Genomic DNA, 72,089 nt, shown 5'->3' with positions numbered 1-72,089 from the left:
TCTTGTAATGTAAGTCAAATGCTGCATAATAGACTATACTAATGGATTGGTGCTATATTTATTCCTGTTGTAGATAGATGTAACGAACCAAATATAATAAGTGATAAGTCAATGACCATGTAAGAGTCATAATGACCATCAATATGCTATGTGTAGACATGCAAATCCGTCTAACTAGGTGGTCCATTATCAATATGAACTTGTGTTGAATGTGCATCTCAACACTTTCCCTCAAGCTTAATTGCATATTTGCAACTACAAGTAATCTTCACAAGTCGATTTCACCTACAAGTACCTTCTCTCTCACAAAGTAGTAATGCACTTCAATGTGTTTTTTCCTAGCATGGAATACATGGTTCCTAGCCAATTGTATGCTACTCATGTTGTCACAATGAGTGGTAAATAGGCCATCTATCTTTATATCCAAATCACCCAATAACTTCTGTAGCCATACCACCTCACATATTGCATCCTAATGAGCATGACCAATACCATTCTCAAAATAAATGGGATTAACATTCGCAACCACCTTTACCATATAAGCATAATGGTGAGCTACATAACCTTTAAAACCAAATCTTTTACTAGGGTATTTGTAATATTTCTATTGAAAAATTATTACTAGACCACGTGAGTCTCATGCAAATGACAAATTCCCGCATTGAAGTTACCGACGGTGAAATCTTTAAGCTGTACACAAGGTATCATAACTCTCCAATGGCAAAAACGGAACTGAGGTTTAAGAACCCGCATAATCGCAAGTGAACATCCTCTTGGGAGGAGGTCAAGGGGATAATAATAGATTTATTGCAAAAAAAATTATTATTTACCTTCCCCCAGCCGCTGCATGGCTGAGGGAAGGGAATGGTCTATTTTGGGCAATGGGGGAGATGGAAGGAAAGAATCCATGCAGGGGGCCATGTAGGGGAGGGAACCCTCTCCCCCCTTGTCCTATATAAACCCCCTCTAAGGGGTGGAGGAAGGTAGTGTGGAGGATTCTGAGAGTCGTGAGGAGGAAATACAGGCTGCCATTATCGTGACAGAGTAGAGGAAGGAGTAATTGAATAGTGTGTTGCTATGCCGTGAGGAGGAGAGGAAGCCGCTAATCGAGTTGAATGTCACCACCCAGCTGCCAACCCCAGCTGATGCCGTCATTTCACCTCCTGCCCGCCAACAAGCCATCATCAAATCATAACCTCCTCTTCCACGTAGATTGCTTACGTCCACAGAAGCTTCCAAGAAGCTTCTTGGAAGCTTCTAAGGGGGCTCTCTAAGTCCCCTTTTCCATTGCTCCCTATAAAGCGGTTTTTACCCCCAGGATTTAAGCCCCCTTTCCCCCCTTGCATCCCCCAAAAGCCACCTTAGCTCGGGTTTTTAAAGGCCCTTCCCGTGGATTCCCCACACGTCCTTTAAAGCCATTTTACCCCTTCCCGTGGATTCCCACAAAAGTCCTTTAAAGCCTCCCATTGCATTCCCACACAAGCCATATTAGCAGGTTTTAAACCCCCTTTTCCATTGGATCTCCTTAAGTCCACTCTACCCTCTGGATTTAAAACCATCCTTCCTATTGCAACTCCCACAAGTCTATTTTTCTAGCCGGTTAAAAGGCCCTTCCCTTTTGAACCCTCCGAAAGCCCAAATTTATTTTCCCTCTTAAGCTCCGTAGTGGAAGCCTATAAGGTCTTCCCATTAGTTCCCTAATACGCCTTTCTAGGGCTTTGAAGAAGAGGGAACTACAAAGCCCTGCCCACTCGATTTTCCCCATAAGGCCATTGGGGAGGATTTCCTTAAACTTCCGAGATTTTTAAAGAAAGAAGGCCCAAGCTCCAAACCCTAAGGCCTTCCAAATCCCAATTCCCCAAGATGGTGCATCGGTCAAGGAAGCCATATCTCAAAGGGAATTGCGCGTACGAGGGAGACGGGCCAAGATCATAAGACTGCGGCCAAGGCAAGAAGTTCAAATTCATGATGGCCACTCAAAAGGCACAAGGCGCAACAGCAGGAGGATCATCTCCTAACATTCATGTGGACATTTCACCGAACCCACAAGTCCAAGTTTTCTTCCTATTTTTGATTTATGTCAAAATATTGCAATTATGCATGGTTAATTTATGAAATTAGGATGCACTTTTATGATTGAAATACATTGGCTATAACTCACGATTGAAGATTGGTCAATTGTATTTTTCAATGGAATGAACAAAAGATGTCTATGCATTTTTAGCAAGCTGCTTTTGTGCATTGCCAAGTAATGAACCTAGAACAACTAAGGACTATCCTTACAAAGTCATTGTAGTACACCTCAATTATGCATGGAAAGATTAAATTGCATGTCGCATTATTAGAATCTCTTTCTTCTCAATGATTCATTAAAGAAGGTTGCTAAGAACCGTAGGAATTTGCAAGGCATGGAAATGATTCTAAGGCTGCATGAAGTAGGTTAAACTCTAGTCAATTGGCATAAATCTCAATCAAGTACGTAAGTAGTTAGGAAAGGTTGTGTAATGCTCATTCAGCGTACGAATATTTCATTCAGAAATGAAGTTAGGGAAAGGCTGCATGGTTTGTTTTAACATAAAACCCTAAAAGCTTAGTGGCATGAATCGTGAATGCATGTTCTAGAAGGATCAATGGAAATTATGCCGTAACTTAACATACGCTTTGATCTTAACCAGAAAAGTTAGGGGTTGTAAATCTAATCATACATAGAAAATGAATCGTGTGCTTATGAGAATGGTATCGTAATGCAACTAGTTTTTTCCCTCTTTGATCAAGACAATATCTTCATGAATAGACAAGAAAATTGGTTTACCCTAAAATTGCTAAACCACAAAGGATTCGCTTAGGATGGTTAAATCGATACAAAGTGCTAGCTAGGGTTTAGCACATTAAGGACTTGGCCTAGGCACACTTATTGCCAATATGAAACTCTCATATCCCTAATGTCCTGCCCACATTCACGCAATGTAGGGACAATAGGACGTACTTGCAAGAAATGACTCAGGGTTTCTACCCTAAGGATTGCTCGTTAAAAGGATGAAACTCCGATTGATTGGAACCCTAGGACCGACAATGTCGACCTAGTGCAATCGGAAGTGGATTGGATATGAAGACACCCTAACCTTGTTTCCTATCTAATCATGATTCTGTGATTAGAAGACCCCGTTCGATGGGTAAAATAGTCCCATGGATTAGATGAGACACTTGTGCAACAAATTGCAGAGTTGCATGATCTTGTGGTTTGATCACAAGGGATCCTTGGAATGAGATTGGCAGATTCTTGCACAAGTTTATCTTGCAAGAGGATGAGTAGTCATCCTGTTATAGCACCTTTCTTGGGAAAGGTGACCAAGATAAGGGAATTAGATATTTGCTTGGAAGCAAAGGACCAATCACTAGTTTGGAGCAACATATTTACTATTAATAGAACTTAAGGTATTGGTTAAGTTGGGTTAATAGGGTACGGCCCTAACCCAAGGACATACGGGTTATCAAACAAAACCTTGGGGATCTTGCCAAGTCGCAATTGATCCCGGATTAAATGCTGGATGCATTCGAAGAGAAGGATTCACTCCTTTAGCATTTGGCCAAATAAACGACCACTGGAAATGATTGTGCTTGTAATAGTTTAAAGAGCACTGTTTGCTTTGTTGCTCAATGAATTAAAGGATGAAAAGATATCTAATGCTTCAGGTTGAAGGCCTGAATAAAGAGGCAGCCTCACTTACCCCCGACTGTCTGCCTGACCCTAACCAAGGGGGTTGTTAGCCGTGCTGAGAAGGTGGACGGAACCCGCAGCGTGAGGTCTCTCCGTTGAGCGCTACTTGGAGCAGGAGGACGCTTGGGTGCCAGGGGGGGCTCTGGCCGTAAATCCCTCGCCTTCCGGGCCCTACACAAGAGGTCAACGTGACTCGGGATTGGATCTCGAGGCTCGCATACTAGTCTATGGGCGGAATCTTGGATTAGTAATCCTTGTGGATTGCTGGATAGCCTTTGGGCGGTGGATTATGGATAAGCCTACGGGCTGGACTTTATAAATGTATTCCAAAGACAAATATGATAACCTATTGAAAAGGAACTTGTTTGACACTACTTTTCTATGTCAAGTGCTATGATTACATGAAGGAACCAGTGCCTAACGGGCTAATTAAGGAAGCTGCTTGATGCATGTCCAACTAAATGTGGTAGGTAATCAGACAACTAAAACAACATAAGGAAAGTGCGGTGGATGTGGCCATGGGTCCGTCCTACGGATGGGTGGTCCCGGTTGGCTGGGAACTTTTCTCAATCATAATGGACAGCAAGGAGATCGTTTCAAAGGAAATGAATAGCGAGGGTGCTGACCTAGAGCCAAGATTATAATAATCCCGATTTACGTTGTGTTAGGGGAATGGAATGGGACTATGCCTTATGGTAGAGAGGTCAAGCCTTGCATCCCTCTCGTTTCCCATTCTCCTTGAACCAAGTGCAGCGTGAATCCACTTCGGCCCTGGCGTTTCTGCGTAAAGTAGTTTGCTCGAGGTTCAACGCTAGTTGCCGTTTAGGAAATGACCATTAGGGAAATGACCAGATTACTTTCGCTACATGGCAGACGTGGGAAGTCCTAGATCGCAAACCCCATAACATTCCATGGGAGTGCCGGGCAAAGCTTTCTAGATCTCCTTTCCGATGGACTTCTAAGATGTGTCCTGAAGGGAATAGGTGGACACGTTACAGTATTTGACCTTGCTAGTCCTATGTACCACTAGCTCACTTAGTGGAGCCTTTACATTACCATATACTCTCTATACACCTAGTATCTTGGTTGAAGGAATACCAAGCTCATCATCCAAACTATATGAACCACTGGAATCTCCATCAAACTCTAAATAACTAATAGATACATCATTACCATTTTACACTTTCTTCTTCCCTTTGTCTTTACCTACTTTACTAGTAGATGTACCTAAAGATGTGGGACTACTACTTAGTCTCCCACACTAAGGGCTAATTATAGATCTAGTACCACATGATGTTTCTGGTTCACTAAGGCTGTGTGATTCTTACTTGTCTTTCTACACATGACTATCACGATCATTATCACCATCTAATGTGCATACTAGTTTCTCATCTCATAAAAAATAACATCCTTGCTCACTTTGAACTCACTTGACATAGTTATAACAATGATGCTCTTTTTGCCTTAAAGAGTATCAATTGAAAATAAATTTTTCAACCTTTGGGTCAAGCTTATTCCACTCATCTACCACATGAATATTGTAAAATATTACACGGCGCAGCAAACAGAATCTGAGAAAGAGATAGAGAGTACACAACAAATAAGAGGAGAATCAGTAACTTCTTTAACTTCAAACAACTGATACAAAGATGGCTCTGTCCACCCGTGTGCTTTCACTATGTGAAGCTTAGATGGCGATCTAGACAGAAGATAGATGAACAGCTTAAGGCTAGCTGGAACAACAACTCTGACTGGATGAAAGATGAGTGAGTGATAGCTGCGAAGGGGTTTAGCTTTTATAGCCTGCGAAGGTCGTTAGGTCGGCCTATTGACCGACCTACCATATGAGCCTCCACTAGTCGGCCAGGGAATATTCCAGGGAATATTCCCTTTACCATCGGGCCGGGGGCGCTACCCCTGGACCCCCGCCAGGGGGGCCGCTGGCCCCCCTGGAACCCCCCAGCCAAGGGCCGCTTCTGCGGCCCCCGGACCCCACAATAGGGGCCCCTTTTAACTCCCTTACCACGCAACTCAATGCAATGTGCCTTGAGTTGCTACCAACTTAACCTCTCCGTCTAACCCAAAGATTAGATCCACAATGGTCACCTTTTTGCCATCCGGTCACATAGACCTCATCTGATATACAAGTCAGGACTCCACCAATGTCCGGGCTCACACTTGGCTTCTCCTCATAATGGGGGCCTTACAACTTTGAGCACCATGGATCATTGGTAGCACCTAATGAGGGTGGGGCATTGATCATATCTAACACCTCCCCTCAATGTCCACCCATAGGTGAACTATCTCCTTGGCCCAATGCCGAGTCTCTGAAGATGAACTTGAAGCAGATCCTTCGTAAGTACTTTGGTGAAGATATCTGCTCCATTCTCCTCTGTTGGACAATAGACCAATTCCACTATCCCATCCTCCATCAAATCATGCACATAGTGATACTGGATCTCTATATGTTTGGAGCGTGCATGAAACACTGGATTTTTGGCAATGGCGATGCAACTTTGATTGTCACATCTCAACACAGTTGGTTCTTCATCCTGCACTCCCATATGCCATAGAATCCTTCTCAACCATACGGCCTCACATGCAACAAAACAAGCTGCCTTGTACTCTGCTTCGGTAGAAGACAATGCCACTGTTGGTTGCTTCTTACTAATCCAAGAGAAAATTCCTGAACCCAAAGAGAAACAATAACCAGAAACTGACTTCCTGGAATCAATGTCTCCTGCCCAATCTGAGTCACAGTTCCCCACAAGAGAAGTTCCAAAATCGTATGTGATACCATAGTCAAGAGCTTTCTTCAAGTATCTGAGCACCCGCATCCTAGCCTTCCAATGACTCTCATGAGGTTTGTTTGAGAACCTGCTCAAAACACCAACAACAAAACTGATATCTGGTCTGGTGTTGCACAAGTAGATCCCAACCTCCTATACCTCCCAATGTCTGCTAGTGCTGATGTATCCTCCACGGATAACTTTACATTCACCTCCATAGGTGTAGCTATCTCCTTGCACTCGGTCATGCCAAATGCCTTCAAGATCTCCCATGCATAATTCTTCTGAGAGATGAAGATCTTTCCTGGCTCTTGCCAGACTTCAATCCCCAAACAATAGTGCAGCAAGCCCAAGTCTGTCATTTCAAACTCAGAACTCAAAGCCTTTCGAGTTTGGTTGATCATATCTTCATAGTCACCTGTAATAAGAAGGTCGTCCACATATAGGACAATCACTATAGACTTTTTACCATCCCTGTAAACATACAAGTTAGCATCTGAGGCACATCTTTTGAAGTTTAGGTTTAAAAAGAACCTATCTATCCGTTGGTACCATGCTTTGGGGTCTTGTTTCAGCCCATACAATGCCTTCTTCAGTTTACACACTTTGTTCTTAGAATGGGAGCCTCAAATCCTGGTGCTTGAGCCACGTACACCTCCTCCTTGAGGTCACCATTTAAGAACGCTGACTTAACATCCATTTGGTACACTGGCCACTTCTTGTGGGCAGCCACTGCAAGTACCGTGCGAATAGTGGTCATTCTGGCAGTTGGGGAAAATGACTCTTGAAAATCAAACCCTTCAACTTGTGAAAATCCTTGGGCAACCAGTCTAGCTTTGTACTTTTCTAAGGTACCATCAGCCTTATACTTTACCTTCCAGATCCACTTGGTGCCAATAACCTTCCGCTTTGCTGGTCAATCCACTAGCTCCCAAGTGTCATTCTTCATTATGTTGTCATACTCCACCTGCATAGCAGCCTTCCAAGATGGATCTGCAAGTGCTTCTTCTAAGTCAGTTGGCTCCTTTACTTCTCTCATAATCTCAACCATCAAGGCCATATTGACTATGTGAGCAGAAGCCCTCCTTTGCTCCTCTATTCTCTGAGACCTCCTTGGTCCGTCTGCCTTCTCCTCAACAGATGCAGGCATAGGATTATTGTGGTCATAGAGCTGCTTCACCCAGTGCGGCAATGGCTTTTTCGGTGGGGTGATGTCAGGTTGGTGAACTTTTTCCTCATCATCTGAAGATGATGCTTCCTCCTCCTTAAGGATAGGGATAGCTCTCGGGACAGGTTCATAGTGGACTACTTCTTCACTTGATGATAAAGTGGAAGAACTTGCCTTCTCCTCCTCCACTATATGCGGCTCCTCCTTGAACACCACATCACGGCTCGCGATGATCTTCTTTGCCTCTTGGTCATATAATTTGTAAGCCTTCTGCTCATCACTATAACCCAAGAAGATACATTTTCTGCTTTTTGGTTGTAACTTGTTTCTCTTCTCATCTGGAACATGTGCATAACATTCACATCCAAAAATTCTGAAATGTGAGACAGATGATTTCTTACCAGTGTAAGCCTCATGAGGTGTTTTTCTCTTGAGAGCCTTTGTATAGCTCCGATTTAGAATGTAGACTGCAGTATTAACAGCTTCAGCCCAAAAATGGTTAGGCAATCCCTTGCCCTTTAGCATGCATCTTGCCATCTCCACAATGGTGCGATTCCTGCGTTCCACAACACCATTCTGCTGAGGTGTGTGAGGCGTCGTCAATTGACGCTTGATCCCTTTGCTCTTGCAAAAGCCTTCAAACTCCTTTGAGTTGAACTCACCACCACCATCTGTTCTAAATTTCTTCACATTTTTTCATGTTTCATTCTCAACAAGTATTAGCCATTCTTTAAACTTACCAAAAGCTTGAGCCTTATCACGAAGAAAGTACACCCACATCTTCCTACTGTAGTCGTCAACAATCAACATAAAATAAGAAGATCCCCCCAAGGCCTGTGTAGGCATCTTACCACACAAGTCAGCATGTACCAACTCTAGAGGAGCATGTGCTCTATTCTTGCTTTCTTGTGGAAATGCCTTTCTCTATTGCTTGCCCATCATACAAGCTTCACATGGTTCCTTCAATTCAATTATTGTAGGTAGGTGAGCAACCATACCTTGCTTTTGCATCTCCTTCAATACTGCAAATCCAATGTGTCCAAACCTTTCATGCCAAAGCTTACTTGTGCCCACTCCAGCGGTGGCTGTAAGAGCACTTAGCTCATACAGGTTGTTCCTTCTTTCTCCTTTGCCAACAATTGTGGCAGCACTATCAATAATTTCTGCACCTGTCTTCTTGAACCTCACTTCATGACCAAGATCAGTTATGGCAACTGATAAGAGATTTCTCGTGATTTCGGGAACAAACAACACATTTGAAAGCTTTTTGACTTCACCATTTGCAGCAACAAAAGAAATAGTACATGTGTCCGCAACAGGACATTTAGCATCATTTCCAACCGTCACAGTGATGGATTATTGTAGAGGCTACATAGAACTGTATAGACCTTTCTTGTTGGTCATGTGACGGGAGGCCCCACTATCCAACACCCATGAGTCAGTGGTAGATTCTTCTTGCGCTGAGGAGCACACTTCCTCAATGGTCGCCATGAATAATTCCAACTCTGCTTTAGCTGTATTGGCTGTCTCTTTCCCTTTACTTTTAAGGGTACCATTCTTTTCATCTGCCTTCTTGACACGACAATCTGCAATTGCATGTCCTTTCTTCTTGCAGTAGAAGCACTCTCCTTGAAACTTCTTCTTGCCGCTCTTCTTCTTTTTGTCACCATCATTTTTGGTGGAGGAAACACCTTTGCCTTTTGCATTGGCAGAGAATGCAGCATCTCCATTGTTGCTTCCTTCTCGGGCTTTCAGCCTCAACTCCTCCTCCATTAATAATGCACAAAACTCCTCAAAAGTCAAAGCTTGAGGTCTCACCTGAGTATTAAGGGCAGTTACTAGTCCATCAAACTTTTGTGGACAAATCTGAAGACACCTCTGAGCTAGCTCTTCGCTAGTCTTTTGTATCCCAGCACCAGCCATCTGGTCGCGCAGATTCTTAATCTGAGTGATGAATGCTTCAACCGTCTCTCCTTCAGCAAACTTCTCCGCTGCTAGTTGATTCTCCAAGTTTTGAATCCTTGTTTGGTTTCGTGTTTCATACTGACTCCTTAGTACATTCCAAGCATCTGACGCTTTGGTTGTATGCTGAATCAGAGTCAAAACACTGTCAGAACAGCTTGTAACTAAGGCACACAATGCATCTGCATTCGTTCGTTTCCAAGCTCGTAGAAGATCTGCATTCGGAGGAATCATCACACTAGGATTTGATGGGTCGGGGGTAGGCTGTGGTTCTGCATCAGTCCCCAGCACAGTCTCCAGAAGCTCATAAGAATCAAGGATAGTTGTAATTTTGAACTTCCACAAGGTGTAGTTTGTACCATCTAACTTGCCTTCACTGAAGGTTGGTGGACGAATCCTCAGTGTTTTAATAGCTGGTACAGCAACACCACCTCCTACACCGCTTTCGGAAGTCGACATAGTTTCTCTTTGCTGTTGAAGCCTTTGCCTCTTGCATGCTCTCCGATCTCTAGAGCCCCCTGGGCTCTGATACCATGTAAAATATTACACGGCGCAGCGAACAGAATCTGAGAAAGAGATAGAGAGTACACAACAAATAAGAGGAGAATCAGTAACTTCTTTAACTTCAAACAACTGATACAAAGATGGCTCTGTCCACCCGTGCGCTTCCATTATGTGAAGTGTTGAGATATCGAGCTCCACTCGTGATACGCCAGGGTGACCGTTGTGTATTTATGTCACCGACTTGTCAGTTGCAGACGCGGTTGGTACACCGCCCATGAATAATAGCTACATGATAGCTATCCTTATCTACTCTAGTTCGTGGCTCAGTTAGTATGCCACCTTAGTTAGTTGAGTTTGGTTTGAGACCCATATATAGGGTTCTTCTATTTCTTTGTACTTGAGTTCTTTTGGCTTACACAACTAAGAAGAGGAAAAACTGTTTTCAGCCTCCACCCTTGTGTGTCTTCCCCCATTGTGCAAGCAAGAAAGCTTCAAGTGAGACTCCTTCCTTCTCTCCCACAATCTTGACATGGTATCAGAGCCTTTTTCGTGGTAAGGAGCTCAAGAAAGCAAGCCAAGCTCGCGGTGTTCTGGTAAGAGGAGCAGTGTTGCTTTCATTTTCTGTTTTGGGAGCAGATCTTTGCAGGTAGTACAGCCGGAAAGTGCAGGAGTGCATTGTCTCAGGTTGAGACGCCCTTCGCGGTGAAGCAAGAGGGTAGTATATGCTGCGGGTAAGGGCTTTAGCCCCCGGCGACCTTGTTTTTTTTATTTGAGGCCATTTTGGGGCCTGTTTTGGAGGCGGAAGTTTTCTGCACACACTCAGGAAAAGGCCCAGTTTTATGCTGTGCAGCCACTGTTCTACAGGTCAGTGAAAAGTTACTGTAGAAATTGCATCGTATGCTTGTGCACAGAGATATTGGGAGTTACAGAATCATCCATGTTGCCTGTTGATGCAAAATCGTCACTAAGAAGTGACTGTGTGGTAAAATACCACTTTCGCCAGTTTTGCAGATTTTCCCTTGTGAGGGTGAAGCTGTGTTTTTTGCATTGACAGAATTTTTTGTAGTGTTTTGTAATGGCATCTGATTCTCTTTCACAGATTGTCACTAAAAAGCTTGACAAGAACAACTTCCAAGCATGGAAGTTTAGAATGACAAATTTCCTTATGGGAAAAGGATATTGGGAATTTGTTGCAGGAAATGAAGAAGAACCAGTTCTTCCTGATGTTCCCAATCAACAACAAATGCAGGCATTTAAAGCATGGCATGAGAGAGCCAGGAAAGTTATGTACTGGCTGTCTATCAGCATTTCAGACTCTATGATTGTGCATATTCAGGATGCAAGTACGCCAAAGGAGGCATCGAATACTTTGTGAAAAATGTAAAGCACAAATACGCAAGCCAGGAAAATGCAGCTCAAGCAAGAGTTGCATAATGTGCAAAGAGAAAATATGAGCATCAATGACTACCACATGAAGGTGAAGAAGATTGGAGATGCACTTGCTTCCATTGGGTCGCCAGTGGAAGATGATGATTTAGTTTTTGTGACCTTGAATGGTCTAGGAAAGGATTATGCACAGTTTCGGACATCCATTTCAGTTCGTGAAAGATTTTGTGATTTTGAGGAGCTGATTGCTCTTCTAATTTCTGAGGAGCAAAGAAATGGTGGTGCATCTTCTTCAGGAGGAACTTCAAAAGAAGCTGTCTTCTACTCAAATGCTGGAAGAGGTAGAGGAGGCTGATTTGGAGGCCGTGGTAGAAATCAGAATATGCAGCAAACTCAGGAAAACCAGTCCTATGGAGAAGGACGTGGTAACTCTAGAGGCAAGGGGAGCCAAAGAGGTCGTGGTGGATGGCAAAGAGGCCAAAATGCAAACAGTAATGTTGAATGCTACTACTGTGGTAAAATGGGTCATATGGCTAAAGACTGCTATAAAAAGCAGAATGACATCATGAATGGAAAACTGCAACAAGGGAATTATGCATCTTCTAGTAGACAGGGTGATGACAGAAATGAGCACTTGTTTATGGTGCAGCACATGAACAATTCTGTGACAAGTGCAGAAGAAAGCAATGATGTATGGTATGTTGACTCAGGTGCATCAAACCACATGACAGGTCATGCAGAATGGATGGAGGATGCAAGAAAAATGGAAAAACCAGGATTTGTGGAGACTACTACTGATACTGCACATCCTATTGTGCAGATTGGAAAAATTCCTTTGTCTATGCAGGATGGGAAAAAGAAATACCTCTCCGATGTATTTCATGTCCCGAATATCACCAAGATTCTGGTTTCTGTTGGTCAAATGATTGAGCAGGGCTTGCAGGTCAAATTTAATCCTCATGGATGCTTTGTTGAGGATATGAAAAATAAAGGTCGCTTGATAGCAAAAGGAAAGAAGAAGGGCAGAATGTTTACCTTGGATGCAGACATGTCTGAATTGAGTGCAGCAATGTTTGCACATGGGACCGGTGTAGTTGCAGATATTGATATATGGCATAAACGCATTGGTTATGTTAATGTACAGCGACTTAAATCAATGCAGGCCCAAAATATTGTTGCAGGTTTGCCGAAGTTCAAGGTTGCAGAAATGCATAAGGTATGTGAAGCCTGTCAGTTTGGAAAACAGGCAAGGAAACCATTTCCTAGACATGTTCAAGAGAGTAAGAAGCCATTGGAATTAATCCACTCTGATGTGTGGACAACTAAAGCTGCATCTCTTGGAGGCTGTCATTATTTTGTCAGTTTTATTGATGACTATAGCAGAAAAGTTTGGGTGTATTTTATGAAAAAGAAAAGTGAAGTTTTTGGGCATTTCAAAACTCTTAAAGCAATGGTTGAAAAAGAAACAGGCCTGCAGATAAAATGCCTAAGGTCAGATGGAGGGGGAGAGTACCTCTCAAATGAGTTTGCAAGGTTCCTGCAGGAGCATGGCATAAAGCAGCAATATTCATGCAGTCATACCCCACAACAAAATGGAATTGCAAAAAGGAAAAACAGGCATATTGGAGAGGTATCTCGTGCCATGCTCAATGAAAAAGACTTGCCAGTTTTTTATTGGGCTGAAGCAGTTGCTACAGCAGTCTACATAATGAACAGGACTCCCATTACAGCAATACATGGAATGAATACAGAGGAGAGGTATGCTAGTAGGAAACCAGATATTTCTCATTTGAAAATTTTTTGTTGCATTGCCTATGTACATGTGCCAGATGAGTTGAGATCCAAGTTGGATCCAAAAGCTGAGAAGTGCATCTTTATTGGTTACTCTCTGCAGCAAAAAGGGTATAGATGCTATAACCCTTCTACTCGTAAGTTTACAGTGAGCAGAGATGTTGTTTTTGATGAGATGAGTAGCTGGTATAAACCAGTAAATGTGATTGATGATGTAGATGCACAAAATGGTAATGCTGCACAGAATTCACAGCAGCAGTCACAAAATATTAGTGGACCTGGAGCGTCCTCTAGCAGTGGTTCACATTCTTCGCCATGGACAGGCAGATTGAGATTAGGAGAATCTTCTCAAAGTAATGCAGCTAGTGGTATGCAGGTATCACGAAAAGGAAAAGAGAAGGTTGATCAGCCCATGTTTGATGTGAATGTAGGTCACTCTTATGTGGATGGTGAATCCAGTGGCTCAGAATAGAGCATTAATGATGAGTTAGGTATTCCTTCTATTGTTACACTTGGAGTAAGGAAGACCAGGGATGTTTTGAGAGCACCTGGGAGTGAACCTACTTTGCGCAGGTCTACGAGAGCTAGGTATCCTGTGGATAGGCTGAAATATGATGGATTTACAGCCATTCACTATGCATATATGGTCAAAGTGATAGAGGAACCAGAACCCACTTCTTTTGAGCAAGCCATGGGAAAAGAAAAATGGGAGAAAGCCATGGATGAAGAAATGGATGCCTTGGAAGCAAATGTTACATGGGAATTGGTACCTTTGCCTAAAGGTAAAAATGCAATTGGCTGTAAGTGGGTTTATAAGGTGAAGCACAATGCAGATGGTTCTGTAAATAGATACAAGGCAAGATTAGTAGTCAAGGGGTATGCAAAAACATATGGCATTGACTATGAAGAAACATTCAGTCCGGTTGCAAGGATGGCAACCGTAAGAGCAGTCATTGCTATGGCTGCATCAAAGGGATGGTCTTTACATCAGATGGATGTAAAGAATGCCTTCTTGCATGGTGATTTGCAAGAAGAGGTCTATATGGAGCAGCCACCAGGTTATGTGCATGATGTTCATCCTGAGTTTGTTTGCAGGTTGAAGAAAGCCTTGTATGGCTTGAAGCAAGCACCTAGAGCATGGTCTGACAAGATAGGATAGTATCTTGTCACTGTTGGCTTTCAGATTTCCAAGGCAGATTTCTCACTTTATGTGAGAAAAACAGAGAAAGATATTATGGTACTTGTCATTTATGTTGATGATTTGATTATGACAGGTGACAGTGATGAAGATATCCTTCATGTGAAAATGCTATTGAAGCAGAAGTTTGAGATGAAGGATTTGGGAGAGCTGCGTTATTTCTTGGGCATTGAGGTGATTAGATCACCAAGTGGGATACAGCTCTTGCAAAGGCAGTATGGATTGGACATGCTGTCCAAATATGGGATGACAGGCTGTAAGCCTATTTCAGTTCCTTTGGAGCAAAATGTGAAGCTGAGCACAGATGCAGGTGAGCTTCTAGAAGACCCTACTATGTATAGACGCATAGTAGGAAGTTTGATTTATATGACTATTACCAGGCCAGATTTGAGCTATGCTGTTGGATTGGTAAGTCAGTTTATGCAGGCTCCAAGGAAACCACATTTGGATGCGGCTAGACGCATACTCAGGTATGTGAAGTCCACACTGCAGTATGGACTATTTTATGAGACTAGGGTTCAGATACAGTTGCATGGATACACTGATGCTGATTGGGCTGGTAGTATTTCAGATAGACGATCTACCAGTGGATATGTGTTCTCTTTTGGGAGTGCTACAATCACTTGGAGCAGCAAGAAACAGCCTACAGTTGCCTTGTCGAGCACAGAGGCTGAGTACAGGGGTGCAGCAATGGCTGCATGTGAGGTAGCTTGGTTGCATAAGCTACTTTATGATATGCATCAGTCTACAGATGGACCAGTTGTCATTTATTGTGACAACATGAGTAGTATATACTTGGCAAATAACCCAGTCTATCATGCTAGAACAAAGCACATTGAGGCACATTATCACTATGTGCGAGAGAGGGTTTTACTAGGTCTTATTGATCTATTTTATGTCAGCACAGAGGATCAGGTAGCTGACATATTCACGAAGGCATTGGGCGTAGAGAAGCTGCACAAGTTCAGAGACCTGCTTGGTGTGCAGGAATTGGGATTGAGCTCGAGGGGGAGTGTTGAGATATCGAGCTCCACTCGTGATCTGCCAGGGTGACCGTTGTGTATTTATGTCACCGACTTGTCAGTTGCAGACGCGGTTGGTACACCGCCCATGAATAATAGCTACATGATAGCTATCCTTATCTACTCTAGTTCGTGGCTCAGTTAGTATGCCACCTTAGTTAGTTGAGTTTGGTTTGAGACCCATATATAGGGTTCTTCTATTTCTTTGTACTTGAGTTCTTTTGGCTTACACAACTAAGAAGAGGAAAAACTGTTTTCAGCCTCCACCCTTGTGTGTCTTCCCCCATTGTGCAAGCAAGAAAGCTTCAAGTGAGACTCCTTCCTTCTCTCCCACAATCTTGACAGCTTAGATGGCGATCTAGATAGAATATAGATGAAGAGCTTAAGGCTAGCTGAAACAACAACTCTGACTGGGTGAAAGATGAGTGAGTGATGGCTGCGAAGGGGTTTAGCTTTTATAGCCTGCGAAGGTCGTTAGGTCGGCCTGTTGACCCCGACCTACCATATGAGCCTCCACTAGTCGGCCAAGGAATATTCCAGGGAATATTCCCTTTACCATCGGGCCGGGGGCGCTACCCCTGGACCCCCGCCAGGGGGGCCGCTGGCCCCCCTAGGACCCCCCCAGCTAGGGGCCACTTCCACGGCCCCCGGACCCCACAATAGGGGCCCCTTTTAACTCCCTTACCATGCAACTCAATGGAATGTGCCTCGAGTTGCTACCAACTTAACCTCTCCATCTAACCCAAAGATTAGACCCACGATGGTCACCTTTTTGCCATCCGGTCACATAGACCTCATCTGATATACAAGTCAGGACTCCACCAATGTCCGGGCTCACACTTGGCTTCTCCTCATAATTGGGGCCTTACAACTTTGAGCACCATGGATCATTGGTAGCACCTAATGAGGGTGGGGCATTGATCATATCTAACAATATATGTAATACAACCAAATACTTTCAAGTGTAATATGTTGGGCTTCTTGCTGTAAAGTATTCTTTGGGGGCATTCGATGAATTGTAGCTATGGCAGTTTTGTTCTAATATAGACAGTAGTATGAATGGCTTTAGACAAAAAACATTTTTAGCAAAATATTTTCATCCATCAATGTCCATATAACTTTTTTAGTATGCCTATTTTTCTTTTCTGTAACCCCATTTTGCTATGGGATATATTTGCAAGTAAACTGTCTATTTATTCCATGAGACCTAAAGAAGTCACTGAACTCATGTAATATTTCTCCAACAAAATATTGAAAACCCTAGATCTCGTGCAAAAGTGATTCAAAGTAACTTTTCGCAACATAAAAACCTTGGGCTAAGTGCTCCACCGTCGCGCATTAACAAACACCAATCCCGCGTCGTGTATAGGAAGTCGTGGCTAAAAACCATAGCCCACACGGGAACACCCTTCAAGGGACAAAAAAAAGATAATGAGATAATTGCAAATAGTTTTTAACTCCCTCCCCTTCAGCCATTGCATGGCGGGGAGAGGGAGTATGTGTGGAGCTTGAGTGGTGGAGGGGCATGGGGAGGAGGCATGCAACACCACTTGTGTGGCTATCCCCCCCCCCCCCTCAACCTATATGAACCCCCCTCCCAAGCTTGAGGGGAGAGGAGGAAGGGATTGTGGTGCTGTTGCCCACCATAAGAAGCTGCCCACCACTATCAGACTGTTGCCACCGCCGCCTGCTGTGCTGTGCCCCATCATCACCATCATCATCATCATCGACGTCGTCATTATCACCATCATCTCCCTCATCGTCATCTTCATTATCATCCCAATCATCTCCACCCATCACATCCCACGTCATCTCCCTGCTTATCCAGAAGGATTAGAAGCTTCCCTAGGCATGGTTCACCCATGCCTCTCGGGTTTCTTTAAACCGTGTCTTGCAAGGCATGTGTCTTGCGTGGAGAAGGAGGTCTCTATCAATAGCAACTCCGGAACTCGTAAGGGGTACCAAGGGAGAGTTGTTGAGATGAAATTTACTGTGTCAATGCCTCCTAAGCAAAAGTCAAGAGGAGCGCACGCGGGAGCTTCCACCCAAAGTACGAGAGTGGACAACACCCCGATTTTGAATGCCCAAGTCCTGAAAATTATTTCTGCATGGAAAGGATGCACAATGCATGTTTTAATTCATATAGGAAATTTAATTGCATTGAAAAATTTATGTACTCGCTCGATTTACAAGTGTAGTTGCACGACAAGTACTTGCATTTACTTGCACCTCCATGGTCAAGAGTAGTTGCATTTTCAAACATATGATGCATAAGTTAAGAGATGAAATTGTGTGAAGGCGTCCTTGTTACATCTCTCAAAGGATAGGGCATATAACACATAATGCATTTATGTAATAAATTCCTGGTTGCATCTTGTGTATAAGGTAATCGTAAATAGACATTAAATGTTGTCTAAATAGTTGCATTGAAAGGAAAAAAAGATTCATGAACTTTGTCAATAAAACTGATATAATCCAATTTGCATGCAATGAATAGTTACAATTTAGATTGAGTTAAGAGATCAAAGAAGGATTAAAGCAATGATGCATTCATTGACATCCGATCATGAAAGAATGATGCATCCATGCATGGAGTTCTTTTATCAAAGTTTGAATTTGGGAAAGGAAGTATCTTCATTAAAATACTAAAGCTTGAATTCGATGCATAAAACATAGGGTTATAAGAGTAGCTCTGAATGTCAAATAATATTGCATAGGGCATGGAAAAGAAAGATCACTATAGACCCTATAGTTGCATAAAGGCAAAAGGGTTTATGGTCATGAAATTGCATGAAATGATACATCCTACACGTCTTGCGGTCACTTACATCCTTTAGGGAAAGTACTTGCAAGTTTAGAAGAAAGTATTTGCATCATTAAAAGGAAGATCATCTTTAATCGTAGGTTGGTTAGATCAACTAAGTAATTCACGTGTAATTGAGTAGCCTACATGAAATTCATAAAGGTGCGATTAGTTAGCATATGACGGTCACCTCAGTGTGCTAGGTAGGGTTAAGCTATGTTAAAATTCTGCCTAGTATCACACTTAGGATGCCGATTTAATATTTACGATCCCAAAGATCCTACCCACATTCTCGAAACGTTAGGATTAACTAATTGCCCGTGCAAGAATGATCTAGGGTTCTCACCCTATGGATCAGATGACCAAATGCTAGACCTCCACAAGGGATTTAGGGACCCTAGGGCCAAAATGTTGTCGGCCTAGTAGGGTTAGGGTTGGATTGGGTCAAGAGGACTCCCAAGCCCTTATCTTGACCAAAGGTATTCTTGATCAAGAAAGACTGTACGAATAAAGATATAATCCCACAAGTCAGATACTGACATCTATCTCGTGCTACAAGCTGCTACGTCATATGCTCTTGTGGCTAAATCACAAAATAGTATCGCTACATCTTAGACCAAGGTTGGCAAGCTCTAATTACAAGTTAGCTTCTTTGAGAATTGAGTAGTTACCCTACCATAACACTTCCCCTTGGGAACTATCTTGTCAAGTTTGGGGCAGTGGTGAGTTTCCAAGAAGCAATTTGACCAACCAAGTTAGGAAAATGGGGTTGTCCAGGATTTATTAACCATATTTTATGGAAATCTAAAATAGTGACAATTTGGGGTCAATAGGGTATAAACCCTAACCCAAGGAAAAAGGGTAAACAAGCAACTCAGCTTACGAAACCCTTGGGATCTTGCCAAGTCATGATTGATCTCGGATCGAATGCTGGAAGTATTCGGGGAGAAGGAATCACACCTTAGCAATTGGCAGTACAAACGACCACTGGAATGCTTGTGATTGTACACTTAGGTGCATTGTTTGTACTTCTTTGCTTAAGGAACTAATGCCAAAAGGATAACTAATGCTTCAGGTTAAAATCCTGGAGGGAGAGGCAATATCAATTACCTCCGACTATCTGCCTAACCCTATCCAAGGGGGTTGTTAGCTGCTCCGGGTACGTGGACCAAACTTGCCACGAGAGGTCTCTCCGTGGGTGCTACTTGGAGCAAGAGGACGCTTGGGTACTAGGGGAGGCTCTGGCCGTAAATCCCTTGCCTTCGAATCCTGCACAGGAGGCCAACGTGACTCGATATGGGATCTTGAGGCCCGCATACTAGTCAACGGGTGGAACTTGGAATAGTGATCCCTAAGGATTGTTGAATAGCCTTCGGGCACGTTATTTGATGTATTCCAAAGACTAATAAATAAAGATCAAATGTTGAAAAAGGAACTTGCTTGACATTGTTTTCCTGTGTCAGTGACTAAGTTATGTGAAGGAACCAATGATTAATTGGTTAATTAAGGAAGCTTTTTTTGCTTGTCAAACTAAATGTGGTAGGTAATTAGATAACTAAAGCAACCCAAGGAAAGTGCGGTGGATGTGACCCTGGGTCTGTCCTACAAAAGGGTGGTCCCGATTGGCCGTGAACTTTTCTCAAAGGAATTGACAGCAAGGTAACAATGACCTAGAATCTATAGAGCTAGAGTCCCGAATTGTGCTGTTTTAGGGGAACAGAATGGGACTATGCCTTACAGGTAGAGAGGTCGAGCTTCGCATCCCTCTCGTTTCCCATTCTCCTTGAACCAATTGTAGTATAAATCCGCTTCGACCCTGATGTTTCTGCGCAAAGTGGTTTGTCTAGGGCTCGACATTAGTTACCTCCTAGGAACTTGACCATTAGGAAAACCTGATTCAGGTCCGGTCCTAATTGGGAACGACCAGATGCTTCCGCTTTGTGGCAGACTCGGGAAGACCTTGATCGCAAACCCTGTGACATTCCTTGTGAGTACCGAGCAGCGCTTTCTAGACTCCCTTCCCGATGGGCTACTAAGACGTGTCCCACAAGTGGACAAGGGGAACATGTTATAGTTGGTATCAGAGTGAACCAACGGGATCTAATATTTACAAGAAAACTTAATGAGGGGAAGTAGAGCAATGTTGCTGTAAGAACATTTCCTTACTTACTTATCGATGCTGGCCTGCAAAGTCGCGAAGCATGGAACAAATTCTCGATCTTCCAAGTTATGTTTATGACTGCAATACGTGCTTTGGATTATCGATGGAGGCTAGGCATGATGAATATTCTAAACCATATCTACAATCCTTCACCCCTGTACGTGGAATGGAGATGGATAGGTGAATCAAGAATTTATTACATAGCAGCCCACCGACTTGCGTACCTTCAGACCAACTTGAAGAGAGTCAAGTGGATGGAGGATTTAAAGATCATGAAGCTGTTCATCTTTGTCGAGGCTCATGCAAATGCAACCCTACATGTCAACGGTCGTAAGGTCAAGCAAAACAAGTATGTGTACGAGGAAGTGACTCGAATAATCCCTGCCGACAAAATCAAGGTGTTGGGACGTTATGAGAAGAACGGGTATCAAAGGAAGGGATACCCCAAGCTTCCTATGACCTATCGATTCCTGAAAATCCATGACCCCTCTCCATATTATTACTCAGTTCCCGTAACGAATGTAACACAATCTTATTTTTCCCAAACTAATGTGCCAATCAGCTTGTTCTACCTTCCCAAAATAAATGTACTCAAAAGGGCTATGCCCACATGAATGAAATAGACTTTTTACCACTGTCTGTCATGGCTATAAGTGTTGGTAAAGGAGTTAAGTGATTAGGTCACTTGGCTAAAAGCTGAATTGGGCATTTTAATCTGATGTGAGAAATGTTTAGTAAGTTTTTGACGTAAAGAATCTTATTGCCCAGAATCTCAAGTGCAGATTCCTAGCACCAAGTATAGTCGTAATTCAGGAGAAGAAGTTTCTTGTCAAACAAATCAAGCCACCTGAATTCGATGGTAAGGGAAGGACCGTGCAAACTGATGCCAAGATCTGGATCGAATCCATGGAGAATTACTTCGAGGCAGTAGATACTGCACCGGCTAACCAAGCTATGCTCACCAAATTGAAGCTTATTGGCGAAGCAAGACTGTGGTGGAAACAATGGTGCAAAGACCAAGGGATCTCGGAAGGGTCAGTTACTTGAGAGAAGCTTAAAAAAGCTATGCAAGGGAAATAACTGCCACCTGCCTACTGCACAAAAGATGAACAAATTTTATGAACTGAAGCAGCTTGGTCTATCCCTTGATGCATACTATTCAAAATTCGTCTCTCTCTTAAAGTACACACCACAAATGGATATGACACAACAGGTGTCAAAGTTTTGTGCCGGGTTAAACCCACCCATAAACACCCGCTTGGAATCGATGCGTCCAATAGATCTACAGGATGCGCTCATTCAAGCTGCACCGATAATACAGGAGGTGCAGTCCAAGCCAAGGAATAATAGGACTTGGTCTTACAAGGACTAGAACAAGGGAATGTATAGGACTCAAGCGAAGAGAGCACAGGGCCAAAATCAAGGACAAAGGAAGAAAGCTAGGGCCAACAGTGTCAACAACTTCGTTCCTACCCAAGGTAATGGCCGCAATCTCCGTTGCTTTCATTGCAATGAGCTTGGTCACTTAAAAAGGCAATGTCCCAAGCTTAGCAAAGGACAACGTCAAGGGACACCCCAAGGTGCCGTCCATGGCCAAGGAGCCACCGTCATGGCTAGAGGGAGAACCTCCAGTGTTGCCAACAAGGAGCTGGATGATGAAGAAGAGCATCCAAGGAAGCTGACATTAAGAGGGCAATGGTTCATGCCGCTCTTCGCAAGAAAGGCCCGAATTGCCAATTCTTAGTGATTCAAACTCCATTGGATTATCAATGTAAAAGCTTCAAAACCTTGATTGATTGTGGTAGTACACATTCCTTCATTTCACCAGTATGTGCAAAGAGATTAGGAATAACCACAATAGTTGCACCTACCTTACTTGTGGAATTAGCAAATGGTCGTGAGGTCTCTTGTACAAGGCAAACTGCTAAGGTGGAATTCCTACTGGGTGGAAAGTCGACTTTGGTCAGATTCAGGGTAATGAACCTAGGTGTCCATAAATGTTTGCTCGGAATGGATTGGCTAATACCCAATGACGCCCACATTCACTGTGGAAAGGGCCAAGTCACCTTCCGAAATTCTAAAGGGGAACTAGTCACAACTCAAGGAGAGGCTGGGAAGCAAAAAATTCAACTGGCCAAAGCAACAGGGATAATAAAAGGAGTTAGAAAGGGGCTATCTGTCTATTTGATTAAACTAAATAAGCTAGATCAGAATCAAGAATCTAGGGAAGAACCTTCATGGTTAAAGGAATACGCAGACGTATTTCCTAAAGAGCTGACAGAACTTCCTCCTCAAAGGGAAGTCGATCACGAAATCAAGCTGGCGCCAAGAGCTACACCAGTCGCAAAGAGGCCATATAGGATGTCCATCCCAAAAGCGATTGATCTGAAGGAGTAACTCAAGCAACTGTTAGACCAAGGCTACATCCGTCCTAGCGATTTGCCATGGGGAGCTCCAGTGCTATTCCAGAAGAAAAAATATGGAACACTTCGGCTATGCATTGACTACAGAGGGTTGAATCAATCGACCATTAAAAACAAATACCCCATTCCAAGAATAGATGAACTTCTTGACCGTCTTCAAGGTGCGAAGATCTTCTCTAAGATAGATCTCAGGTCTGGATATTACCATATAAGGATCAAGGAAGAAGATATCCCAAAGACGACATTCAGCACAAGGTATGGACATTTTGAATTCCTAGTCATGTTATTCGGGCTTACAAATGCTCCTGCTACCTTCAACAGGTTAATGCAGGATATCTTTAGGCCCTATCTTGATGACTTCATACTCGTCTTCTTTGACGATACCCTAGTCTACTCCAAGCACAAAAAAGATCATGAACCCTAGCTTTGCATTGTTCTTGAAACAATGAGAGCACACAAGCTTTATGCCAAGAAGAAGAAGTGTGTGTTTTTCAAGTGACAGATTGAATATCTGGGATTCATTGTATCAGCAGAAGGAATTTCAGTAGATCCAGCCAAGGTCAGAGACGTTCGGAAATGGCCAACACCAACAACTGTCAAAGAAATACGTAGTTTTCTTGGATTGACAGGATGGTACATGGTCTTTATCAAAAACTATGCTTTGATTGCAGCACCTCTGAACTGATCTACTAAAGAAGCAAGTATCAATTGTATGGTCACCTGCTAAATAGTCCAGCTTTGACAAACTAAAGCAAAGCTTGGTATCAACACCCATCCTGAAACTTCTAGATCTTAGTAAGGAGTTTGAAGTGATAACTAATGTTAGCACACTTGCCTTAGGATGTGTGCTCATACAAGAAGGCAATTCCGTAGCATACTCTTCAAGGAAATTGAAGAGCCATGAAAGGAACTATGCTACCCACGATCTGTAGCTATTGGCTATCATCCATGCTCTCAAACTTAGGAGACACTACTTGCTGGGTAACAAATTTACCTTAGTGATGGACCATAAAAGTAAACAATGGATTTTTACCCACAATGACCTCAATATGAGGCAACGTCGATGGATTGAGATATTGAAAGAATATGACTTTGAGATCAAATTCCAGCCTTGAAAGGAGAATGTAGTTGCCGATGCACTCAGTCGCAAGGCATTTCTGAATTCTCTGATTTTGCAGGATCTAGCCAGATCTCTAGCCACAAGGTATCCATGCCAAACAACCCAATTCTTGAGCTAGCTAGAGAAGAGGCATGCCATGACCCAACCTATCAGAAACTGGTAAGGGAGATCCCCATCAAAGATCAAGACCCGAAGCTACAAACAATGTATCAAGAATTCTCTATCAATAGTGGACTTTTCTACTATAGGACAAGATTATGTATCCTGGCAAGCCAGTCACTCAAGCAGAAGATACTTTGGGAAGCCCATGACTCCCCTTTCTCAGGACATCCTGGCTATGCCAAGACCCTTAATGTAGTCAGAAAGAGCTATTATTTATCAAGAATCACATGGTGGGGGGACTTGCTCAAGATGCTGTGCCAAACACACACAGAATGCACAAGGAGAAGCTCACTCAAGAGACAAGAAGAGAGATGGAGGTCAAAAACGTTTTCTTGCTGGTTTCTTCTTCTTCTTCCATACACTTTACAATGTACACAAAGTATAGATAAGATACAACATAAAGGAAAGTGTCCTACTAAGTCAAACAATGCATAATTGACTACACTAGTCGACTGGCGCTATAACTATGCCAGCTATAAATAGGTGTAACAACCTGAATATAATAAGTAATGAGTCAGTGGCCATGTGAGAGTCATAATGACCACTGATGTGCTAAGTGTAGACGTGTGGACCCATCTAACCAGGCGGTCCATCATCAATGTCTGCATGTGTTGAGCTTGTCATCTCAACACTCCCCCTCAAGCTCAACTACATCTCTGCAACTCCAAGTAAGCTTCGAAACTTTTGAAGCTTATCTGTACCCAATGCCTTCGTGAAGATGTAAGCTATCTGATCCTATGTGCTGACATACACCAAGTCAATCTCACCTGCTAGTACCTTCTCTCTCACAAAGTGATAGTGTACCTCAATATGTTTTGTCATGGCATGGAACACAAGGTTCCTAGCCAACTGTATACTGCTCATGTTGTCACAATAAATGACAACTGGACCTTCCACTTGCACATCTAAATCAGTCAATAACTTTTACAGCCATACTACCTCACATGTTGCAACAACAGCACCTCTATACTCAGCCTCTGTACTCGACAAAGCAACTGTAGATTGCTTTTTGCTGCTCCAAGTAACTGCTGCACTACCAAGAGAGAACATGTATCCACTAGTAGATCTTCTATCAGACATACTACCAGCCCAATCTACATCTGTGTATTCAAACACCTGCACATCTATTCCTGCCTCAAAGAAAAGTCCATAATGTAATGTGGACTTCACATATCTCAATATGCATCTGACTGTATCCAAATGTGGCTTTCTAGGTACTTGCATAAACTGACTCACAAGACCAACATCGTAGCCCAAGTCTGTAATGGTCATGTAGATCAAACTCCCCACTATCCTCCTGAACATAGTAGGGTCTTCTATCTCATTCCCAACATCAGCACTCAACTTTACATTCTGCTCCAATGGGACTAAAAGTGGTTTGCATGCTGTCATACCATACTTGGACAACATATCCAAGCCATACTGTCTTTGGGACAGCCATATACCATCATCACATTTGATCACCTCAATGCTAAGGAAGTACCTTAGCTCACCTAAATCCTTCATCTCAAACTTCTTCTTCAAAAATTCCTTGACTTCAGCAATCCCACTATCACTACCACCTGTAATAATATTGACAAGATACTCTCTGATCTTGTCAAACCATGCTCTAGGTGCTTGCTTGAGCCCATAGAGCACCTTCTTCAACCTGCACACATATGTGGGATGCTCTAAATCTTCATAACCTGTTGGCTGATCCATATGCACTTCTTCCTGCAAATCACCATGCAAGAAGGCATTCTTCACATCCATTTGCTGCAACGTCCAACCTTTGGCTACTGCCAAAGCAATCACACATCTAACAGTTTCCATCCTAGCAACTGGATTGAAGGTTTCTTCATAATCTATGCCATATGTCTAGGCATAGCCTTTTGCAACAAGCCTAGCTTTATACCTACTAATAGAACCATCTGCATTGTGCTTAATCTAATAAACCCACTTACATCCAATAGCTTTCTTGCCCTTCGAAAATGATACTAGATCCCAAGTCTTATTGGCCTCTAATGTAGCCATCTCCTCATCCATCCATTGCTACATCCCAATGAGTATGACCAATAGCATCCTCAAAACAAGTGGGCTCAACATCCTCAACTAGTTTCACCATATAAGCATAATGGTGAGCTGCATAACCTTCAAAACTAAATCTTTTAACAGGGTATCTGACCCTGCTAGATCTGCGTACCACATCGGATCACTCAATGGAGCCTTTACATTACTATGAGTTTTCTATACACGTGGTGTCCTGACAAAAGGAATGCCAAGCTCATCATCTAAGCTCTCTGAGCCACTGGAGTCTCCATCAAGAACTGCATCAATGCCATCTGACACTTTATTCTTTCCTTTGTCTTTACTTGTAGTGCTACTAGATGCACGTGAAGATGTAGAGCTATTCCTTAGTCTCCCAGACCATGGACTACTAGATGATGTCTTTGGTCCACTAAGAGTCCGTGATTCTTGCTTTTCAGCCTGCACATGAGTGTCATGATCATCATCATCATCCAATGCATCACCACTAGATGCATACCAACTGCTCATTTAATCAAAGATGACATCCCTATTCACTTTGAACTTACATGTGACACGGTTATAACAACGATACCCTTTCTAATCTAAAGAGTATCCAATAAAGACACATATTTTTGCCTTTGAATCAAGCTTCTTCCGTAGCTCATCTGGCACATGAACATATGCAATACAACCAAATACCTTCAAGTGCGATACATCAGGCTTCTTGCCAATAAAGCATTCTTCAGGAGTCATCCCATGAATTGCAGCTGTGGGAGTTCTGTTCATAATATAAACAGCACTATGAACAGCCTCAAACAAAAAATGCTTAGGCATATTCTTTTCAGCCCCATCAAGGCACGTGTAACTTTTGCAATATGCCTGTTTTTCCTTTCTGCAACCCCATTTTGTTGTGGGGTATACATGCATGTGAACTGTCTCTTTATCCCATGACACCTTAGAAAATCACTGAACTCATTCAAAAGGTACTCTCCCCCTCCATCTAACCTCAAGCACTTTACTTTCAAGCATGTTTCTCTTCCAACTGTAGCCTTGAAAGTTCTAAAGTGCTCAAACACTTCACTCTTTTCCTTCATAAAATATACCCATAGCTTTCTAGAACAATCATCAATGAATGTGACAAAGTATGAACTGCCTCCAAGAGATACATTTTGTGTAGGCCCTCAAATGTCTGTATGCACAATATCAAGGATATTTCTGCTTACATCTCTATCATGTGAAAAGGGTTTTCTTACCTGCTTACCAAACTAACATGCTTCGCATACCTTATGAAATTCTGCAACTCTAAATGTAGGCAAACCTATAACCTACCCTTTGGATTTCCTTTGTACATTTGCATGTCCAATGCGTTTGTGCCAAATTTCAATATCTGCTACAACACATTTTCCTTTAGCATACATAACAGCATTCACAGTAGGAATTCCAGCATCCAAAGTAAACATACGTCCAACTCTACTTCCCTTTGTAACTAACCTGCACTTGTCATTGAAGTCTTCTACAAAGCAGCCCTTTGCATTAAATGTGACTTGCAACCCTTGCTCTCTACCATTTGACCAACTGACACCAAGTTCTTTGTAATAGATGGCACATGTAATACATCTGAAAGACTCTTTGTCTTACCATCATGCAAGGACAAGAGAACTTTTCCAATGTGTGAAATTGGGTGGCATGAATCATCACCCATCTACACATAACCTGCATTTTGCAAATCCTGCATCTCTCTAAACCATTCTGCATGGCTAGTCATATGATTGGATGCACCTGAATCAACATACCAAAATCATCATGTGTTCCCTTTCCTGTAACAGCATTCAGCATATGCTGCATAACAAACAGACGTTCATTTTTATCTTCATTTTGTCGTGAAGACGATGCATAGTTTCCTTACTGCAACTTACCTCTGCAAATATCATCTTTCTTAGCATAACATTGGGCTGCAATATGACCTATTTTTCCATAGTAGTGACACACAATACCAGAGTTGTTAGAACCTCTGTTCTGCCATCCACCTCTTCCTCTAAAGCTCCCCTTGCCTCTAAAGTTACCACAACCTCCTGAAACCTGCATATCGCCAAATTGTTGATTCAATCTGTTTTGCTGGTTGTCACTACCACGTCCTGTACCATGGCCTCTTGAAGAGAACCTGCCACGTCCCCTTCTTGAACTGGAGTAGAAAGCTTGGACCTGTTCACCACTTCTTTCAGATGTCTCACTCTGCATGTTGATCTCTTCAGTGATCATAAGGGAGACCAACTCATCGAAGTATGGAAATGGCTTTCTAACATATATGGAAGTTACAAAAGACTTCAAAGCCTTTTCATTGTTAAGTCCACCCAAGGTAGACGACACCAAATCATCATCATCGGGCATTACATCAATCGCTGCCAAGGCATCTGCAATGCTCCTTACCTTCAGTGCATACTCATTGATAGACATCTTCCCTTTCTTCAATGTATTCAACTCTTGCTTGAGTTGAAACTTTCGTGCCTTTGTATTTACAGAAAACATACTTTCAAGTATGGTCCAAGCTGCATATGAATTCTCTGCATTTCTAATATGTCCCAACATATTATTGTCAATTACTGCAGACAGCCAATACATGACCTTTTTGTCTTTTGCATTCCATTCCTTTCGTGCCTTTGTCTCTTCTGCAATTGGAGGATCACTCACCTTTGGCTCCTTTTCTTCACCTGAAACAAACTCTTAGAGGTCTTTTCCAATAAGGAAGTTCGTGACACAGAACTTCCATGAAGGGTAGTTGTTCTTTTCGAGCTTCTCAATGATGGGATTTCCACTGTTCTCTGCCATTATCACAAAACTAATACCAAACAGCAAGTAAATCTTCTGCAACCCTCAACCTGTAGTGCACAGTGATACACCAGACAACCTTTTTCACTGTCTTCTCAACAATACATGCAATCTGCAACCAGTTTGCAGATAAACATTGTGTTTATTCGCTGGTAAATACCTTTGAACTTACAGATCTGAAATCTGTAACCTATGCACCCACTTTCAATCAATACGGCCGAAGTTACAATGTACCCTGAAACGGTTGTCTGCAACCTTGCAACTCTAAAACGGGGCCTGAAACGGTCTCAGATGCCCAAAATAACTGCGGGATAGCCCTCAAGGACTGATCTACACAATACACAATACTCTTTGTGCACACCAAATCTCATTGCAATTTGAGATTTTTGCTCTGCCCTGCTTCCAATGCCTCCATAGGCACTATCCAAGAGAGAGAGTGGAAGAATGGGAGAGCTTCTTACCCGTTGCTTGCTTGCTCCAACCTTGCTTCTTCTCCTTCACTTCAGCCTTCAAAATCAACCTCTCTCAGTGGCGCGGCTCTGATACCATGTCAAGAATTGCGTGGTGGGGGGACTTGCTCAAGATGCTGCGCCGAACACACACAAAATGCACAAGGAGAAGCTCACTCAAGAGACAAGAAGAGAGATGGAGGCCAAAAACGTTTTCTTGCTAGTTTCTTCTTCTTCTTCACACACTTTACAATGTACACAAAGTATAGATAAGATACAACATAAAGGAAAGTGACCTACTAAGTCAAACAATGCATAACTGACTACACTAGTCGACTGGCACTATAACTATGCCAGTTGTAAATAGGTGTAACAACCTGAATATAATAAGTAATGAGTCAGTGGCCATGTGAGAGTCATAATGACCACCGATGTGCTAAGTGTAGATGTGTGGACCCATCTAACCAGGCGGTCCATCATCAATGTCCACATGTGTTGAGCTTGTCATCTCAACATTATTGGGATAGGCTCAAAGGTGACGTTCTTAAATATGTCACGGAATGTTTGTTTAAGGCCGAACATGTCAAAATGTGAGGGAAATTGTAACCACTTGACATTCCCCAAATGAAATGGGAATTCATTAGTATGGACTTTGTTGTTGGCCTGTCCCAAGTTCAGGGGGGATACAACTCCATTATGGTTGTGGTATATATGCTCACCAAGGTTGCACATCTTATCCCTGTTAATACAAACTATAAAGCCTCAGACATCACAAGGTTATTCATCTAGGAAATATTCAAACTACATGGGTCACCCAGAAGAATCATTAGTGATCGTAATTCTCTCTTCACCTCACACTTCTGGAGGGCTATCTTCGAGGCCATTGGGACTCAACTCTATTTCAGCACAGCTTACCATCCCCAAACCGATGGTCAAACGGAACAAGTCAACCAAGTCATTGAAGACATGCTTAGGGCACACTGCTGTCGCGAACCCAAAAAGTGGATTCAATATTTACCACTGGTTGAGTTTGCCTACAATGCTTCCTACCAACAAACCATTCAAATGACCCCTTTTCAAGCATTGTATGGGTACGATTGTCGTACTCCTTTAAGCTTTTCGGATGCAACCTTGAGGGTTGAAGCTTCAAAGCAGATGCTGGAAGACATGGATGACCAAATCAAATCAATAAGACAGGATATCCAAGCCGCCAAGGACAGACAAAAAGCCTACGTAGACTTGAAACGTCAAGACAAATCCTTCGTTGAAGGTGATATGGTCTTCTTTCGCGTACGTCCAAAGAAGAGTTCCCTATCCTTGGGTGAATGCAAAAAGCTAAGTCCAAGGTATTGTGGACCCTACCTGAAAACCTAAAAGTTCATAATGTATTCCATATCAGTCTATTGAAAAAGTATGTGCCTAACCCTAGCCATGTGCTTGATGATCAACAAGTTGTAATGCCGAGCCAAGGAGTCCTTGAGCTACGGCCTGACAGGATCTTAGATGTTAGGGAGAGGCATTTGAGATTCAGGACCTTGAGAGAATACCTCATCCAATAGAAAGATTATCTCGAAGAGGATGCCACTTGGATGGATGAAAGTACTCTCAACCAACAATACCCCCAGTTCTTCTCGAGATGAGGACATCTCAATTCCTCTAAGGGGGAGAGATTGTAATATTTCTACAACGAAATATTGAAAACCCTAGATCTCGCGCAAAAGAGATTCAAAGTAACTTCCCGCAACAGAAAAACCTTGGGCTAAGTGCTCCACCCTCGTGCATTAACAAACACCAGCCCCGCGTCGTGTATAGGAAGCCGTGGCTAAAAATCGTAGCCCACGCGGGAACACCCCTTCAAGGGATTTTTAAAAAAATGAAATAATTGCAAAAAAAAATGTAACTCCCTCCCCTTCAGCTATTGCATGGCGGGGAGAGGGAGTATGTTGGGAGCTTGAGTGGTGGAGGGGCATGGGGAGGAGGCATGCAACCTGCCACTTGTGTGGCTACCCCCCCCTTCAACCTATATGAACCCCCCCTCCCATCCTTGAGGGGAGAGGAGGAAGGGATTGTGGAGCTGCTGCCCACCATAAGAAGGTGTCCGCCACTATCCGACTGCTGCCCCGCCGCCTGTTGTGCTGCGCCCCATCATCACCATCATCATCATCATCATCATTGTCATTATCGCCATCATCTCCCTCATTGTCATCTTCATTATCATCCCAATCATCTCCACCCATCACATCCCACGTCATCTCCCTGCTTATCCAGAAGGATTAGAAGCTTCCCTAGGCATGGTTCACCCGTGCCTCTCGGGTTTCTTTAAACCGTGTCTTGCAAGGCCTGTGGCTTGGGTGGAGAAGGAGGTCTCGGTCAATAGCAACTCCGGAACTCGTAAGGGGTACCAAGGGAGGTTGCTGAGATGAAATTTACTGTGTCAATGGCTCCTAAGAAAAAGTAAAGAGGAGCGCACGCGGGAGCTTCCACCCAAAGTACGAGAGTGGACAACGCCCTGATTTTGAATGCCCAGGTTCCAAAAATTATGTCCTCATGGAAAGGATGCACAATGCATGTTTTAATTCGTATAGGAAATTTAATTGCATTGAAAAATTTATGTACTCGCTCGATTTACAAGTGTAGTTGCACGACAAGTACTTGCATTTACTTGCACCTCCATGGTCAAGGGTAGTTGCATTTTTGAACGTATGATGCATAAGTTAAGAGATGAAATTGTGCAAAGGTGTCCTTGTTACGTCTCACAGGATAGGCCATATAACACATAACACATTTATGTAATAAAATCCTGGTTGCATCTCGTGTATAAGGTAATTGTAGATAGACATTAAGTGTTGTCTAAATAGTTGCATTGAAAGGAAAAAAAGATTTATGAACTTTGTCAATAAAACTGATATAATCCAATTCGCATGCAATGAATAGTTACAATTTAGATTGAGTTAAGCGATCAAAGAAGGATCAAAGCAATGATCCATTCATTGACATCCGATCATGAAAGAATGATGCATCCATGCATGGAGTTCTTTTATCAAAGTTTGAATTTGGGAAAGGAAGTATCTTCATTAAAATACTAAAGCTTGAATTTGATGCATAAAACATAGGGTTATAAGAGTAGCTCTGAATGTCAAACAATATTGCATAGGGCATGGAAAAGAAAGATCACTATAGACCCTATAGTTGCATAAAGGCAAAAGGGATTATGGTCATGAAATTGCATGAAATGATACATCCTACACGTCTTGTGGTCACTTACATCCTTTAGGGAAAGTACTTGCAAGTTTAGAAGAAAGTATTTGCATCATTAAAAGGAAGATCATCTTTAATCGTAGGTTGGTTAGATCAACTAAGTAATTCACGTGTAATTGAGTAGCCTACATGAAATTCATAAAGGTGCGATTAGTTAGCATATGACGGTCACCTCAATGTGCTAGGTAGGGTTAAGCTATGTTAAAATTCTGCCTAGTATCACAATTAGGATGCCGATTTAATATTTACGATCCCAAAGATCCTACCCACATTCTCAAAATGTTAGGATTAACTAATTTCCCATGCAAGAATGATCTAGGGTTCTCACCTTATGGATCAGATGACCAAATGCTAGACCTCCGCAAGGGATTTAGGGACCCTAGGGCCAAAACGTTGTCGGCCTAGTAGGGTTAGGGTTGGATTGGGTCAAGAGGACTCCCAAGCCCTTATCTTGACCAAAGGTGTTCTTGACCAAGAAAGATCGTACGAAGAAAGATATAATCCCACAAGTCAGATACTGACATCTATCTCGTACTAGAAGCTGCTACGTTGTATGTTCTTGTGGCTAAATCACAAAATAGTATCACTACACCTTAGACCAAGGTTGGCAAGCTCTAATTACAAGTTAACTTCTCTGAGAATTGAGTAGTTACCCTACTACAACACTTTCCCTTGGGAACTCTCTTGTCAAGTTTGGGACAATGGTGAGTTGCCAAGAAGCAATTTGACCAACCAAGTTAGGAAAACGGGGTTGTCCAAGATTTATTGACCGTTTTTTATGGAAACCTAAAATAGTGACAATTTAGGGTCAATAGGGTATAAACCCTAACCCAAGGAAAAAGGGTAAACAAGCAACTCAGCTTACGAAACCCTTGGGATCTTGCCAAGTTGTGATTGATCCCGGATCGAATGCTAGAAGTATTTGGGGAGAAGGAATCACACCTTAGTAGTTGGCCGTACAAACGACCACTGGAATCCTCGTGATTGGACACTTAGGTGCACTGTTTGTACTTCTTTGCTCAAGGAACTAATGCTAGAAAGATAACTAATGCTTTAGGTTAAAAGCCAAGAGGGAGAGGCAGTATGAGTTACCTCCGACTGTCTGCCTGACCCTGTCCAAGGGGGTTATTAGCCGTGTCGGGTATGTGGACCAAACCCGCCATGAGATGTCTCTCCATGGGTGCTACTTGGAGCAGGAGGACGCTTGGGTTCCACGGGAGGCTCTAGCCGTAAATCCCTTGCATCCGAATCCTGCACAAGAGGCCGACGTGACTCGAGATGGGATCTCGAGGCCCGCATACTAGTCAACAGCCGGAAATTGGAATAGTGATCCCTGAAGATTGCTGGAATAGCCTTCGGGCAGGTTATTTGATGTATTACAAAGACTAATAAATAAAGATCAAATGTTGAAAAAAGAACTTGCTTGACATTGTTTTCCTATGTCAGTGACTAAGTTACGTGAAGGAACCAGTCATTAATTGGTTAATTAAGGAAGCTGTTTTTGCTTGTCAAACTAAATGTGGTAGATAATTAGATAACTAAAGCAACCCGAGGAAAGTGCGGTGGATGTGACCCTGGGTCCGTCCTACGGAAGGGTGGTCTAGGTTGGATGGAGACTTTTCTCAAAGGAATTGACAGCAAGGTAACAATGACCTAGAATCTATAGAGCTAGAGTCTCGATTTGTGCTGTTTTAGGGGAACGGAATGGGACTATGCCTTACGGGCAGATAGGTTGAGATTCGCATCCCTCTCGTTTCCCATTCTCCTTGAACCAAATGGAATATAAATCTGCTTTGACCTTGATGTTTCTGTGCAAAGTAGTTCGTCTGGGGCTAAACGCTAGTTACCTCCTAGGAACTTGACCATTAGGAAAACCTGATTCAAGTCGGTCCTAAGTGGGAATGGCCAGATGCTTCCACTTCGTGGCAGACTCGGGAAGACCTTGATCGCAAACCCTGTGACATTCCTTGTGAGTGCCGAGTGGCACTTTCTAGACTCCCTTCACGATGGGCTGCTAAGACGTGTCCCACAAGTGGACAAGGGGGACATGTTACAACTCATTAGAGAGGTAGTCTCCCCTCTATCTGACCTCAAGCACTTAACTTTCAAGCTTGTTTCTATTTCAACAACAACCTTGAAAGTTTTAAAGTGCTCAAACACCACTCTTTTTTTTCATAAAATATATACATTGCTTTCTTGAATAATCATTAATAAATATGAAAAAATATTTACTACCACCAATAGATATGTTATGTGTAGGCCGCCAAACATTTGTATGCACAACATCAAGTACATTCTTACTCACATTTCTATTATGAAAAAAAGGTTGTCTTGCTTACTTAATGAGCTAACATGCTTCACACACTTTATGAAATTTTGCAACTCTGAAAGCAAGAAACCCTGTAACCAACCCTTTGGATTGCATTAATTTCAGCCTTTGCCTATTTACATATCCAAGATATTTATGCCATATTTCAATGTCTGCAATCACTCCTTTATCTTTAGCATTTATAGCAATATTCATAGTAAGAATTTTAGCATCTAAAAGTAGACACGTAACCAACTTGCACTTATCATTAAAATCTTTGACAAAGTAATCTCTTACATTAAATCAAACCTACAACCCTTACTCTACCATTTAATCAATAGATACTCAATTCTTTGTTATGGATGGCACATGTAATAAATTTGACAAAATCTTTGTCTTGACCATCATTCAAGGACAAGGGAGATGTTTCAATGTGTGAAATGGGTGGCATAAATCATTATTTATTTTCACACACATAACCTAGATTTTGTAAATCTTGCATTCCTCTAAACTATTCAACATGGCTGATCATATAATGAGATACACCTAAATTAACATACCATACATCATCATATGTTCTCTTTCTTGTAATAGCACTCATCATATGCTACATAACAAATAGATTCACATTTTTATCTTCGTTCTATCATGAAGACAATGTAGAGTTTTCTTGTTATAATTTACCACTGTGGATATCATCCTTCTTAGTATAACATTGGGTTGCAATATGACCTATTTTACTAGAATAATAAGACAAACAATACTATAATTACTAGAACCTCTATTTTACCATTCATCTTTTCCTTTAGAGCTCCCCCTACCTTAGGTTACCATGGCCTTCTCAAACTTGCATATCACCAAGCTATTGATTTAATCTATTTTTTTGGTTATCACCAGCACATCTCATTCCACAACTTCTTGAAGAGGACCTACCATATTCCCTTCTTGAACTCTAGTAGAATTCTAACTTGCTCACCACTTTTTTTTAATGATTCACCCTATATGTTGATCTCTTTAATGAATAATCATGAGAGAGACTAACTCATCAAAATTTAGAAATGGCTTTTGTACATATACAAAAGCAACAAAATATTTTTAAGTCTTTTCATTATTAAGATCCTCAGGGAGTCCACCTATAAAAATTATCTATATAGCATATGTTTAAATGATATTTAAAAATACCATTTCTTTATATGCTATAAGGCCTTAAAGTGATCCCTTTTACTTTACTAAACTTACGAATTGTTTTCAAATTGCAATTTGAAAACCCTTTTTGTAAATATAATCCTATAAATTTTGCTATTCTTTCTTTTGAACTCACGTGGTATCTTACATGATCTATAAGGTTGGACCCCTCAAGTTAAGGCCACCCAAAGTAGGCAACATCAACTCTTTATCATCATGCATTGCATCAATCGCTACCAAAGCATTTTCCCTTTCTTCAAAGTATTCAACTCTTGCTTGAGCTAAATCTTCTGTGCCTTTGTATTCATAGAAAATATATCTAAACATTGTCCATGTTGCATGCGAAATTTTTGTATTTTTTATATGTCCTAGTATAGTGTTATCACAATGACTATAGATAGCCAATACACCACATTTTTGTCTTTTGAATTTCATTCTTTCAATGCATTTAATTTGACTAAGATTGCAGGGTCACTCAACTTTGGCTCCTTTTCTTCATTTGAAACAAACTTAAAGAGGCATTTTCCAATAAGAAAGTTATTTACATGGAACTTCCATGAGACAAGTAGTTGTTCTTGTCCAGCTTCCCAATTATGAGGTCACCATTGTTCTCTACCATTATCACAAAACTGATGTAAAACAACAAACAAGTCTTTTGCAACCTTTCACAATAACAAGTGTATAATAACACACTAAGCGGCTTTTTCACTGATGCTCAATAGTACATGTAATCTACAACTTGTTTGCAAATAAAACTTATTTTTTCTTCCTAGCAAACACCTCACCTTACACATTTAAAATTTGTAATCTATACACCCACTTTCGATCAACATAATCGAAATCACAGTATATCCTAAAACCTTTATCCGCAACCTTGTTGGTCTAAAACAAGGTCCAAAATGGCCTCAATTGGCTAAAAAAGAATAGGGAAATCCGTAAAGGGCTTATCTTCAAAATACATAGTGCTTTGCTTGCACACCAAATTTCACAACAATATGAGTTTTTTTTTTTGCCCTGCTTCTAGTGCCTTCATAAGCACTATCCAAGAGTGGTGCGCAGATCGGATGCTGTATGCTCGCGTAATGAATGCCGGAAGGTCCCCAAGAACAATGAACTCTACTTTTTGCACAAATTACAAGATAAAAAGCATGAACGACAAGAGCAAGAGACCAATTGGGTGCAATCTCCCCCCATGCCTTGTGTGAGCGCTCCACAAAGCATGTATTTTATGTATATTTCATCTTCATGCTCAAATAATAGCCCAAATTATAAAATAGCAAGCTTTTAGCTTTTGAGTTTGCTTTACACAAAAATAGGAATAAAGCTAATGGACGGTGCCCAAAGAGTCTAGCACACCCAATACAATGTCCAAATAGAAATATCATAATCATGCGCCCATGCGCATACAAAATAATAATAAATATTCGATGCCTCAATAAATAGGCGCGACAAAATATAGGTGCCATGCCTAAAGTATGCGCCCATCAAAATATAATCCATAAATCAAATACTCGCTATCCTTCACTGCTTTCCTCCGCCACTGCTGCTATCTCTACACATCAACTGAAGCATTCACAATCGTTAGTAAAATAATACAATTAAACCAACAAAAGTGAATACCTAGCAGTCTTCAGCTACATAAATAAATCAACTGGTTAGAAATAAATCCTAACCTTAATTTATTACGAGTGCGCACTCAAAACTCATAAACGTTTATTAATTTTATATGCATTTTGCGGAATCACCCGCTATGGAATCACCCATGTACACACTAAATTAATGAAACGCCCAAAAAAGGTAGGCATCCCCATCAACTTCTCGCACAAAGAATCCACTTTATGTATGAGCCCCGGTCATCAAAGTTTACGGAATCCACTGTAAAACCTCACGGAATCTACCGTGGCACGGAATCCACTGTGAAATATGCCTACTAGCATCATACCCCCGGGGTGGGATAGCAATTGACCTCAATTGCTATTAGCTCAATGTGGAGCTAACAGAGTGGGGAAAGCATTTAAGTCTCTAGCGTGCATCCATTATGCTTCCTCTACAGGATGGTTCTTAAATTTAACTAGATATCTAGAATATCTTTGACCAGTTCTAATGGTCATAAAGTCAGTGTCTATGATAGCTTCTGGTTCAAGTATTTCAGTCTCTTCCTCTAATAAAGGTGGGTTTTCATAAACAGGGTGTACAGGTAATTGGCCTCTAAATGGTCTCAATAAACTAATGTGGAATGTGTTGTGAATATTCCAATGAGGTGGTAATTCTAACTTGAATGCATTGTCATTAATTTTATGAATGATCCTAAATGGTCCATAGAATCTAGGAGCTAATTTGACAACTGGGTGTCTATCTACACTTTGTAGTCTACGTTTTTCTATTCTCAACCAAACATAATCATCAACTTTGAAATTCATTGCTTGTCTTTTCTTGTTGGCTTGTTTAGTATATGATTGCTAGGCTTTGGCAATCATATCTTTAACCTCATCAAAAATAGTATTATGCATACTAGCAATATCATCAGCACTTTGAATTCTATTTGACAAAGATGCAACAGGTGTAGATAATCTATATCCATAAATCACTTCAAACGGTGCTTTCTTTGTAGATGTGTGTGGTATATTGTTATATGCAAACTGTAATAAATGAAAATGTGTGTCCCATGTCTATGGTTTAGAGATAGTATATGCACGTAAAAGATCTAGAATTGTGATATTAGTGGCTTCTGTTTGTCCATTAGTTTCTGGATGAAATGCAGATGAAAAATCAATCTTTGTGCCTAGGTTAGCAAACAGAGTAATCCAAAAGTTGTTACAAAATCTAGAGTCACGATCTGAAATAATAACTTTTGGCAATCCATGGTTAGTAAAAACAGTTTTCAAAAACAATTGTGCTGCTTGTGATGCTGTTAAAGTTTTCTTACATGGAATGAAATATGCTTGTTTACTAAATCTATCTACGACTGTCCAAATCATATCATGGTTAGATTTAGTATTAGGTAAACCAGTAATGAAATCCATAGAAATTTGTTCCCAAGGTTTAGATGGAATAGACAAAGGCATAAGTAATCCATACTGTTTACCATGATGTCTCTTAACTCTTTGACAAATCAAACATTCAGAAACAAAGTTAGATACATCAATGTCCATATGCGGCCAATAAAAATCTTCAGTTAACGTACGTAAGGTAGATATGATACCTCTATGACCTTGATATGGGGGACAATGAATTTCATTCAAAACAAAAGATCGGAATGGAATTGTAACGCACAATCTCTTTTCATAAAACATAAATCCATCATTATATGACAATGAATTAATAGGAATCAAATTATTTTAAACTAATTTATTCCAATCAGTATGAAAAGTAATATCCTGATGATAAGTATCTTTCATAGCAATCAAAGAATCAAAAGATATAACAGAAATATTATGAATGGCAGGTCTTCTACTCAATGCATCAGCCACTACATTTTCTTTTCCGAGTTGGTATTGAATGATAGGATGAAAACTTTGAATAAAGGAGGCCCATTTGATATGACGGTTAGAGATTTGGGGTTGGCTAAGTAAATGTCTAATACTTTGCTAACTTGTTTTAGCTTACAACTAGAATAGGCTATAGGATGATTGTCTTGCATAAGTACAACTCCTATTCCTGATCCACTAGCATCGGTCACTACTAGAAAGAATGGTCTATTAAAATCAGGCAACTGTAGAACAGGGGCATGGGTTAATGCATGTTTCAATAAGTTAAAGGATTTCTGTTGATTTTCGGACCATTGATAGACAATACCTTTCTTCAGAAGTTTAGTCAGTGGTAAAGCAAGTAAAGAAAAATTACGTACAAACTTCCTATAGAAATTAGCAAGACCAAGGAATGAGCGTAACTCATGCACGTTTTTAGGTACAGGCCAATTTAATATTGCATCGATTTTCTTAGGATCAACTTTAATTCCATCAGATGATACAATATGACCTAAATACTCAATTTCTATTTTAAAGAATTCACTCTTTTCAGGATTTGCATACAATTGATTATCTTTTAATAACTGAAAAACCAATGACAAATGCTCATAATGTTCTTTCTCATTTTGACTAAACACCAAAATATCATCAAAGAAGACAATTACAAAATACTGATATTTCAAAAATATACGGTTCATCATTCTACTAAACGTAGCAGGTGCATTAGTCAATCCAAATGGCATCACTAAAAATTCATAATGACCAAACTGTGTCCTAAATGCAATCTTGAATATGTCAGACTTATCTAGTCTCACCTGATGATAACCAGACTTAAGGTCTATTTTATTGAATATAGCAGATCCTTGCAGTTTGTCCATAAAGTCATCAACTCTAGGAATAGGATACCTATTCTTTACAGTGATCTTATTTAAAGCTCGATAGTCAATGCACATACAATAGGTATTATTCTTTTTCTTGACTAACAGGAACAGGTGCACCGAATGGAGAACTGCTAGGTCGAATCAATCCTCTATTTAGTAATTCCTCAACTTGACTCTAAATTTCTTTTTGCTCTATCTGGTTATGTCTATATGGTGCTTTGCAAGGTGGTTGTGTGCCAGGGATCAAATCTATCTTATGGTCTTCTAGACGTGAAGGAGGTAAACCAGGTGGTAGGTCTTCTCCAAAACAGTCCTTAAAATGTGCAATAAATTCTTTATGCATAGGGTGCATATGACTTTCTTTTACTTACACTTCATTAACCCAAATGAGATAGAATTTACTACTCTTGCATAGTGCACGTTTAGCTTGAGTATGCGAAAGTAGTGGAAAAACATTAGATGCATGCATACCATACAATGTAATAGGTTTTCCTTGAAAATTAATATTCATTGAGTGTGTGGAATAGTCTATATCTGGGTTATGCTGGTGACGCCAAGGCATACCTAAAATAATGTCACTCAACTGTAATGGAACAACTAGAAAATTTCTTCTTTCAGCGTATTGACCAATTTGAATCTCTAAGTCATGCACTTCCTGTGTACCATTATACCTAGTGCCTAAGAATGCAGCTTTGATGCGATAATGCATAGGTACAGTCTGTAACTTCAATTCCTTTACTAATTCTGTTGAAATAAAATCATGAGTACTACCGTCATCATACAAAATAATCTTTTCCTTTCCATGCACCAAACATTTCATAGTCAATAAAGAATGTGGAGTAGGCATACCTGGTAAAGTATCCGGAGTAGGCATACTTGGTAAAGTATCCGAAGGTGTAATACTGCCATCCTCATCTTCAGTGAAATCAGGCATATCTTCATGTTCGTCTTCGTCCATTGCTCCAAGGTAGTTGACATGGGCAGGTGGCTTCTTTGAATGACAATTTCCTGCTAGATGTCCAGGCTGGTGGCATTTATAGCATACTATCGGCTTGGCTTTGGTTACATTGTTTGCAATGGCGGGAAGTCTAGGGACATTAGGATTTGGCTGTGGAATAGGCTTAGGGTTTTGATTGACATTGGTTGGTAATGCAGGTGGTTTTGCCCAATTTTTGCGGAAAGATGATGAAGAGAAACGGCTTGGATTAAATCGTCTAAAATTGAAATTGAATTGTTTAGATCCATAGTTACCATTGGCTTGGAATTGTTGTGGACGTCTGTCTCTACCTCGTAGCTTATCTTCAGTGTCGTGAGCTAGTGAAATGGCGTCTTCAAGAGTAGTAGGCTTGAACATGTTAACTTCAGCGTAGTAATGCCCAAGGAGTCCAGACATATACTTGCGCTTGTGTGTCACTTCAGGTACGTCTTCAAGCATGCGTAGCTGGAGTAATGCATTCCAAAAACGCTCTGTATACTGAGGAATAGGCTCACGATCCTGTTGCTGGAGAAGATCCCATTGCTTAATAGCTTTCTCATGAAATTGTGGTGGAAGGAAATTCTGCATGAACTTCTTCTTGAAATTCTCCCAAGTATCAGGACAATCTATGCTCTTGCATACTATAGTCCACCAAAGAGATGCTCTTCTACTAAATGATTAGTGACACACTTGATTTTATATTTTTCTGCATAGGTTTCCTCATGGAAATAGTCGTCAAACTTACTAATGAATGCTAGAACAGTTTTTCCTTCTCATATGCCATTGAAAGTACGGAATTTGAAACTTCTTTTACTTATCTTTGATTCCTTGCGGATGGTTTAAGCTTCAAGAGTTGCGTCGATGGTATGTCGAATAAGATCTTCAGCTTGAGGTTCTTCTTTGTCGGTAGACGCTCTTTGTAAATTTGCCAGTTGAGCTTGCAATGCTTGCCTAGCCCTTCATTCTTCTTCCAATTGCATCATGATTAAGTCTAGCTTTTGCTCCATTGTAGGCTCAGGTAGGTCACCTTCAGCCACCATAAGATCATCCATATGTGGTTCCGTCATCCTGCAAAACTCAAAAGACCTTTCTCACTCAAAATCAAGTTAGCGGGATGAGCGTAGCTCAAGTTCGGGAATACAAGGCTTATGTATTTTTGGGTATAGTTTCGTCAATCTTCGAAAAATCTGTGTTTTATCCTTCTTCGTATGCTGAAAATGCTTCAGCAAACCTGCGTATAGGTAGAGTACCTTCAAATGAACAACTTTGCAGTTCCGAGTTTCTGCGCAGGAACATCCATTCTAGGAGTTTTGAGCACAAGTCAGTTCTGATTCCAGTTGACTAGTCTGACTTGTAGAGTTGCAGACTTGCAGAACTTAGTCGATTTATCTAACTTGCAAAATTTGACTTGAAGATACTTGCTGAACTTGACTGTTTGGGTGTGACCTGGAGCTAGTTGTGACTTGCAAGATTGAAGAACTTATGTGACTCTAGCTTAATTGATTAAGCTTGAAGCTTAATAAGCAAGAAACGGCGCAAATCGTGGGGGGGGGGGGGGGCGTTTTTCTAACGCCGCGGAAAAATCGGAGGTCTCTTGAGACCTCACGATGTCAAATCGAAGCTTTTTCAAGCTTCTTAAAGCTTAGTAAGCTTTAATGCTAAGCTTACTAATAATAAAAGCTTTGAAATTTGTGAGCTATGGAGCTTATCTCTGTGTAACCACGACTTGATGAAGGAGATGTAGGAGTGCTCCTCCGCCTCTATAGACTAGTCCCTCGCGATCCAATGATGGAAACACGAGTTCTTGATCACCAGAAGTCTGCCTGTATTGACGGTTCGCGACGAGATTGACCATAGAGCCCGATCATTCGAGGAGCTCCGCCTTCACACGAGATGGGTAGCGATTGGAAGCTCTTGATCTCAGCTTCGCTCTGATACCACTGGTGCGCAGATCGGATGCTGTATGCTCATGTAGTGAATGCCGGAAGGTCCCCAAGAACAATGAACTCTACTTTTTGCACAAATTACAAGGTGAAAAGCATGAACGACAAGAGCAAGAGACCAATTGGGTGCAATCTCTCCCCATGCCTTGTGTGAGCGCTCCACAAAGCATGTATTTTATGTTTATTTCATCTTCATGCTCAAATAATAGCCCAAATTATAAAATAGCAAGCTTTTAGCTTTTGAGTTTGCTTTTACACAAAAATAGGAATAAAGCTAATGGACGGTGCCCAAAGAGTCTGGCACGCCCAATACAATGTCCAAATAGAAATAACATAATTGTGCGCCCATGCGCATACAAAATAATAATAAATATCCGACACCTCAATAAATAGGCGCGACAAAATATAGGCACCATGCCTAAAGTATGCGCCCATCAAAATATAATCCATAAATCGAATACTCGCTATCCTTCAATGCTTTCCTTCGCCACTACTGCTATCTCTACACATCAACTGAAGCATTCACAATCGTTAGTAAAATAATACAATTAAACCGACAAAAGTGAATACCTAGCAGTCTTCAGCTACATAAATAAATCAACTGGTTAGAAATAAATCCTAACCTTAATTTATTACGAGTGCACACTCAAAACTCATAAATGTTTATTAATTTAATATGCATTTTGTGGAATCACCCATGTACACACTAAATTAATGAAACGCCCGAAAATGAGTATCCCCATCAACTTCTCGCACAAAGAATCCACTTTATGTATGAGCCCCGGTCATCAAAGTTTACGGAATTCACCGTAAAACCTCACGGAATCCATCGTGAAATATGCCTCCTGGCATCAAAGAGAGATTGGGAGAGCTTCTTAATATTATTATTCTTCTTTCACACATAAGTAGCTAGTCTAAAACATGATTAAAAACTAATATGAAATTACATAGTGTGAACGTGCTAAAGATAGATGAGGTGGCCCAATGAATGTGCCATAACCAAGATTGGACAATGTGGTTGTAGTCCAATTATAGAATCACTAGCACATCCTCCATATTTATTGCTTAATGTACCAATGAGTAAAGTTATGCCACATCACTAAGGCATGTAGTGGATGCAAACTCATGTGGAGCTCATCTCAACAAAACCATGTTGCCTTCTTTGAACACTATTTTGATCATTTAAGAATGTAAGTAAGCATTTTATTGGTCTTGAGTTGATTTGATATCATAACGAAGGCCTTGCATTATAGCATAGCTTCTAAGGCCTCCACCTTAAAAGTTGCATTTGAGAAGTTTAAGGGTGGCAAACATTTTTGTCTATACAATGCTTTTAGAATGGTGTTGTCTTAATGATTCTTTAGTAAGAAAATTATAATAAAACTCTACCAAAGGTAGATATTTAATCTATCTCCTTAGTTTGCACCCATCATGGCTCTTAGAAGTTCCTCAATGACTTGATTTACTATTTTAGACTATCCGTCTAGTTCATAGTGATAAGTAGTATTGAATGGGCTGCAATAGCATGAAATAGAAAAGTCTAGAACTTATATGTGAGCTTTGAATACCTATCACTATTCATTTCACTTTTAATCCCTAGCACTAGTTACAAAAAAAGTGAGTCCAAAACTTAGATGTGAAATTTAAATTTCCCTACTTGATTATACTTCTTGATAGTCAATGTAATCTTAAATCTATTTAATAAAGGAGAACTTACATGTAAACTTGACTAGGATCATATGGTCTATTTTCGTTGGTCTATCTTCACTACTATGAAATGTCCAAGTCTTGAAGGTCACTTAGCATTTTGATTCTTTCTACCTTGATCATTTGGCAATATAGGCATAGAGTCGCATAGCATAGAATGTCTCCCTTCATCAATGCCTTTTGTTACCTCCTCTAGATAGCATTAAGGGTCTTAGGATAACTCAAATGTCCTACAATAGGGCTATCATTAGCTTCCCGTAAGATTTTTATCTTTAAGCCATCATTGAGATTTGGGAAAGCAATGCCACTTTTTTTCAAAAGTAAAGGTATCCTTCCTTGAGTTGATAATCCTTTGTCCTAGATTTCTCTTTGATAGAGCTTCAACTTTGTATTATTATTTTTGTGAAAGCTGGATATTTTGAATCAAGGGAAATAACTCTTGAGAGAGTTTTATAACTAGGTTACCATGTCTAGATATTAAACTCAAGCTTCTTTGAATGTTTAAGAATACATTTTTTCTCAATGCATTTGACACTACATTATCCTTTCTTGTTCTATATTTGATCTCATATTTATCTTCTTTATGAGTGAATATGTTCTTGATCTCGTTTTTATATTCTATATTTGTCTGTCCATATTTAGTTTGGAATGGGTGAATATCCATCTAAGACTCTTATATTTTGTTACTAGTGAAAATATCATTCTTAAAAGGTAATATCACCATATTTATAAAGTGTGGACCACAGAGAGAAGTTCTAGATCTTGGGGGAATAATTAGCTTCATAGGGGTTTTGCTTGATTTTAGTGTAAGCAATTGAACTTCTCTCCTATACCAAGACCTCTATCTCTCTTTCTCTCTCTCTTGCAAACTTTTGATAGGATTTCATGATGTTTTTGTATAGCATTAACTTATCCAACTTGTTTACCATTGATATAAGTATACTATATTCAACTTGCACAAAAAAGTAAGAAAAAATGTTGCTTGATAATAAAACTTTACTTGGAAAGATGCATGCACAGCTATCATACTTGGAAAAATGCATAGATCTTTAAGCTCATATATAAAATTATTTGTTGATATTTGAATTTTTTAATCAATGAGATTTGAACAAACTATTGGTAGTGTTTGTTCTCCAATCAACATTTGTCTCTATGCATAACTTATTGCTCAAGTAAATATTTGATGGTGGCTTTTCTCGAGGCATATGTACTAGACATTGCATCTTCAATGTACAAGGATGTGGACATGTTTCTACGCTTTCCAAAAAGCTTAGGAAGATGGGGAGTGACCATTTGTTTTGTTACTATCACTAGACACTATGGTGATGTTTAATGACATCTATTTTTGAAGGGTTGAGGATGTGCTTTTAAATTTTTAGAAAAACATTATCATTAGGGTCAAAACACAATAATAAGAGATACTTATAACATCCTTATGTCCATATAAAATTACCCTAGGGGTCTTCCACAGTAGCATTAGTTAAGAATGGAAGAAAAAGAAAACTAACATGAATGATTTGTTAAAGTTGAACTAGTACATGTAGATATACTCCAATTGCATAAATTTGCATGGCCATCAAGAGTTTTGTTAAGCCTTTATACGATTGAAGTTCACTATGCATATAATTGAGGGATCTTTTCAATCAACATTGTATGTACACACAAAATGCATGAAAGAAAAAAGAGAAAAATACAAAAACAAATCATGTGTTACTTTCGTATTGAACTCTACCAACCACAACAAGATACACTCCCAAAGGAGGACAAGCAAACTCTATGTTGTTGAGTCTAAGCATGTTGTCTTTACTATACAAATAATAATGCAATACTAATGTGCATATAATCAAGTAATAGCATTAACTGTTATTTTGGTTAATTCTATTCACTTTTCACCTCATATATTTGTATTGTACCCATGTAATTGAATAGCCATGCTATATGTATTTACATGCCTACACACACACACACACACATGCACACTATGTATGTGTGCACGCATGTGTGTGCATCTGCACATGCACATCCCAATCTACACCCATTGTATCAATGTTCTTTTGGTAAATGTGAATGGGATATTCCACTTTGCTAAAATCTCTAATACATCACAAAAAGTAAAAATTTCACTCCATTAACCTTTTAAAGTACCAATTGGTTAATAGCATTGAGGGATTCAATGCAATTTACATTTAAATAAGCTCTAAAATTTTGTGAGAAGTGGCCTTATTTTCTTCTTTGTCAGTCCCCCAATTCAATGTATATTTTTGTTATTTTAAATAGTAAGCGATGTATGCAAGCAAGATGCGTAGAATGACACGTCAATCTTTTACTTAGCATGATTTATGTAGTCTGTGATTGCTTCTGCTTATTAGAGGTTGCAAATTTGCATTTTCCAAAATGGGACTAAAAGAAGTACCACATTGCTACTTTCCTAGAATGAGAACTGAGATATTCACTTACTTTTGGGTTTCCTTTTAGAACACGCAATGACCTTTTAAGATATGTCAATCAATCATTGACAAAGATTGATAACTTGAGAGCCTTCAAGTACATCATCCCACTACTTGGAAGGACAATATCTTTTATGGACCTATGGCGGTAAATAAAATTTTTTACAAAGCCAAGATGTCAAAAGGTTCTGTCATAACTTGTTGAAAATACTTAAATTTTTTTAAAAATATTGTGGAAACATATGTGTATGGAAATTTAGGGAACTTCATCCCACTTACTTTAAATGCATATTTGTGGACATTGTATTTTCATAAAGGCATACTAAATGCACTTCAAACTTAAAGTGTTTCAAACAAAGATTTTGGAATCTATCTTAGCAAATGTCATCATGTATGATGAGAATTTGCATCGATTATGGCCCATGATAGGTTCGTAAAAAGTAATTTTCTCAATTGTAAAAAGGCCTTAACCTATTATTCAATCAGCAAAAATATGAGTCAATAGATAAAATATTCACAAAAATGTTACAAGGTTTCCAATAGAATATATTTTATTTTTTGTTTGCTTTGGGATAATATATTTAGGATAAATTCAAATTGTGCCTGTTATTGGCAAGGTTCAATTTTAACTAACAATTGAGGCTTACTAAAAACATTTTCCATAATGATGGGAATCACATAAGGTTTTAACCACCACTTCTAATAATTGATATGTCAATTCATGATTGTTATTGTTAGTGTATTGTAGCGCCACTTTAAATGTTTGATCGTTATTGTTAGTATATGGTAGGGTCATTTTGAAAGTTTGGCATCAAAACATTGCACTTGATTTATTAGGTCAGGATTACCTTGATAATTAATGTGATTCTTTTCATGAGTGTCTAATCAAATTAATTCACAACATTCTTACACAAGTAGGTCCCAAACATCTATAGGGCCCACTTACAAATGTGGCAAAAATCCCTTCCTAAGAATCCCAACCACCAATGCTATTGGCCTTACATGGCTTAGCTTCATGCGGATTGGTGATGCCCATGTGGGTTAGGAGTCCTCTATGTCCCCCTTGGATAAACATGATAGCATGTGGTTTACTATGATCAATGACTTGTGGATGTTTGACTAGACGAGGATACGTGATGTCAATGAGGAGGAGAAAAAATAGCTATTGTAATGCATATTTGGTTTTTTCTATATTTAGGATGTGAGCTAGAGACCAAAAACTATTAGTTTGGAATTTAATTTATCTTGATCCAAACTAGTGATGCAAACATTAACATAGCACACTTAGGTAAATATACACATAAACTAGTTTTCAGTAATAGAACTCTACTTCAAAAGAGAGAAAAATTAGTACTCTTGATTGACTTTTAACAAAAACTTCCATTGGAAAAACTTATGGATATACTATGGTTTTCGTATGATGTGAAAGGTTTTGCAATTTTCTTTGGTTTCCTATCATGTTCTACATTACTTGATCTTTGCTAACTTCAAAAAGATTCTTACTATGTCAGCACTAGAATTCATGAACTTTTGTTGCTACCAAACCTAATGAGAATCCCAAAAGTAGTTGGATATGGAACAAACTAGATTTCATAAACATCATACAACTATGAAACTGTGTATTTTTTGAAACTTTATCCCACACAAAATTTTTATCACATTTTTTAAACAAGTTTTTACAGACATGCCTATGAGTGCATGTTATTGCGCTACACAATTCATTTGGAATTACAATAAACACTAAGAAAGGCATTTGATGATTATCAAATGAAACCACTCAAATGTGTTAATTATGATGTGTAGGACACATGCACAAGTAGAGAAATGGTGTTGGTGATTAGACTTGATTTTTGAATAGCCATGCAAGGGCTCTAGCTCATTCAGTTTTGCCTACGATCCATCAACCCTTGTAAGATCATGAATCACTAACACAAAGGGTGCATCTCCAACCCAAATCACCATAGTTGGTTGTCTTGAGTGTTTAGCTAATTTTTTTGAGTCTACCCTCCATCAATATCCCCAATTCCTTTTTTCCCCCTTTTGATAGAAGGATTTTCATTTTCAGTTGTATGTGAAGCCCCTTTCTAAAATGACATTTTTCCTAAAATATCCAATTACATAGCTCAATTTTAGGTTTCCAAATTGTTGGAGTATTATGAGGATAAAAACTATGATTGCACATGAGCAAACATGTCATAATGAACGCCTTGTGCTACAAATGTTTCTCATTTTGATTTAGCACGCATGCGTGCGCGCGCGCGCGCACACACACACACACACACGATCTTATCTTCATAGTTACCTAATTGAATTTTTTGAGTATCTCTTAAGATGTTAAGACTTGACTCAACTCATTAAAGAATATTTTCTCTTCAAGATCATGTGTAATCTCAATGACAATGTCCATTAAATGTATGGCATTACAAACTTTGCTATGCCAATCTTTCTTAATACCTTGCATGGTTGTGCTAGAGTGTAATTTCCATCCTGGCCCCTTGAGAGGAGAATAATGTATCAATATCGACAATCCGTCCACTCAAAGAACATTTCTCAAGAAAAATTATTGTGCTTGGCAAGACTCTTTATGAGAGTTGATTTGAAATTCAATGGGGATCCGTGTAAGACATCACAGTATCATTTTCATCTATCTATAATATATAAGTTTAGCAATGGAACTATTCAACTTATCTTGACTGTGATGATCATCACCCTAAGGAAGAATAATGATTTGACTAGGTAAAAGAAATAGAATCGCTTGATTAGGACTACAACTATCACAAGAAAGAAAAATAACCACTTGAATGTGTAAAAACCCAAGAATTGTAGAATGTTACATCCAAGTTGTCTATTCTCTAGTTCTTCATTGTCAAGTGCATGTACTTGGATCCTTGTGAACTTGACATGTTCATAAACATTAAGTTGTAAGAAAATACGTAGATTATAGTCCTTGATATTAACCATCCATTTCACAACATATCTCTTATAGTTGCAGCAACTGTTAGTCCTCATATGATTCAACATTCTATTAGAGTCCTAGGAAAGAAATACACTTAAAAGATGGCACACTTTTTATCCATTATCACTTGTATGAAAACTTCTAAATTTTCATTACAGTGCCACTTTTAGCATATGACAAAATATTTAGAAAAGTGATTCCCTCTTTGCTAAAGAAACTTCTTTTTAAGTGTATGGCCATGTCTAAAAAGGCACCCCATGTGCAAGGCTTACAAGCCATGTTTCTAAGACTTTTAATAAAAATAGTTTTGGCTCATAATTAATGCATTTTCCACATCATTATGCCGTCTAATATCAACATCCTTAAAGATCTGCTACATCACATCTCAAATGAGCACAACATTCCATGAGAATTGAAATAGCTATGGATGATCTCCTCCACTAAAATTATACACTCTCTCATCTTCATAGGTTCTAACTCAACAATGGGAGAATGTCAAGTACTCTACTTATGTTTGAATTTCTAAAAGAAGTACAGTAATGACAAATTCTCTTATACAACAAGCTCTTAAAACCTTTAACAAATTGTATGAAGTGGTTTTTAATTTTTTACATAGATAGATCATATTATTGAAGAGGCAGTTTGTCAAGGTATCAAAATGTCAAACCTTCCTTTTGATTTTTTAGTTACATGCCAACACAACCATCTTTTCTACAATTTCTAACCCATATTCATAGACTAAACTAACCATATGATGTCGACATATATGAAGTAGAGGCCTATTCACTGTAATAGGTGATTTTCAACAATATTTTTGTCAAGAGTATAAAAAATTTAACCCCTACCTTTGATTCCTTTTTGTGCCAACACAGCCATCTTTGTTATAAGTTCAAACCTTATATTCACAAAGGAAATCAACCATGTGATGTATATTATATGTGGAATAGGTGTCAAATCAATGAAGAGGCAAACACATTCAAAGTCTTCACTCCATGATCCTAGAAAATCCCAAACACAAGTGCATCAAACACATTGCATAGCAAGTTTTTAGGAAATGAAACCTCATTCTTTAAAATAGCCATCAAGGAATATTTAATTGGAGTATGGAGCATGAAAATATGTGCAATGAAATAGAGATGCAAGTGTTAATACTAGTTTGGTACTCTGATAAGACATTGGAGTAGCTTTCTTGGGGCTTGGAAAACTCAAACAAGATGGAAATGTCTTTCCTAGGGTCTGCTAAATCATGCATTATAGGTTAGATCTTTATTCAATGCAAGTTCTCTTGATTTCTATAACAAGATGTAACATATTAAGATACGTGAAATTTTGTCTACATCCAACAAAAAAAAAGGAGGAGATTGAAATAAGACCTTTTTTTAAAAGCGTTGGCATTAGCCATTTTTACATTTAAAATATCCAAAAAATAGCTAGGTTTCACTAAGACAAGTTGAATTCACTTGGTTTTTTGAAACTTAGTCAGGAAAAATACACTGAATGATAATTTTTGTGATCTAGATATTTGTAAGATTTGAATAATTGTTGTTTCACCCTATTCATTTCTTCCTCTATACATTTGCATTTGGAATTTGTCTCTCCTATTTGGTACATTAACATTAACATACTAGTATGTACATCTCTCTAAATTCTAAATTATATTTTTGAATTCAAACTAAATAAGCATACAGTTCTTTCCTAGGCTATACCCAAAGTGCATTTACAAAGAGTGACATTTATGGGTAACTCAACACTTAACGAATGTTTACCACATTTTGTATAGAATTAATATCCATGATATACAATATTTAACTAGGCCTATGGAAACCAACGAGGAGACCTTACAAAATATTGGATTGATAATTATGCAATAGTCCAAATGCAATATCTCATTCTTGTCCTTCTCTTCCTTCAACTGCTTCTACACGATTTGAACTACGTCAAGCTTAATAGTACTAGTGATTTGAAGATTCACAAGAAAATTATGAATACCATCTGCCCAAGCACATACTATATCTAAACTAGATGGCATAGTGGAAGAACTACATCCCTCTTTGTTATCATGCAAACCAGTCACAACATGCATAGCATCATCATGTTTTCCCATAGTGGATTTCAACTTAATTTCGGAAAAATGAACCTTTTTTTGCATATCCATTAAAACAACATCTTTTTTGTCCTAATCCTTGGACTCCATATTCAACCAATTAGAAAAATCATCTTGCAAAGATACATTTAAACCCATATTATGATCATTCAAGTCCATGTCATAGCATGCCAACTTCTTTTGAGCATTATCCACATTATGTCCACGATGCATATAATACAACTGCTCCTCATGATTTCACTAGCATCCAAAAGTACGTTGTCAACCTATTTCCATTGAGGCGACCATAATGATGATGCATATCACTATTTAAGCCTTCCCAAAGACTCATCTTCACATTAGGAAAGAGATCAACTAAATGAGCATAAAGGGTTGCAAGAATCAGTGCAATTCAACCCCTCTATTCCATTCTTCTCACTATGGAAATGTAAATCTCCTACATCAACCTATCATGCAAGTTTCTAGCCCAATCGGGGACCACACTATTCTTTGCAAACCAAAGAATCCCATATGTATCCTAAGTTACTAGGAACCAGTTAATCTTATACTTTTCTAATGGATCCAATTGCCTAAGTATGTATCAGTTCCTAGTTCCTATTGGTTGATCAAACTATCTATATTGCCTCTTCAATAGTACATCTCCAATTCCTAACATTCTCATAAACAAGAGAAAAGGCATCTGTGTGAAATTGAACTTGCCACCAACCTTACCATTATTTTTTATGACATCCATAAGTGCCGCTACATATTGATTTTTTGCCCAATCATTCCAAGGTAACTCAACAAATTGCACCAATCCGATTTGCAACAACCATAATCTACTATTTGTGTATGATGTGTCCAACTAAATGGTAGAATCAAAAAAAGGAGTTTGATACTTGCCTACTCCATTTGAACCTTTCAAGGTTGATTTACGAGTCATGGAATCTTCATGTTTGGCATAGGTGATCTCTAGAGGACTATTGGACCAGTCTAGGGTGATCATCTTCATCCTAGGGCTATTTAGCTATGCTTCATAGCCTATACGCAATTACCACACCTTCTTTACATAAGATTTGACCATGGCTAGAGGTAGTAGAGAAAGTTGAAATTGAAGGGGAGAAAGGATTTGGGATATGAGCAACCCACGATGAAAATCAGGCAATAAAAATGTAGGCAAACCAAGTTCAGTTTTTCCGTGCTTCCCATATTTTTACCTAGCTTGACCATCTCCCACTTGAAACAATCAATGAACGCATGGATTCTCTCACAATGATCCCTTTTGAAGATGACCATGTGTCCATTGGATTCCAAACAAATGTGACTTCCCACACTTGAAATATCTCATATCAAACTAGTTGTCAAACTTAAACTTGTGTAGTTTCTCATCGGGAACCATGATTTCTTGCATAGCCAAATAAAAGATGGCATAAAATACATGTTTCTTGAAACATAAATGACCAATCAACAAATACATAAAGTTCATCGTAATTATTGGAAAAGAGTCTTTAAAATGGCTTGGGCTTTCTCCCCAAGTAGCATGAAGCACTATTCTTTGCAAATAGTACTTCAAAGTAAAGAAAATTTGCATTACCTGTAGCAAGACTACGATGATGATATGCAAACTCTGCACTTCCTACAATAGGATTGGGACTTGTTTTGATAAATCAAATTGAGTAAGTAATAATTCCACCACTAATTTGTGACATATCAAAGTGCAATTAAATATTTGAAAATTTTGAGAATGTTTCCCCCCAAAAGATTTGCAAACCGCATAGATATGGATTGGATCTTACATTGCTACTTCATAAACTACAGTAGACCCTTGAAGTAAATTGAGTAGACATGGAGTATTTGATGCCGAAAGGAATAGGCAATGCTGAGTAGAGAGATGGAGTAGTAAATGCAAAGGAAAGCAAGTCTTCAACCTATAAATGTAGCCAATTGGTCAAGAACTAGGAGTGTCCAGAAATGGAGTCCCTGCAAATAAATGTAGATCTGTCCTATTCCTAGCATGATAGAGAGGCCGCCCAAACTACTAAGGTGCTACCCAAGTCTGGAAAGACCAGCCCAATGTGAAATGTAGCAATAAATCTAATCAATCTGACCAAAAAGGGGTAAAATATAGAAGGGTACAAAGATTTTGAGTCCTGGAATAGGATGAAAGAAAGAGAATATAAAGATTAGATGAATCCAAAAACAATAATCAAGGCACAATCCAAAGATCTTGTATCACATGTAGCTCAGCAAAGCAATCTCAGTACATCCATATAATATACCCAAATCCTAGGCATGAAGACACACTTGGGGTGCTAGCCCATAACACACTCTAAGACTATGACTCAAATATACTCTGACATACATCAATATCTCTACTCCAAAATCAATGACATATGCCTTATATATCCATGCATATAATGAAATCATTGTAGTAAATGTTGGGTATCATTACCTAGAAGTGCTATCATCCATCAAAAAGCATCAATAACTCTGTTAACCCATTATGGGCCTTCAAAATCCATTTCAGCCCTTTCAAATAGATTTATTATAGCAGCATTAAAACATACATATGCTGCCCAAAAATTACTCCAAAGCATGTACTTTGGTTTTGGCAATCATCTATCAACCATAGAGCATCAATAGCATTCAACAGGAGTCTTTGAACACCATAAATCAATTTGGAAACCCTATGGATAGTGAATACCCTGCTATATACACAGTTTAGATAGTAGTAAATTGTCATAAGCTCTCACTTTGAAGCCTCTATGAAATCTTTGGGAGTACTACCATGCATATAACAAAATTCCTGTAGTAAATGATGGGTATGATTACCCGGAAGTGCTATCATCCATCAAAAAGCATCGATACCTCTGTTAACCCATTATGGGCCTTCAAAATCTATTTCATCCCTTTTAGACAGATTTATTATAGCAGCATTAGAGCATACTTTATAAGCTCCCTCTAGAGTTTAATGGAGTGGCCAATGCTTTGTGGGGTCAAACAACATTGACACTTGTCAATTTTCTATATACGTCCTCGATGTTGCTTGAGCATGAGATGTCTTTGCGGTTATAGGAGACGCGTCCCTCCTTATCTGGTAGATCCAGTGAGGCCTTTATAGCTTCAAAGAGGGGTGATAGGAAGAAGAAGTTGAAGGCCCAGCCTAATGTTATCATTCTGGTAAGAAGGGACATTTGTGCAAGGATTGAAAAGAGTTAGCAGCTTCAAGGAAGGCAGAGATGAAGATAAAGCAAGATCCTAACTCCTCTGCTCAGTCATCCTCTTTCTCTTACTTTGACTCCGATCCTGGCCAAGGCCAAGGGGCGGACATGACCATCTTGTTCAAACCGCAGAAAGGGATTGGCGGCACTTCCTGGTTTCTAGTACCGATGATGCGGTCATCCCTCACAACTCTCTAGTGCAAGAGAGGGAGTGTGAGAGGGTGGTGAGATGGGGCAAGTATGCCTTATCTATACATGTATATAGGTGTACAGGTTCCAGAGAGGGACATCCCTGACACATCAACTAAATTCTAATAGGTTTTGAAATTTTGGAGTTAGGATTGATAACTAGGTTCATGATGGGTTGTTATTTGACAAAGAGCGGTATTGGCTCCTAGTTTAAGCTCATATAAGGCGACAGCAATCTTGGCCAAAGGCAAGAAATCGGGTTGTTATTTGACAAAGAGCGGTATTGGCTCCTAGTTCGAGCTCATATAAGGCGACACTTTGGCGGTCTCGGCCAAAGGCAAGAAATCCATGGTCACGTATGTTTGGAGGCATTTTCGACTGGATGGTCTTGTATTAGACACTCAACATTGACACATAGGTTCTCTTTGAGGCATCTTGGTGGTGGCTTCATCATTGATTACTTGGGTTTCCATGGTCTTATTTTGGTGGGCTTTATTGTATGGACTATGATGAGTCACTATCATTGTATCAGATCACCCGTGATTTGAGAGAGGGTGTTAGCAGTCTAGTTAGCTCATGTGAGTCTAGTTCATACTTGATATTTCTAGATATTTTGGACATTTTATTGTGACCATTATGATGTTTATTTGAGCATTTTATGCAAGTTGATCTGTTGCCATTTATGGCATATTTTTGTCCTTTATATTTAGGCTCCTTCTTAGTCAATCACTATCACATACAAGTTCTGTTGGAGGGAGGGAATATCCATCTTAGATCATAGTGAAATTTCCATGGCTAAAGTATTACATCATTATGCTTTAATTTGAATTATATAGAAGGGGCCATAAAAATGCACTCTCTTTGAATTTTAGATTTATAGAAGGGATATAAATATTTCCTCTGAAATTCATAGAAGGGGTATATAAAATGGTGTAAAATTTTTAAAAAGGGGTTTTTAAACTATCCTTTGAATGAACAATCCCACGGAGGATAAGTTTTATCCTCAAGACTAGAGATTTGGAAAAACTTGGCAAGCTAGATTCAACATAGTAACATGCCTCTAATGTGATTGTTTGAGCCTTTTTTGAGTTTAAGAAACAATTTTTATAAGGGCTATTGATGTATTGATCAACTTCTCTAGGATTTCTAATATGATTGATGAGTTCACACAAATAATCAAGATAAGTGTCTTGAACAACTAAATAAAACTCAAGAAGGAAACTATCAACACGAAGACACTTGCCTTTTTGCATAGACCTTATTTTACAAAAAGTATCTCCTCTAAAGGACTAGATGTATCAAGAACCATCATATCATTTGAAGAATGTGATCCATTTAGATGTTTGAAAAGATAATGACCTATTGGGTCTAATCACTAGAAGCATCTAATTCAATAGCTACTACTAAAATGTTTTTTGAAACATATATACAACTAGAAATGATTAGATGCATCACCTATAATATCCCACTTTGCTTTCAATTGGATCCTTGCACTAAGTCAAAATTGTTTCAATCTTTTAAGAAGAACTTCAACATTTTGTAATATGATCAATGAAATTACATCAAGGTGGTCAAATAAATTACATCAAGGTAGAAGAGAATTATGTCCTCTAGTTTGGCCATATTGCTTTGAATAATCAATTGCTATTGTCACACATCTTTGCCAATGCTCACAATAATAACTAATGGTAACCATAGGACTAACCCACCTACATTTAACTTAGTTTTTAAAAAATTGATATAGAAAAATTTCAAAGGTTAGCTTAACTATGTCCAATGGAAAAAAGATATGATCAAAGTTAACTTGATATCCAAAAGGGCCAAGCTCAATGGTTAAAATTAAAAGGAGGGTGTCCATTAGAAGATCTCCTAATAGATACAATCTAAGCCAACATCATAATCAAGATATGATCCAAATCCATCAACTCAAAAAGTATATTATATTCATCTTTGATAGCATAGGGATGAAAATTCTTAAGAGAAGTTTTTTTGTTTAATTTGATTTATTGTGTGCCACAACTTCTTTACCCTTCTTCAAAGTTTTCATGTTTTCCTTTGAGTATTCTTTACACCCTTTAGGCATAGTAGGATGTAAAGGCTTTTTACTCTACACTTAAGGATCTTTGATGCATTCACTTTTGAAACGGTTTCCCCTCCTACTATTGAGATTCCATTTGAGCTAGTTGTAGAATCCACAATAGGATTGGAGGGATTCTAGAGCTATTCTTTTCAACTTCCTTCTCTTGTTGCAAAGAATCCATTGGTTACCAACTCCAAACATTTAATGTTTCTCCATGCACATCTTTCATTTTTTCTAGATTACTTTTCTTTCAATAGTCATGTGCAAAGGGACCAAATTCTATGCAAACATAGTATGCATCATGAAATGGTGTAAAGCTAACAACCATATAAATTTCAATACCATTTGCATCATAGAGTTTGAGGACATTAGGAGGATTTCACCTAGAATCACAATCCCATAAAACACACACATTCTTGTCAAGATGCATGACCCCATGACTATTTTTCAGGACATATAAACCCCCTCCAATCCTTTTAGCAATGGTTCCTTCCATCCAGTTAAGTAGAGTAGAAAAACTAATCCGATATGGATGCCCATGAAGCAAAACTATTCCGAGTGTGAAACTTGTAAATCGTGGGATGATGTAGACATAGTCACATCTATAACCTAGTAATACAAAGCACACATGCTCTCTTAGCCAATGAAGTGCCAAAACAAAAAAGGAACCCATTCTCACAAACCTAAACTGATGGAGAGTGCCTCTTGACTCATATGTGTTGCAAAGCTAGCTATCAAACTCCTACTCACTAGGAATCGATGAACTTGCAAACCATGGGATGATGTAGACATAGTCACATCTATAACTAACTAATACAAGCACAAAATCTCTCTTAGCCAATGATGCAACCCAAAAAAAAAGGAACCCATTCACACCAACCTAAATTGATGCAGAGTAGCTCGTGACTCATCTGCATTGCAAAACTACCTATCAAACTCCTACTCACTAGGAACCCTAGAGAGAAAGTGCAAAATAAACCCTACCATTTGAATAACAGGCACAATGCTGCTTAAGGTGTGTGTGTGTGTGTGTGTGTGTGTGTGTGTGTGTGTGTGTGTGTGTGTGTGTGTGTGTGTGTGTGTGTGTGTGTGTGTGTGTGTGTGTGTGTGTGTGTGTGTGTGTGTGTGTGTGTGTGTGTGTGTGTGTGTGTGTGTGTGTGTGTGTGTGTGTGTGTGTGTGTGTGTGTGTGTGTGTGTGTGTGTGTGTGTGTGTGTGTGTGTGTGTGTGTGTGTGTGTGTGTGTGTGTGTGTGTGTGTGTGTGTGTGTGTGTGCGTGCGTGCGCATGCGTGTGCGTGTGTGCATGTGTGTGTGTGTGCGTGCGTGCCTGCGCGCGCGCGCGCGTGTGTGTGAAACTAGATCCCTTTAAAGTTTTTGTCATATATTAGAATATTTTGATTTGTCTTTCTCACTTTATCATTAAGTGACACAAGTTCCTCCAAAGCACACTATCCGTATCGAGCATATTGCATTCCTCATTTTGGATGACAACAACGTATTCCATCCTTGTGGCACAAAGTCAAAATCATGAGAACAATATGTGTCCAAAAATCTATTTCACTACATGTCAAATGCAATAGAGAGGTAGACATGTAGCAAGACTTTCTTGTAGCTTCTTCACTCCCAAACCTTCACGTTCACCTCTTCATGCATGAATAAGTTACTAATGTTAATCCAATCGGTTCACATTAAAAGCATATCCATATTTTCTAGGTATGAATGTGTTGCAATTTCGTAGTTAAACACACACTTACATTATTTATTATATCACATGTATACTTATATTTATCCCTAGGGAGATCACTCATAAATATATATATGTATCACCTAGGTTCAACTTAAGGGATTTTAAAAATACAATTTTTACGCATTTTTTACATATAGAAGGGCCCCATATAAAAGGGTTACCTACAGATTGAATAGAAAATGATTAAGTTTTATTAAGGAAAATTTCACAGATAATGATATTTATAAATAGGTCTTCAATACACGTGATATAAAGGGTATACATATGGTGAATTCCTTGGGTATTTATCTTAGCACACACACTTATAATATTTATTGTGGAATTTACTTCTTCTCTTAAAGGTGAGGATCATTAATGAGTCTCCCAAGGGACAATATAGGAACTTAAGCACAATATTTAGGAAATGATATACGTTGAATAGTATGTAGAGAAATTAGCTTTCACTATTCTATATTTCCATAACTTTTAAAAAATCATATTTTAAGGCCTTGAACCCTAATGTTTTTTACAAAACCAAACTTTGTTTTAAATTTTATTCCATGGATATTCCTTGAGCATTATGTGTTTTAAGCTTTGTTAGTATTAGAATATATAGTAGGGAGATAACTTCATGATTTGCATGGATTCCTTTGGCTCTAAGTCTAAGCCTTGTGTCCTTATACTTCAGTACTAGGATTTGACAACTTCTTTTGTAACTCTTCCATATCCTTCAATTGTGCTCTCACTTCTTCTATCTCATTTGTCATGTCCTCTAGTTCTTTTTTGTGGTAATACTAGATTTCCTTAAAACTTTAATCCGATTAATCTTAGTTAGCATTTAGACTATTAGATTTATATATATGTCTTGTGGCTTAGGCTTTGCTAGGATCTTAGTAGATGTGACATGGATAAAAACTGGGTCCCAATTTTGACACATGTAATATGCATTAACATGGGGGGTTCTAACCATGTGCTTTTGTATGGATGCACATAACAACTAGTCCCTTTGCTTATTGTTGAGACCTAGAAAAGATACCTTCAAAGAGCATTTGTGAGAAAAGTGTAGTTAAAATATTTTACAAGTTAGTTGTAACTTTTTTTAATAATTAATGTTTTATGAAATAAGATGATTGAACATTAAATTTTTTATTTTTTAACTATCGTATATGGTTTAAGTTTTATTTGAAGAGGTTTTTTGCTCTCACACATACAATCTCCCTTCCTACTAACCCTTGACTGAGTTAGTGCATATAGATTAATTAGAAAAATAAAATAAGTTATATTTATATAGATAAGCATCCAATCTAGTCATAGAAGCAACCTTTGTAATAGCTATGGATCCCTTTGACTTGAATTATTAGAAGAGTAATTTAAAAAAACAAATGAAATCTATTTTTTCTAATGTTTCATGTTCCTAGTTTGGTAATCTATCACCATGAAAGTTCAAAGTGGGATATGTGGTCACATGAGAAGCTATACTATTTCCAAAAAAAAAGTGAATTCTTAGAGAATTAAAAATCCATCGGCACATAATAGGGTATTTTATTTAATACTTTATATACATGTAGAGTAGTATCCCCCATGTTTTTTATCTAATTTATTGACATATATAATACTCAATACATTGACACATTTTGATACATTAAACACTATGTAGCATTTGACTCATTGAATGCATAGCTTTGGATCTATTTCTAGTGGGGGGTAGGATTCCACTTGTGTACCTTACTCCCCACCATGTGGAACCTTGTGGTCATTGATATATAATGCAATTATAGATAATGCAACTTAAACCAATAGTTTAGGCATCTGTACTAATAGTTTGGTCATTGCCCAAGGATAGGACCACACACACACACACAAAGTAACTTCGTGGTCATTAATATACAATGCAATAGTAAATAATGCAACTTGGTGGTAATTTGGGTAATACCACCAATAATAGTTTTGAGTGCATTCACAAGTTCACTACGTACTGTTTAGGAAACTTAGAGGCTCTGAACCATCTAGTCTTTATTGGGCATTGTCTATTATGGTATAGAATTTAGCCATTGGGCACTCTTTTCTTGGGAGTTCAAGTGGGTGGACATAAACACTGGTAGCTCTCCAATAGTCACATTCTTATTGTCATCCACCAAATGTCATCCAAACTCATTTATATCACTTGTGACACACATGTTGCTTCTTTCCTATCATCATCATTTAGATTTATATGGATTTAATAATCAATCCTTTACATGACTACATAATTTGTGACTCCTTTATATGAACATATAATTTTTGGTTCTACCAAGTTTTGGACATTTTTCCCATATGGGAAGAGTGGCTCTTTTCCCTTGCTTTTTCCTCTAGTGCTCAATATCATGAGCTTCTACTTGCAAGGCACCACATATCTAGCTAGGTATGGTTCAAGGCAAAGGGGCTAGTGGCACATCATGCACATCATGAGCTTCTACTCATGAGACATCACATACCTCACTAAGTATAGTTAGGGGAAAGGGGTTGTTGTCCTACCCTAGCCAACAACCCCCTACCCCTAACTACACCTAGCTAGATATGTGGCCCCTCCCTCAAAAAAGTTCATGATGTCGTCATAATTCACAGTATGGGAGTTATAGTGGGAGTTTGTCTATATTATCATCTTCCCATACTTTTTATGCTAATGTCTAGGCTATGCATATTAGTTGACATGGGGTGGGTTGCATTACTCTGTAAAATAGCTTTAATTAAAGGAGCTTTAGATGTATCACACATCCTCAAGTATTGATTAGTGGGTTGTAAATACCTTTATTGATTAGCTTACAATAGTGCATAGATGGATTCATGATTTCTATCATAAGTAACATATTGATGCAATACTCTTCTAACTTCTAGGTCATAAACTTGATCCCCTCCCTCTCTATACACATGCCAATCTAATCATAGATCAATTTCTCCATTCAACAATCACATGCATGAAGTTCTATTTGTCATTGTAAATGGTGAGCATTCACTTAAGATGTAATTCTTGTATCTAAAAACCAAATTGTTAAAAAGCTCTGAGTACACTAGCTATAGAGTTCATTTATAATAGGTTGGACACACTTGTCTTAGATGTAATGTTCATACTTGTACATTGGGAGGTGTACCTTTAAACAAGGGGCCTACATATTATTTTTTGTTGAATTGCTTACTCTATTGGGTTAGCTTGTAAGGCTTATCAATATTTTATGTTCTTGTGATGAGGTTTGCCATGTTATTTCATAGGATGAGAACATTTAATGGATTGTGACTTGTAATACGGTGTGCTATCAATGTTGAGTAAATTCTACCACTTCATCCCTTCGATTCAAAATGCAAGTTTTATTGTCGCACCAAATGCATGGACCATTACGGATTTGTGCACTCTTTTAGTTGGAGCCAATTTTGTAGGGGTGCTCATCATCTAGATTATTGAGTAGTAGCTTTATAATTTTATTTAAAAGTACAAGTAAAGTAGTAATGGTGCTATACATTGACTCCCCCATGATGGATTATGTAGTATCCTTGGAAGCTCTTATTTGATTGATAATACCTAACTCCATGTATAGTTGGTGATGATGGGATATATGGTGAGAAGTAAAGCTTAATACTTAGAATTCCTCTAATAATTACATTGTGAAAAGCTTTTTCATGAAGTTATTGTTTATGCCGGCTTCAAGTGTTCATAAGACAAGCAAAGCTTTGTATTTGGGCTTCTTATATACCTCAATCTTAAAAAAGTTTTGGTCGATTCATGTGATTAAAACAATATCAAGGTTTTTGGGTATGAATGTGTTGCAATTTCCTATGGTGAGGCACACATTTACATTATGTATCATAGCACATAGTTGTATACTTAGATCATAAACTTACATTAACGCTTATCATGGCACTTATTCTCCTGAACATAAGGATTATTAATGAGTCTCTCAAGAGACAATATAGGAACCTAAAAACAATGTCAAAACTTGAGAAACAATATATGTTGAATAATATGTAGAGAAATGAGCTTGTTATGTTAGTCTGTATTTCTAGGATATTGAAAAGCATACTCTAAGGATTTAAGCCTTATTGCACTTTACAAAAAATGTTCTATATTTCTAGAATATAGAAAAGCACACCCTAAGGCCTTGAACCTTATTGCATTTTACAAAAAAACAACTCCTTTATAAGATTATTCTCTACATTTTCTTGAAGCCTTAACAATTTTAGATTATGTAGCACTGGAATCTAGAGTAGGGAGAAACCATGATGTAGCATTGGAATCTATAGTAGTAAGCCTTGTGTGCTCATGGTTTTTTGCTATACTAGATTTTGTTGAAAATAATAATTCTCCCACACATCATCTTTTCCATAATTAGTCCTTTTGATCATATATAGCTCATATATAGCCCCTTCTCTATCTCTCAAGTTTAATTGTTTTTATATGCATGCATGCATGTGAGGCACTATGTATGACGAAAGACATGCATAGCATCCCATTTGCATAAATAAGTTATGTTCAATTAAACCTCAATTGACTAGGGATTTGAAAATGTATGTGAAATATTCATAGGACAGATGAACACATTAGAACAATGTAAGAAAATGAAAAGGTCTTGTCCTCAATATGAACCTTTTGTTAACAAAATTTAATGTAGTACCAAACAACAAATTGTGGGAAAGAATTATTTGATGTAGTTGCCTCAATACAGAATCTCCAAAGAGTGAACATGTAACCTCAAAAAAATCTAAATCTTGACTAACACCTAACATTGTGGTAGATCACTTGGTGGTGGTGGTAAAGTTTGGGAAGGTCCTGCACCATTGAGGGTGATGAAGGACATGTCCATGCCCCATGATTGATGTATGTCAAAATGGCAATGCACAAACCAAACTCCTGATGATACCATAGAACAACACATCAATAAAAATGATGGCTTGCACTAAAAAGTATGTTATGAATAACCAACTAAAATGAAGGTGATTCTTAGTTATAAAAGTTGTTGCTTGGTAAAAGGAATAGACTTGCATTATGAAATGCACACTACTTTTGTATGCTTTAGGGGCATATGTTAGTTTGTTTATTGGCTATTCTTGATATGCAATTTGATAGTGGATGGGAACTCTCAAGTAGAGAAAGCTAGAAATACTTTCTACCATAGAATGTCTTAGCCCCTTGGTCATGAAAATCCTAGCAAACCTTTGTTGATGTTGATGCTAGATTTAAAAATTGACAAGAACAATTTGTATTATATTGAACTTAGTTATCAAATATCCCATCATAAATCTTGTTTAAGAACTATAGATTGTGAATTTGGATATGGAATTTTCCCGTGAAAAAATATATTGCACGCACTTTACCCCCATGCAAAATATTTGACTATTGAATAAGCAAATGTACCAAAAACTTACACAACAAGTGGTAGAAATTTAGGCATTTTAGTAAGTAAAATAGGGCAACATAGGGATGAGAAAGGTTTGTGAGAGTACCCAATGCACTTACCTGGGTTTACTGCACGCCATCTAACAGCCGCCCAACCACCAGGATAGACAGCTATAGTGTTACGAGAATGTGGGTTGACAAGGTTGAACTTGGCTGGATCTGTGGCAGGATTAAAGGTGCCATTGCCAGTGCCCACCACGTAGAAGCTTTGGCCATGGAGGTGGATGGGGTGCGACTCGAAAAAGAGTGTCGCTGTATTCTGGTACACAACCTAAATTCCAAGGAGGATTTTTTTTAGTTGCTAATACTCACCATTTGGCTACATTATGGCTACCCACACACAAAGAGAGAGAGAGAGAGAGAGAGAGAGAGAGAGAGAGAGAGAGAGAGAGAGAGAGAGAGAGAGAGAGAGAGAGAGAGAGAGAGAGAGAGAGAGAGAGAGAGAGAGAGAGAGGTCTTAGTATACAATACACATTGTAAGATAGAAAATTTTATGGCTTCAAGGAAAGGTGTAGTTTTATCAAAGCCAAATTGCATTTTTTGAATTTTTGTTACAACATACACATATATTATTATAATGCTATACAAGATAAGAAGCTTATTTGAGAGCATGTTTTCAAGCCAACTTACCATGCTTCCACCCTCGTAGTAAATAGTATAATAAAAAACTACTTGTGTAGCTCCTAAGTAACTTTGATTGTACTTTCTCTAGTGGTCGATAACTATCATTTAAGTATTCTTTTTGGAAAATTAACACACCTGAATGGAGCTGTTGAATGGGATCACCCTGACCCTTGTCCCGGGTAGTGCTGCCTTGTCTGTAGGGTTAACACCTGTATAATTGTATTGAAAGAGTGGAACATCCGGAAAATTTGAGGTGTATACCCCATTTATATGGTCATAGTAGGCCTGCCGTTCAATCAACTAATAAAATGAGAATACTTTCACCAAACAACGTTACACTAGTGCAACACATACATACAACATATACAAGTATAGATGCATGCCACATAATAGGATTGCCATTCAATCACCTAATATAATGAGAATACTTTCCCCAAACAGTGTTATATGAGTGGAGCACATATATACAACTTATACACATATAAATACATATATTTGTGCATCTATGTGTTTTGTGTGTATAAATTTATGCACTCTCATAACCATTATCTCTCATCATCATCATCAATCAATACATTAATACGTAATTCATTGTGGATATTAATATCAATGTTTAGCTAGCCCTTATTTTGCACTAACATTTTTCATGCCTTGAAAGCACAAATCAGCTTTTAACTGTGTCTCCATCACCAAATCAAATCAATGCACAATTGCTTATGTCCTCATGCATATCTATGTATGTATGCAGGTTTGTGAGCAGAGGAGAGCCCATCCTTTCCTGTTCACATGAAAGAGTTTTGGCTCAAATCTTCTCTTTTCTGATTTAGCCAGACTTATTACTAGTATCATCATCATTGTTACCATTATTATCATTCTAATTTACCCACTTCTCTGTCAACAATTCAGGTGTTTTTGGATCCAATCTGGTTTCAAGGGCTCTTTGTCTAAAATCAAATAAAATAATATCTAACATTTCTGATATCAATATAGTTTTTTATTATTATCATCATCTTCTTGTGTTCTGTTAAACTTGCATCATCACAGACAAATCCAATCACCTGCATTAGGGACAGTCTTGGAGGGGTAACAAAGGTGATGTTGCTGACTGAGGATCTGAAGATGGTGCCATTGGGTCCTTGGCATGAGTCACTGTTTCCTGTGGTGGCATTGTTGCAGGGCTGCAGGGCATATCCAACTGTGTGGAGCAGGTTAATGTCCACAGTCTTGGGCACATCATAGTAGTAATACCCTTGAGAGAAGTTCATCCCTTTAAGGCTCTGGGTGAAGTTCACTTGGAAGCTGGAGTCATTGGCCAGAGGGAAGCTGGGCAAGGCCAAAGAAGGGATGCTGTTGTTTGTGTCTGTTTGCAGCAGGGAGGAGGCAGGGTATGCCCCTTTGTAGTGGAGTATGGCAGTGGTGGGGGTCTGAGGGAATGGCACCATACTTATGTTTGGAGGGGAATACACAGATGCTGCCATGTAGTAGTTTGATATGGATTTGTTTGCTGTTATCAGCACATTCGTCGTTTGCCCCGGCGCGATTATGATCATGTCTGTTGGCAAGGGCTGTGTGTACGCTGCATCTACCTCCACCACTGTCATGGTGTGATTGGCTATGGCAAAGAAGAACTGGAAGTTCAGGGCCGCATTGATTATCCGCAGAAGATATGTCTCCCCGTGGGTCACATTGTACACCGTAGTGCCTGCAATCGTGCAACCCATTAAGAGTCATGGCATACAGAGGGTCCTGGTGATAACTCTGTACTGACTGAAACCATGATTACTAGGTCAATCCCAAGAAATTTTCGACCTATTCCCATGTGGGAAGAGAGGGGCTCTTTTCCCTTGTGGTTCCCTATAGTGTTCAACATCATGAGCGGGGGTCTGCAACCCCCTGCCCCCAACCACACCTAGCTAGGTATGTGGGTGCCTCCTGAGGAGAAGCTCGTGATGTTGTCACAACTCACAATGTGGGAATTATAGTGGGAATCTGTCGAAAACTCCATGTCAAGCTTGCAGGCAGCAGCAGCATCATATGCCTCCTACCTTGGGCTGAGCAGTTGTACAAGCTTCCCGGCTGCCCATTGATGGTGATGGCATCAGAAATATTGTAGGTGCCTCCTGTTTCTAATGCTCGGGCAATGATGTCCTCCACATTTGCATTCCACCACTCACCTGAAAAACAACTTATGATTTATGAACTGAAATGAAGCAAAAGATCTGTGATGGTCATAAAAGAACTGATGTAGGATTCATGGATGCTCCCAATATATACCTAGTATCAGGGGTTCAATCTCTCTCCGTGGTTTTGTGAATGGAAAGGGTATCTTGTTCTTGGGAAGGATGATGAAGGCACCATGGACAGTAGCTCTAAGCCAGCTGAAATGAGCATGCCAGAAGAGGGTGCCTCGTTGTCCGACAACTTGGAAGCGGTGGACATAAGATTTCCCCGGTTGGATTGGGCATTGTGTGATGTAGGCCGGCCCGTCAGCCCATGCAGACAAGAGCTGTCTAACTCCATGCCTGGTAACAGCATATACACAGTCAATTGGAGATCAAAGAGATGGAGTTCATGATTATTACAGCCCAAAGACAAGCTCCATGCGCGTTGCTAACAAACAAATCCAATTTATGCATATGGACACCAGTGAGTATGCATGTATTTACTGGAAAGATTGTGGAGCTGCGAAAATTGAACCCAACCCTCAGCTGTTAATTATTTGTTCACTTTCACCTAAGGTCTAATAACTCCTTTTTTGTAGCTCTCTACAGCCATGATGTATGTAGGAAGCTTGCATGCAGTTCAGGTGGGTGACCCAAATTGGGTATTATATGCAGTGTGCGCTGCCTGCAGCTTATTGAAAAAAAATCAGGCGCAGGTGTGTGTATGTCTGTGTTTGCTTATGAGTATGCTTGCAATTAAGGTGATTAAGTTAATATCAGTCTTACTTAAAGCCTCCACTAATGTGACCTTAAGGTGGTGTTTATCATCAAATTACCAGTGGATGGTGGCATTGTAGGTGACCAGGTTGGTGACATTGACAACCACCTTGTCACCTTCTCTCACATAGTTGGCTGGGCCTGGGAACTGGCCATTCACTGAGACCAGGGACTTGGTGTGGCAGAGGCGTGTAACGCTCGCAAACTCGATCTGCAAATGGAGTTCAGCAACAATGGATTACCTCAAATTTGTATCAGTTAATTTAAGAGGACACACAAGACTCTTGGTCGATTAATTAAAGGGGAGGTTTTTGGCATTATGATGAAGGGAATACTTAGCGAGCCATTGTTTGAAAATTGAAATGCAAATGATGCACAACCTACATTGAAATTGAAGTATCTAGTCTTGGCAGAAGCAGGCTGGCAAAACTGATCAGAGGCAAAGAGGAGGAGCAAAGGGAGGATGATCATGAGGTGGGCAAGGAGGGGGTGTTGGAAGGAGGCCATGATTGAGCTCTCTCTCTCTCTCTCTCTCTCTCTCTCTCTCTCTCTCAGAGTGAGAGCTTTCACTATGAGAGATCAGATCCTCCTACTGTGTGATAGTAGCAGCCTCTCTATACTCTATAGGCTTATATTACTCTCTCTCTCTCTCTCTCTCTCTCTCTCTCTCTCTCTCTCTCTCTCTCTGTCTGTAAGCCTACTGATCCCCTCTCTTTAGGAGCTGACACTAGCCTGTGACACAGTCTCTCTTGTGCTCTCTACTAGGCTCCTACTGATCTCTTTATAATAAGCTTTATTTTCCTTGTGTCCCACCAGAAGCTGCCTTCAAATCAAATTGTATTCCCTGTAACTTGTAAGCAAGGCACACACACACACACACACACACAAAACAACCCACATTAAATCTTTAAAAAAGGGCGTGTAATTGACTTGCTAGCTCTCATGATTGAATAGTCTCACGGTACTGATTGGCTCACTTCAATTAATAGTTACTGGCTAAGCACCCCCCCCTCAGTCGAGTGAATTTAATACCCGAAAATTCATTATTATTTCACTGTCAAGAAGCCAAAGATTTTCAGGAGACTAACAGAGCCATGATCATAAATTTTTTCTCGTGTTTTATGAATTTGTCTCTGTAAAATTGTTTCATTTTCTGGGTGGGTTGAGAGAGACACAGAGAGAGAGAGAGAGAGAGAGAGAGAGAGAGAGAAGCGATTTTGACACGGAAATGCAATATTATTTCACTGTCAAAAACCCCAAAATTTCAAGATTTTGACTGAGCCCCGCGAGTCATAATTTTTTGGGGAAAGTAAAAATCTGTGGTTTTATATATATAATATATTCCCCTCTTTTATTTAAAAAAAAAAGAATTCTCAGGATCAGCTCCAAATTTCTTTAGGATATAAATATGGTTTAGTGGGAGAGCCTGGCTGTCAAAAGCCGAAGGTTTCACCATACGCTGGTCGCTTACCCACTGCGCCCTTTAAAGCTCTTTTGACAAAAGCATGACAAAATTCCCTTGCGAATGGGAATGCGTGCTTTCATGGGCCGGGGGGGGGGGGGGGGGGAGTGGGTCAGAGACAGACAGACAGACAGACATGGGATTCAGCAGAGCTTCTGCCGAGTCGTCTTTGCTTTATATTTCCTTGCAGTACCAAAATCGGTTGAAATGGCCTCTCGAGTCTCCATGACACAGAAAAATACGTCTCTCCTGAATTTTCCAACCACACTCCACAAACAAAGAATGTAAATACCTTTTATTCATAATATTGATATTCTCTGCGCATTATTTTTTTAAAAAAATCATTTTTTCCCTCTCAATCGCCTTCCTAGAAATTTTGGAGAATAAGTACCAACAAATAATTAGAAATTTTGGAGACTTACCTCTTCAATTTGAAGAGAGATATCACTCTTCTTAAGATATTACTAGGCGCTCCGCGGCTAAACCCGCCCCGATGCCAGGGCGAGCGCGATTTTTGCAGGCGGGGGTAGGTGCTAGACACGTGGCACCCACCCCCGCGTTCTCTTTTTCTTCTTGTGGGGGAGGTGGGGGCTACCACGTGGCACCCGCCCCCCACCTCTCCTTAACTAATAGTATAGATTCTATGGTGATTACTCGGAGGTTTAGTATATATAAACCTTCATTATCACGTGCATTTAAGGCCTCATTTGAAAACTTTTTATTTAGTAGTATTTTATGAATAAAACATACTTTCCAAATTTAACCTATGAATATCCTTATTAAATGGCACATTTCCGTGTGTACAAATTGTGCAACGAGGGACTTTAAAAATCCCTTGTATTGAGCCCATGTGATGCAATTACAAATTTATGGCCCATCACTTCAGCCCATGTGATACAATTATAGATTTATGATCCCCCCCCCTTGGAAAAAAAAACGGCCCTGGTGCATAACTAAGGTAATTATCATTTAAGCCACTCAAAGGTTGGTCCTTGATAATTGAGAAATCAATTGTTTTAGAGGAGTTTGAAAAAATAAATTACATGCATATACTTTAATACTTTGTAAATTTAAGGCAATTTTGAAATTGTTCACAAATTGTAAAGGTCATTATAATTTTTGCATAAATTTATAATAGGATTATCACTAGATAATTTTGAAAGTAGTATCATTCTTGAGATTACGTTATACCTACAAAAGGTTCGCTAGACTATATGATAAGCTTAAAAAGTACTCATTAAGCTACACTATACCTAAAATATGACATGATAACCTTACATCATACTCATTAATTGATGGCATTATACCTAAGAGCTCTCCATTAAGCTGCATTAAGTGATTAACAAGCTTTGTAAGTGAAATAATGTCATTATAGTTTCCAAGAGGCAAGGTAAAAATTGGGGCCGACTAATGGCTATTTTTTGAAGATCTTTTGGATGATAGGGCTAATTTCTTGGGTCTCACAACTCAAACAATAGCTCACACAAGAATGTACACATTTTAGTTGAAAAGTCTCCATAAAGCACCCATTTTGTAGACTCTTGGCTTTTGATTAATAGAACATTCGCTCACCCATTTACAAACAAGGAACCATGTGGGTTCCTTATATTTTAACCTAGTAAGAAGTGAGAAATCAACTTTTAGCCTTGAACAATCATGTAGGCATCATTACAAGCAATGACTTGTAACTAATACATTACTCTGAACAATGGGTTGACCAAGTCA

General features: G+C 39.3%; 1 protein-coding gene across 1 annotated transcript; it reads right to left on the bottom strand.

Annotated features, from left to right (window-relative positions):
- Window positions 1-64,568: 64,568 nt before the first annotated feature.
- LOC148036129 (putative laccase-11) lies at window positions 64,569-69,661 on the bottom strand. The gene is made up of 8 exons (XM_087678123.1): window positions 69,287-69,661; window positions 68,962-69,113; window positions 68,238-68,485; window positions 68,009-68,137; window positions 67,022-67,665; window positions 66,099-66,248; window positions 65,400-65,610; window positions 64,569-64,793 (listed from the first exon to the last, which is right to left on the bottom strand). Exons 1-8 carry the CDS (start codon window positions 69,407-69,409, stop codon window positions 64,663-64,665), a joined length of 1,788 nt encoding a protein of 595 aa, XP_087534249.1. The 5' UTR covers window positions 69,410-69,661; the 3' UTR covers window positions 64,569-64,662.
- Window positions 69,662-72,089: the final 2,428 nt, after the last annotated feature.

Source organism: Lygodium microphyllum, chromosome 5, assembly GCF_053477565.2.
Source record: "Lygodium microphyllum isolate KBCC chromosome 5, Lygodium_microphyllum_v1.1.10, whole genome shotgun sequence".
NCBI lineage: Eukaryota > Viridiplantae > Streptophyta > Polypodiopsida > Schizaeales > Lygodiaceae > Lygodium > Lygodium microphyllum.
This window is presented reverse-complemented; position numbering and strand designations above follow the sequence as displayed.

Excerpts from the sequence above, each read along its gene's own strand:
- LOC148036129 (XM_087678123.1), bottom strand. The coding sequence starts at position 69,409 with ATGGCCTCCTTCCAACACCCCCTCCTTGCCCACCTCATGATCATCCTC. Across the intron at positions 66,249-67,021 it reads CAAGACTGTCCCTAATGCAG|GCCTACTATGACCATATAAA; the intron begins GTGATTGGATTT and ends ATTGAACGGCAG. Across the intron at positions 65,611-66,098 it reads CATTCAACAGCTCCATTCAG|GTTGTGTACCAGAATACAGC; the intron begins GTGTGTTAATTT and ends CTTGGAATTTAG.